The sequence below is a fragment of the Schistocerca cancellata genome, chromosome 4, assembly GCF_023864275.1.
Source record: "Schistocerca cancellata isolate TAMUIC-IGC-003103 chromosome 4, iqSchCanc2.1, whole genome shotgun sequence".
In the NCBI taxonomy this organism is placed as follows: Eukaryota; Metazoa; Arthropoda; class Insecta; order Orthoptera; family Acrididae; genus Schistocerca; species Schistocerca cancellata.
Genome location: NC_064629.1, coordinates 346,767,555 through 346,839,643, shown reverse-complemented (window position 1 = coordinate 346,839,643; position 72,089 = coordinate 346,767,555). Strand labels below are relative to the sequence as shown.

The 72,089-nt window shown below is 41.8% G+C and overlaps 1 protein-coding gene across 1 annotated transcript; it reads right to left on the bottom strand.

Annotated features, from left to right (window-relative positions):
• Positions 1 to 13,466: 13,466 nt before the first annotated feature.
• Positions 13,467 to 65,503, bottom strand: LOC126184194 (transforming growth factor beta-1 proprotein). The gene is made up of 4 exons (XM_049926562.1): positions 65,279 to 65,503; positions 40,501 to 40,645; positions 16,682 to 16,860; positions 13,467 to 16,621 (listed from the first exon to the last, which is right to left on the bottom strand). Exons 1-4 carry the CDS (start codon positions 65,438 to 65,440, stop codon positions 16,019 to 16,021), a joined length of 1,089 nt encoding a protein of 362 aa, XP_049782519.1. The 5' UTR covers positions 65,441 to 65,503; the 3' UTR covers positions 13,467 to 16,018.
• Between the last annotated feature and the right edge of the window lie 6,586 nt (positions 65,504 to 72,089).

Genomic DNA, 72,089 nt, shown 5'->3' with positions numbered 1-72,089 from the left:
CTCCTGCCCAGATTTTCTAAAAGAAAAGAAAGACACTTCATACTTTTTTTAATAAAAATAAAATTATAGTTAATGCTTATAGCAGTGTCAGAAAAAATGAAAGTACTGAACAATTGTCTTTGACCTCTTGAGGCAAGGATGAAATTTATAGACTAAAAATAATTTTGCTGCTTCTAGACCTGCCCAAAGACAGTGATCCGAATAATTATGATACATGGCTTAGGAAATCTTATTGGATGAATAAACAAATAAATAAAACAAAGAAATCTAGTTCAAGTGATACCTCTATGAGTGGCAACGAGTGGTAGAAATATGTTATTAAAATAAAAGTTAAATTTTATGAAACAAGAAATTTAATTGTGGAGTGCTTCAAGGCTCTATATTAGCCCCTCAGTTCTTCTTCATTTTTTAACTGTTTGCCGTACCACTTGTTAGCAGAAGAGTCAGTGTTGTTTACAGATGATACTAGAATTTTTTCGAAGGTTACAGCGAATCTGATTTCCAGCTCTGTGACGAAGGAATAAACAGGAAAATGATTTAGAGACAATTTCATGGTGGCCGATGCCAACAAAACAGCATGGATGGACTTTAGATACACAAGAAAAAAAGCTGGAACCAACAAAATCCTAGGATTATGGGAGGTAGCATTGAAAAAACAAGTTACATAAACATTCCAGGAGTTTCATTTGACGATCATTTAACACTGGAAAAAACATATTGAACTATTTAACAAATGACTAAGTAAATACTACTGTGTCTTAAGAATGCCAAAAGAGTTCTGTAACACTGAAATAATAGTGTGCACTAATCATGCAATGCACATAGCGTAGAGACTGTTACAGAGTGATCTGATGTCCTGGGAAAATGCAAGTTTAAGGAAGAGGTTGGAAAAGGTGTTAATGTCTAACAGCTTTTATAAAATTGAGGAACACAAAAATTATTCATGGTAACTCATGCCCGCCACATCGTTCGAGAATAGACATGACATGTTTTACTATGACTTTCACATGAAGAGAGTTTCTCCTGCTGCTTCTCTCTCCTGATTTTATGCAACAGCCAGGCACCCGAAAGCTGTCGAAGCGACCTTGGCAAAGAATGATAATAACTGCATGTATGAAGTGGTATCGGTGGTGTGGACTCAGTTTTGTGTGTGTGTGTGTGTGTGTGCGTGTGTGTGTGTGTGTGTGTGACTCCAGAAGTGATAAGATATGCATTACAATGTGATATTTTCGAAATTTTTGTACATTATTAAGACAAAAGATCGTTTCCATATAATCTTAACTACATTCTGTATCTCTCCGCCCATGTGACTTCACCCTATTACTCTCCAAAATTATCAGATGATGAATAAAAATAGTAGTAATACCACTCATTATTGTTACGTAGAGGAATATCTTCAAATGTAAGAAATTTAAAGCAAACGGCAGAAACTGAAATTTTTGGGATTCGATTCCAGGGCATACTTTCGACAGATCAGTCAGATAATATGACAACTGCATTGAAATGGAATTTGCTGAAGTAGACGTTAGTTAAAACAGCTAAGGAAGTAGTCAAGGACACAAATAAAGTGAAGAATAAAAATAAATAACTTACTAAAGTAACGATATAAATAATTGCGAACAGAAAAGTACTGAAGTTGAGAGGATTACAAGGAACTCCACAGTACCGCAAGTTACCAGTGATAACACAGAGAGGTTGCCTAAGAGCTTAGAATAATTACATCAATGAAACATGTAAGATAAGTGAGATTTTTCCGGGATTGTAGTGAGACAAACTGCATTGTCAATTAAATAAAGAAAGTAACTGAATCCCTCAAACGAAAAACATCGTTTCTAAGAGATGAACTAATATAGAACTAGGTGCCGATCGATTGAGAACTTCTACAAGCAGAAAACGGATAAAAATCGACAACTTGGTCGTTTAAACACGCCAGTAGAGTAGGAAACTACCACCTTAAAATAAGAGGTCCGAAAAGCTATAGCTGAATTGAAAAATAACAAACCATCTGGACCTGACCTTATTACCGCTGAAACGATCAAAGTATGTCAACATTTAGATTTGGAAATCATGTTTGAAATAGGTAACAGCATATAGAATAACGGAATACGGACAGAAGACTGAACCATGTCGTCAAGCTACACTCCTGGAAATGGAAAAAAGAACACATTGACACCGGTGTGTCAGACCCACCATACTTGCTCCGGACACTGCGAGAGGGCTGTACAAGCAATGATCACACACACGGCACAGCGGACACACCAGGAACCGCGGTGTTGGCCGTCGAATGGCGCTAGCTGCGCAGCATTTGTGCACCGCCGCCGTCAGTGTCAGCCAGTTTGCCGTGGCATACGGAGCTCCATCGCAGTCTTTAACACTGGTAGCATGCCGCGACAGCGTGGACGTGAACCGTATGTGCAGTTGACGGACTTTGAGCGAGGGCGTATAGTGGGCATGCGGGAGGCCGGGTGGACGTACCGCCGAATTGCTCAACACGTGGGGCGTGACGTCTCCACAGTACATCGATGTTGTCGTCAGTGGTCGGCCGAAGGTGCACGTGCCCGTCGACCTGGGACCGGATCGCAGCGACGCACGGATGCACGCCAAGACCGTAGGATCCTACGCAGTGCCGTAGGGGACCGCACCGCCACTTCCCAGCAAATTAGGGACACTGTTGCTCCTGGGGTATCGGCGATGACCATTCGCAACCGTCTCCATGAAGCTGGGCTACGGTCCCGCACACCGTTAGGCCGTCTTCCGCTCACGCCCCAACATCGTACAGCCCGCCTCCAGTGGTGTCGCGACAGGCGTGAATGGAGGGACGAATGGAGACGTGTCGTCTTCAGCGATGAGAGACGCTTCTGCCTTGGTGCCAATGATGGTCGTATGCGTGTTTGGCGCCGTGCAGGTGAGCGCCACAATCAGGACTGCATACGACCGAGGCACACAGGGCCAACACCCGGCATCATGGTGTGGGGAGCGATCTCCTACACTGGCCGTACACCACTGGTGATCGTCGAGGGGACACTGAATAGAGCACGGTACATCCAAACCGTCATCGAACCCATCGTTCTACCATTCCTAGACCGGCAAGGAAACTTGCTGTTCCAACAGGACAATGCACGTCCGCATGTATCCCGTGCCACCCAACGTGCTCTAGAAGGTGTAAGTCAACTACCCTGGCCAGCAAGATCTCCGGATCTGTCCCCCATTGAGCATGTTTGGGACTGGATGAAGCGTCGTCTCACGCGGTCTGCACGTCCAGCACGAACGCTGGTCCAACTGAGGCGCCAGGTGGAAATGGCATGGCAAGCCGTTCCACAGGACTACATCCAGCATCTCTACGATCGTCTCCATGGGAGAATAGCAGCCTGCATTGCTGCGAAAGGTGGATATACACTGTACTAGTGCCGACATTGTGCATGCTCTGTTGCCTGTGTCTATGTGCCTGTGGTTCTGTCAGTGTGATCATGTGATGTATCTGAGCCCAGGAATGTGTCAATAAAGTTTCCCCTTCCTGGGACAATGAATTCACGGTGTTCTTATTTCAATTTCCAGGAGTGTATTATGTGGAGCTTTCAACAATCACAGAGGTGGTCCCTGTTTTATTGAGAGGACTCTACTTACACACAATATTTGTGGTTCCTAACAGATAAGCTGCCAAAATTATTGAAAGGCAGTCCACTAGACGTAAGTGGGTGCATGTAATACCATCCTAACAGACGGTCGTTTCACACAGATAATTATAGATCTTTTTAACAGAAAATTCGAAGATCGTTGAAAAGTTCTTTAAAGAACCATAATACACTCTGACGCTCACCAAATTTAACTACACTGGACTTTTATCTGTGGGGAGAATCCAACGAAGATCCCTAGAAGGAAACACCAACAATTACCGGAAGCGTGAAATGCCGTCTAACATGAGGCTGTGGTGGAACAAGTCTACATAAAAGCCGGCCGAGGTGGGCGAGCGGTTCTCTGCGCTACAGTCTGGAACCACGCGACCGCTACGGTCGCAGGTTCGAATCCTGCCTCGGGCATGGATGTGTGTGATGTCCGTAGGTTAGTTAGGTTAAAGTAGTTCTAAGTTATAGGGGACAGATGACCTCAGAAGTTAAGTCCCATAGTGCTCAGAGCCATTTGAACCATTCTACATAAAACTCGACGTTTAGTATTTTCCTTCTAGAATTCCTTCGTGACATGTATCACTGCACATTTTGAGCACTCAAAGTAAGTGCCATGATAATAAACCCACGAACCGTATCTGAGTTATGTGTTTGCTAGCATTTGTAACAACAGGACGGATTACTGAGGGACCTCATCTCCTGACTTCCGAGACAGTTGTCTGTAACGTTGTTATCATGTTAGTATTTCATCAAATTGCACAGAAAAAATGTCGTTGAACACCTCTTTGAAAGCTCTTTCCGGTGGTACACAAAAACATATATAGTCCCAACAAAAAGACAGTTGGTGCTATAAACGTTAAAATTATTTCATAAGTCAAAATATTTTTATATTGTCCACTGCAACTTATCGAAAACCGCATCTCGACATGTTAATTCGTATTCGATACATTTGGAGTGACCCATGTTAGCTGCCTCACCCTGCATCTGCCACATACGATACGCCCTCGCATTGCATGATGAACCTGAAAAATCCAGTGACAAATAGGCAGGTATGAGTAGGGGAAAGCTTTGAACCTAGAAGATATTGTACCTTGAATCACACGGCGTCTTTCATGATTTTAAATCATGTGAAGGAAAACGTACTAGAGATCGCTATAAGCTATTCCGATATTTTCTGCAGTTTCTGTTATCGTTGTATATGAGTTATCTTTTGCACAGCATTTGTAAATATTTCACTTCTCACACATTTAAAGGCTGTAGAATACCTTAAAGCTAATTGTAATATATTGCTAACGTTAAGGTATACAACTTTATGGTGAGTAAAATGCTATATATTTTTAGAACTATTTCCACACATCAAAAAAAGTTTTGCATCACCCTGTTTCCCAGAACTCCTGAAGATAGATGTTGACTGTGGATGTTGTACCGCAGACACAGTCCCTTTGACTGTTCAGAGATGTCACTAAACCCGCCCAAAGATGTAAACAACCGTAAATGAGCAACGCCTGTTAGACGGACGGGGTCCGACAGCCGATCAATTCCAGTCATTCCACCAGGAAGGAGGTACACGGCTCGTGTTGTCTGTAGTTCAACCATGCCTAGACTGTCAATACCGCGGTTCGATCGCGTCCTCATTGTTACTTTGTGTCAGGAAGGGCTCTCAACAAGGGAAGTGTCCAGGCATCTCTGAGTGAACCAAAGCGATTTTTTTCTGACATGGTGGAGATACAGAGAGACAGGAACTGTCGCTGACATGCCTCGCTCAGGCCGCCCAAGGGCTACTACTGCTGTGGATGACCGCTACCTATGGATTATGGTTCAAAGGAACCCTGACAGCAACGCCACCATGTTGAACAATGCTTTTCGTGTAACCACAGGACGTCGTGTTACGACTCAAACCGTGCGCAATAGGCTGCATGATGCGCAACTTCCCTCCCAACGTCCATGGCGAGAACCATCTTTGCAACCACGACACCATGCAGCACGGTACAGATGAAAGCAACAACATGCCGAATGGACTGCTCAGGATTGGCATCACTTTCTCTGCACAGATGAGGGTCGCATATGCCTTCAACCAGACAACCGTTGGAGAAGTGTTTGGAGGCTGAACGCCTTAGACACACTGTCCAGTGAGTGCAGCAAGGTGGAGGTTCCCTGCTGTTTTTCGGTGGCATTATGTGGGGCTGAAGTACGCCGCTGGTGGTCATGGAAGGCCCCGTCAAGGTTGTATGATACGTGAATGCCATCCTCCGACCGATAGTGCAACCAGCATATTGGCGAGGCATTCGTCTTCATGGACGTCCCATGCCTGGGATAAATTGAAAAGGGCTGTTTATGGACGACGTGACCCACCAACCATCTGAGAGATCTACACCAAATCGCCACTGAGAAGTGGGACAATCTGGACCAACAATGCCTTGATGAACTTGTGGATAGTATGCCACGACGAATACAGGCATGCATCAATGCAAGATGACGTGCTACTGGGTATCAGAGGTACCGGTGTGTCCAGCAATCTGGACCACCACCTCTGAAGGTCTCTCCGTGTGGTGGAACAACATGCAATGTGTAGTTTTCATGAGCAATAAGACGTTTGGGTATGATGTTTATGTTGATCTCTATTCCAGTTTTCCGTACAGGTTCCGGAACCCTCGGAACCGCGGTGATTCAAAACGTTTTTCGATGTGTGTCTATTGTAGATGGACAGTTTCGCTATACTTCGTTAGTTGTTCACCATCTTGTACCTCGAAACAGGAGAAGGTTTTCTATCATGGAACACATAATACTTGCAAGTGAGCTCAGTTTCCTTACTGTCCTAACAGTTTTATCTGTCTTAAAATTGAAATTTTTGTTAGTTTCCTATAGCGTCTGTTACAATACATACAGGGTGTTACAAAAAGGTACGGCCAAACTTTCAGGGAACACTCCTCACACACAAATAAAGAAAAGATGTTATGTGGACATGTGTCCGGAAACGCTTACTTTCCATGTTAGAGCTCATTTTAGTTACGTCAGTATGTACTGTACTTTCTCGATTCACCGCCAGTTGGCCCAATGGAAGGAAGGTAATGTTGACTTCGGTGCTTGTGTTGACATGCGACTCATTGCTCTACAGTACTAGCATCAAGCACATCAGTACGTAGCATCAACAGGTTAGTGTTCATCACGAACGTGGTTTTGCAGTCAGTGCAATGTTTACAAATGCGGAGTTGGCAGATGCCCATTTGATGTACGGATTAGCACGGGGCAATAGCCGTGGCGCGGTACGTTTTAATCGAGACAGGTTTCCAGAACGAAGGTGTCCCGACAAGAGGACGTTCGAAGAAATTGATCGGCGTCTTAGGGAGCACGGAACATTCCAGCCCATGAATCGCGACTGGGGAAGACCTAGAACGACGAGGACACCTGCAATGGACGAGGCAATTCTTCGTGCAGTTGACGATAACCCTAATCTCAGCGTCAGAGAAGTTGCTGCTGTACAAGGTAACGTTGACCACGTCACTGTATGGAGAGTGCTACGGGAGAACCAGTTGTTTCCGTACCATATACAGTGTGTGCAGGCACTATCAGCAGCTGATTGGCCTCCATGGGTACACTTCTGCGAATGGTTCATCCAACAATGTGTCAATCCTCATTTCAGTGCAAATGTTCTCTTTACGGATGAGGCTTCATTCCAACGTGATCAAATTGTAAATTTTCACAATCAACATGTGTGGGCTGACGAGAATCCGCATGCAATTGTGCAATCACATCATCAACACAGATTTTCTGTGAACGTTTGGGCAGGCATTGTTGGTGATGTCTTGATTGGGCCCCATGTTCTTCCACCTACGATCAATGGAGCACGTTATCATGATTTCATACGGTATATTCTACCTCTGCTGCTAGAACATGTGCCTTTACAAGTACGATACAACATGTGGTTTATGCACGATGGAGCTCTTGCACATTTCAGTCGAAGTGTTCGTACGCTTCTCAACAACAGATTCGGTGACCGATGGATTGGTAGAGACGGACCAATTCCATGGCCTCCACGCTCTCCTAACCTCAACCCTCTTGACTTTCATTTATGGGGGCATTTGAAAGCTCTTATCTACGCAACCCCGGTACCAAATGTAGAGACTCTTCGTGCTCGTATTGTGGACGGCTGTGATACAATACGCCACTCTCCAGGGCTGCATCAGCGCATCAGGGATTCCATGCGACGGAGGGTGGATGCATGTATCCTCGCTAACGAAGGACATTTTGAACATTTCCTGTAACAAAGTGTTTGACGTCACGCTGGTACGTTCTGTTGCTGTGTGTTTCCATTCCATGATTAATGTGATTTGAAGAGAAGTAATAAAATGAGCTCTGACATGGAAAGTAAGCGTTTCCAGACACATGTCCATATAACATATTTTCTTTCTTTGTATGTGAGGAATGTTTCCTGAAAGTTTGGCCGTACCTTTCTGTAACACCCTGTATATAACTTGTGACTGATTTTTGATGACACATCCTCTAAATTTGATTTAGTTTACTGATTATTGGTGTGTAGTAAAGGAAAAATGTAACAGACACAATATTAAATACAGTACAAACAAGATTTTCTCGAATGCAATGCTTTTAAATATCTGTCGAATATTTGCTCCTAGGTAAATGACCATGTTGTACCTTGGAAGATGTTGTCACATATGAGAAACCTTAATTTTCCAGAGCAGTTTTTGTAATTTCAGATAAAGACTGCAGCACATAAATACAGATTGCCATGATTTAAAAACAGAATATGAAAATATATTACATTTCTGGTTAGAGGCGAGAGCCTGAAAAGTGTACTGACGTACAACACTCTCCCCTACTGTCCAACAGTTTAGTACATCATGACTCCAAAACACTAACACGAGTTTTCTGCACAATAATAAAACCACTAGGAGTAGCCGACGAGGAACCTAACGAAACATTTGTAAAGAGAATTAAAAGTCAATTCAGCTACACATAATGGATAGAATCTTTTCAAGTGATTATGATAATGAGAAAAAAACGACAATGTTAATGTTGTTTAATCGAAATAAATCAAGCGTTAATGAATGGATTCCATTACGAAATAAGAAACCAACAACAGTACAAGAGCTTTGCTATTTGGGCAGTAAAACAGCTGACCATAGGAGAGCCCAGGTGGTCATAAGATGCAGGCCATCACAATATGAAAAGTTTTCCTGAAAAACGGGCAACTTATGTAAAATCTAGTATTACTTTAATTGTTAAAAAGTCTTTTCTGAATGAACTCTTGTTCTGTGCAGCATTAGACAGAAGTCAAACGTCAACGATAGAAAACATAGAAAAGAAGAGAATATGGCGAACTGAATTTTGGTGTCACAGAATAATACAGAACAGAGTGTCAGCAGGTCAGATAACTGATAAATGCATACTAATTCGAATCGTGCAGGAAAAATGTATGGCACAACTTTACTAAAAGTAGGGATCGGCTGATAGGACACATGCTAAAGCGCTAAGGAATAGCTAAGTTGCGATTTCAGCACATGTGACCGGTTCTCGGTTATATTATTTGATGCCATCACATGTTTCAAAAATGGTTCAAATGGCTCTAAGCACTATGGGACTTAACATGTGAGGTCATCAGTCCCCTAGACTTAGAGCTGCTTAAACCTAACTAACCTAAGGATATCACACACAGCCATGCCCGAGGCAGGATTCGAACCTCTGACCGTAGCAGCAGCGCGGTTCTGGACTGAAGCACTTAGAACCGCTCGGCCACAACGGCCGGCCATGACATGATTATTAATTTCAAATTCATCAGTAGCATATTCATTTGGCTTCTGTGAGTTTCTAGCAGTTCACATAAATCCCTTGTTCCATGCATTGTATGCCAAGGTCTTCAACCAAATCTGTTCACCCGGCAGTGCTATTCTCATGTATGCTGCTGGAAAATCTGTGGCCACAATGTTTGGAAATCATAGGGGAAACATCAGTGATAATGAGATATATAGTCGGTAGCTGCATCCAGATAGACTACTGACAGGAGGTGGGTGACTGGTGGCGTAAAGCGGGAAATATGGGTTAATTTTTTTAATCATGAACACATTTGCTTTCATTGTACCTTTACTGATTTCATACTTATTTATTCCATATTCATGTCATTTCTGCGAGTTTATGTCTACCATTCTCAAGCGTGGTGCAATACTTTAACGAATATTGGTACAAAAACCAATGGGAAATAAAGAATTGTAAGGCTATGTGGCTATACGAGGATAAATGATCAAGAACAGACAGTAAATCGGTTTAATTTTAGCCAGAATCAGTCTGTAACTGACACCTAATACAATAATTACATCTACTTGCAATATGGGCACGGATCTCTACAAACAATTTGACAATAAGTCAAATATACTACATATTGCAAATTCACATTGAGTAAGCAGTAAATAAAATCAAGGAGAAATTTGAGAAGTGGTTTAAATCTCAGGGAATAGAAAGGGAATTTTGAAGTTTGTAGTTCTGTCAGAGGAGGCCTAGAATTTAGAATGTTACCTGAACGAGTGGACAGTGTCTTGAAAAGAGATTATAAAATGACCCTGAACAAAAGTAAAACAAGGGAATAGAATGTAATCGATTTGAATCAGACAATGGTGAGGGAATTCGATTAGAAAATCATACTCTGAACACAGTAGATGAGTTTCACTGTTTGGGCATCAAAATAACTAACAATGGTAGAAGTAAAGAGGATAAGACGTGTGGACTTGCAATGGCAAGAAAAATATTTTTGAAAAAGGTACATATTTATCACCGAATGTAAATGCTAGGTAGTCTTTTTCTGAAGGTAGTTATCTGGAGTGTAGCCTTGTACAAAAGTGAAAAGTAAAAGATAAACATTTTAGACAATGTGCTATAGAACAATGCAGAATGTTAGATGGGCACATTGAATAAAAAAGAGGAGTTATTGAAACAATGTGGCAAAAATATTTATGACAAAACTTGACAAAAAGAAGGGATCAAGTGTTTAGACACATCGTGAATTAGAGTACATGCTGGCCATTTACAGTTTTTTTTCTGCAAAAATGACCAAATACTTCTATTAAAAATTGGTTTGTTGTATAGAAGGAATAGTTCAGAAGAAACCTCATTATTTTACATTTGAAAATAATTCTGCTATCTGTCAGACATGTTATTTGCATGGTTAGATTGTTAAGCAGTTATATAGCTGTGTACTTCACCTCTTTCTGAGCCAAAAGATAAGTTTTCCTTCTGTTGTTGCACTTGTGATTATCTCTGTTAATCTGAAACTCAGATGTATTGTCCATAGCAAATTTCACTATTGAATAAATGTACTGTGAGACTGTGGTTTATATGTACAGCTGCTTAAAGAGTTAACTGTAAGATACTTGTAAGTGAATACCACTAACAGTTGTAATTGCTTTATTTTGGATAGTGAATGGTTTTTGCTGAAGTAAGGAATTACCTTAGAATATTATCCCAGTTAATGACAATATAAGAAAATCATTTTAAGTTACTTGTTTCTATAGTTCCAAAGTTGGCAATTATTCTTAGAACAAAAGCATTAAAATCTAAAAATTTAAAGCATGTCTGCTATGTGGTGTTTACACTTGAAGCTTTCATCAGTGTGCACACTTAAGAACTTGGTATTTTATACTTTGTTGTATCTTCCTTTTTAATGTACTACTTAACATGGAGGTGGATTATTTTTTTCTGTACAAGACTGGATGAGCTCCGATTTTTTAAAGATTAAGGGGTAAACAATTTGCTTTTTACTGATTTCTTTCTTAATGCTTCTTGTTGTCATCAAGAACAAAAGTGTGAAAATAAAATTTGTAGAATGAGAACGAGGCCTGAATGTATTAAGCATGTGCAAATGGATATAGGACACAGTAGTTATGCAGAGATGCAGAGATTAGCATAGGACAAATTAGCTTGGAAGACTGAAGACAAGAACAAAAACAAGAAAACATTAAACATAAATAGAAGTACAGTATATTTGGGACCCAGGAACCAGGAAATTGACATCATTTCAGTACTGAACTTCCCCCAATTCAGAAAGGAAGTTCAGGTGCAGGAAGAAGTCTGCTGTAGAGCACTGAAGAAGTCAATGAATACCTGAAGATCCAAAGAAAACAGTTTAAGTGGTACAGACAACAGTCCTTGACACACAAAACATATGTAATCAGCTGGACAAAATTATTTTGATGACTGCAGGAATGCTTAGTGGCACTTCAAAAACAAGTCAATCTCTTGGAAATATTAGGTGCATAATTGAAAAGAAAGGAATATTTAAGTCAGAGATTTCATAGGGGGAAAAACAAGGTTTTAAATGCAGACTTGGGTAAGTTGACAGGAAGGATTTAACAAAACTATTTACAACAGAAGAGTAACAATAAAGTGATAGCTGCACTAGAATGAAACAGCTCCATAAAATACCAGACACACAGCATAACAGGAACTGAGTAGTTGGGATGTCTGTGAGGGCTGAATGATATCCTCCAAAAAGGAAGAACCGACATTTGGAATGTAAGCAGAAAATTCCATCATGATATGTAACATTATGGCACAACTGAAGTGAAGAACACATGGATCGAAGAGAATAAAATTTTTGATATTCCATCTTCATCAGCTGAAGCAATACAGTGTAAATAAAGGATTTAAAAGAAACAATAAACCTACTGTAAATAGATAAGCATTTGAAATAACAAAAAATACCATACTGTAAAACTAGTACTATATGCCAAGGTTCTTAAGACAAAAATATTTCCCTCCAACTGTTATTCACTGACATTATCCTTCTATACAAAGTAGATACCAAAACTGATACACATATAGCATTGAGCTATCAGTTTTATCTCTCAATTTAATAAACAACACATGAAAATAAATTAAAGTACATTTTTTTTAGAAAACCAAGATGAAATACAGTCCACAAGAGGAACTGGTTTCCAAAACAAACATCAACTATTCGGCACAGATCAATATATATAACATTTATCAGTCACAGAACTGCCTTCTATTTTCTGCTTTAAAAAATGTACTTCATATCTTATGTCAATGACATAAACCTAGAAGTAGTATTAACCTAATGAAGAGTGTCTGTTTCAATAACATAGATTAAATTATTCCAGCCAAACTACAAAAAATTTGTTTTTATAGATGCCTTCATCCCTTCTATTTTTGCATCCATACAAGTGGCGGATCACAACAGCAGGGCAACAAGTAAAATCCCAAGGTATTTCTGAAGAAATACTGCTGTTCTCTGCAGTGTAGAAAAGCTATAGGAAATATTTGAAGAAATTAATTAAGTGCTCAGTTCTACACATAAATCTAACAAGTCAGTCTCATGACAACTGGTCTAATAGAGCCAGATACAAGCTTAAAAAAACTCCAAGTTTAATACGTGCAGCAATTTATGTGGTGACAAGGACCTTATCATCAGTTACTATCACCATCTTGAGACTGATACCCTAGAGGACAGACACCTGCAGAAAAAGATTTAATTTTCGTATCATTTCTGTCTTCAAAAATAATGCCCAGTGATGAACTTTAAGTTAGTTTTTATTTTTCATGTTCAGCTATGTAATTTCAGATTGAAAATAAAAAACTGTTTCTAGTTTTACTGTCAGTTTACAAATACCTCTGAAGAGTATACTTTCACTGTGCAGACAATATGCTCCCATGTCTTAAAGGTATCAACATGACTGCAAAGCATAAAATGGAAATGGATAGGAAAGGTGGGTACTGTAATAGATAGAAAAGGTGGATACTGTAGTTAATAACTGCAGAAATATTTTGTAGACATTCAATCAATAATTTATTAAAATAAATATAATATCAGTATGAGGAATAAAATTTATATACCATCTAAACTCGACACAAATTACGAGAGAGCAAGAAGAGTGCATCATAAAAAGTAGTAAACAGTCTTCTTTCATTAAGTTATATTAAAAAGTCCTGTGAAACACATTACATTTTAATATCTTATTCACAGTTAACATCAGTTTGACAGGCTTATACAACAATTTCTAACAGCTGCATATTAAATAAATTTATATAATTACTAAAACTGTTTCACAGGACTTTTCTACATTAAATTCTTATAACACATTACCTTCCACATCACTAATGCTTACATTTCTAATTTGCGTAGTACACAGATGTACACGAGCATTCTTTCAAAGGACATCTTTAAATAAATCAGTCTGCAGTAAACATGTTTTCATTAAAACAGTAATTACCCAGTAAAAATGTTATAATAATATTTGACTGAATGTAGAGTGGAAGTTATGAAAATGTTGGACTTTAGTGATCACATTCATCATTTTTGTCGTCTCTTATATCTATTAATATACATCGATCATTATACTTAAAATTATCACTAGCACTTAACAGTAATGTACAGTTTTTGTTGTATATAAAAATGATTAAATGAAAAATACCTTAATGTGGAGGAGTGAAATAATTGAAATAAACTGGGAGAAAACACCTGAAATTATGTGAATATTACTGAAAAATCATTAGATACAACTTGTAAAATTTTGGAAATATAGCAGGACTTTACTGACCCCTATTTTAAATTCCTTTATAAATACTTGTTCATTAATATGTGTATTTCTCCGGAATGTAATGTAGTATTTCACGAACACAAGAGAGTTTAAATCATTAAATAAATGTTGCTTGCATGAGATCTAAGTTTAAAGAATTAGTCTGGGTCTTCTACATATTGTACTGTGCCATCTGCCCTATTCTTTTTTATAATTATTGTATTTCAGGGCAAGTTCTCCTGAAGAAATGTTTTATTAAGAAATAGTATCTTCCATGGTATGATGCTTAGTCTTATACAGAACTACAGTAGCTCAATGAACACCACTATCAGTGGATAACTTAGATGACCTGTCTTTTGTACTAGAAGACACATAACCTGTGTTGCTGAATGACAGTGCAGCAAAGCCATAAGGTGACATTTTCTATATTTGACCATAATTCTGTTACTAACATGATTCAAATTTATATTAAAAGTATAAATCTTCATAGCTAAAAAAAAACCTTTTTTGGTGTTCATAACCAGCTTTTGCTGATGCAAAAAATTGTTTTTGTGATGTTTCATATATTTCGTGGTACAGTCAAATATGTATTATTTACCACCAACAGTTAGGATTTTCTTGATATAGCTTGCACACTTTTGAAGTCTGTTACACTGCATGAATAATTATATGAAATCCACTGTTTTCATACCGTATATGCAAAAGTTTTGACTTTCTGGCCAAACAGTGAAAATATTGCCTATTGCTCCATCCAAAATTTTGAAAATTTTCTTACGATTCCCTGTAGTTTAGGAAGCACTACGAGCAAATATACAATATCTGTGGAAGATCACATGACTCGCAGTTACACATCAAATTCCATAACCATACATTGTCTAAACCAGCCATACCTCTAGTTAATTTTTACTGCTAACATAATTATCTCGAATTAAACTAATTTTACTACACATCAGCAGCCACTTTAAATCTTCGATAAGCTATGCAATGTGTATACAATATGCTGCATAGAAACCTTGGATAAATTTCGCTTTGACAATGATACAGGATTATGTTGACAATTTTATAATTTCTGTAAAATTTTACTAGAATAATTTGGAATATGAGCTCAGTATGACTTCAAAAATCTAGTAAAAATTTTCAAATTCAGTAATACACAGCACTGCGTACTAATGAAGAATTCCACTACCGGCCGTATCTCGGACATGTGTTCTCTGTCCACAACTTCGTGTTCTGAGCAGTATCTGTGTTTTATGGTCACAGATATTGTTTCACTACGAATTTACTAAATACGAATGTACGGAAGATGACCGGTTTTTATTTGAGAAAGGAACTTAGAGACGTTTTTAAAGAGACTGGTGGTGCAGAGAAGACATACAGTATCACTAGAGACGCCGCTACAACTTATAAATAATAATGGCAAGATATGTATAAACGTTCACCATAATGAATCCTGGCCATCTTAAACATTATTTGTAAACAGTTAACGCGTAAACGTATAGTGTCGCTATTGCATTGTGATCCATTAAAGCTTACTACGCAAATATCACAGTTAAGCACATTCAGTATATTGAGTTATAGGTAATTTTTAATTGAACTGACACAATTTTGCAGCTGTCAGAATAACACTAATATTAACAGACTATTTACATCGCTTTTCGTAACTAATACATTATCGTACGATACAAAAATTGTTAAAAAAAACATATAGTAAATTACAACCCGTATCGACATAATTCGTTTCTGAAAACAAAGAGCATCAAACGAACGTATCCACAAAACGAAATCTTTGGTAAGAATCACTACTACAACACAGAGCAGTGTGAGCTTCAGTCGCTGGCGCCAGCGCCGGTTCGTTCACGCGCACGCGCACTCGATCACTCTCATATCGTCCCAAACTACGCGCTTCAGTTTCTTAGGATCGTGCTCGTCCAAGTGCAAGATCTCCAAAGGTTCGAGTCTTTTGGGCGCGCAGCACGGCCGCGGCACACCGTACTTGTTATCGTGTTTCACTTTCGACCAGAGAATCGACTGAAAGAAAGCGTGGTTGTTCACTGGATTGAACTCGCGCGGGCACCTCCCTTTGCAGTAGCCCAAATCGAAAGTGAGCGGTTGGCGGATGAATTCGAATCCGATGTCCTTGAAAACGACAGGCATAATGTGCCTGCAGCAACGCGGTTTCTCTTTGCGGCACTTCACCTGCCGGAAGTTGACCTTCTCGTACTCGACGACGTTGCGCTTGTAGCGCGCCGAAGCCCCGTCGGGGAAGACTTCGGCGAGAATGTGGAGCGCGGGCGCGTCGTCTCGGAGCACCCCGAACGTGAGGTTGCGTTGCGCGCAGCCGGCGCACTCGAGCTGCAGCCGCGCGTCGCTCTCGCCGACCTCGAGCCACGAGGCGGCGGCGTGCGTCACGTCGAAGTCGGTCCACTTGGGCGCATCGGCCGCCAGGTGGACGCGGCGCTCGTCGAGCAGGCGGCGGCGACGCAGCGACGGCGCCAGCTGGTAGGCGCGCACCGTCACCGGCTGCCCGTCGGCGGCGGGCGACTCCGCGGCCCGCAGCAGCACGTGCAGCGACGCGTGCGACACCACCGCCGTGTGCCGCTCCGGCAGCGAGAACTGCAGCCACGCCTCGGAAGGCGACACCCTCCGCCTGCGCTGGTGGCGCCAGCGCCGCACGGGGGGCTGCACGTCGCCGCCATCTGTCCGACAGAGAAATCACTCTGTTAACAGAGCCCACACAACCGATTGTAGCAAAATTTGGCCAGTCGTCATGCTCATGCTAAGCTCGAGACTCTTTAAAGAAAGGTGATTGTGCACCAGGACCTTTTTTCCAGGCGAAAGAAACAGTTACTGTCACACGTTAATCACTTAGAATATAGAAGACTGACGGAAAAGATAACTGTTACACTGTGAAACAAATATGTATCAAACTTTGTGGGGATATTCATCATATAACGGCTATTAAATGACTGATATTTCATTCTGTTCGATACTAGTATGGGTCATGACTCCCATAGGCACGAATACACTCCTATATTCGTTGTATCACCGTAAACAAACAGCTTACCAGTGTCATCGCGACAAATATTTCTTGGCATCCCTGACACACGTACTATGCCAGTTCTTGAACATTGCCAGTCGGAGACTGGTACGCAAGTACACTTCTCCTCACTGTCTCAGAGATTTTCTATGGGTGCCAAGCCAGGCAGGCCAGTCAGGGATCCGTACATTCTTCGAAGTGTATTGGATGTGAACCACAGTGTGGAGTCTTACATTACACTGCTAAATAACGCTGAATAACGAAAAGTGTGAGGTGATCCACATGAGTTCCAAAAGAAATCCGTTGGAATTCGATTACTCGATAAATAGTACAATTCTCAAGGCTGTAAATTCAACTAAGTACCTAGGTGTTAAAATTACAAACAACTTCAGTTGGAAAGGCCACATAGATAATATTTTGGGGAAGGCGAGCCGAAGGTTGCGTTTCATTGGCAGCACACTTAGAAGATGCTACAAGTCCACTAAAAAGACAGCTTACACTACACTCGTTCGTCCTCTGTTAGAATATTGTTGCGCGGTGTGGGATCCTTACCAGGTGGGATTGACGGAGGACATCGAAAGGGTGCAAAAAAGGGCAGCTCGCTTTGTATTATCACGTAATAGGGGAGAGAGTGTGGCAGATATGATACGCGAGTTGGGATGGAAGTCATTAAAGTAAAGAGGTTTTTCGTCGCGGCGAGATCTATTTACGAAATTTCAGTCACCAACTTTCTCTTCCGAATGCGAAAATATTTTGTTGAGCCCAACCTACATAGGTAGGAAAGATCATCAAAATAAAATAGAGAAATCATAGCTCGAACAGAAAGGTTTAGGTGTTCGTTTATCCCGCGCACTGTTCGGGAGTGGAATGGTAGGGAGATAGTATGATTGTGGTTCGATGAACCCTCTGCCAAGCACTTAAATGTGAATTGCAGAGTAATCATGTAGATCTAGATGTAGATGTAGATGTAGAATATACCCTTTGGTTCCTTGGTCATATAGGGTACGACAACATGTTTACCATTCTCGTCACACACTGGTGGCCATTCAGCCTGACTTCAACAGTTATACAATCAGTCCTGTTGTCATATAAAATTGTTCCCCGCATCTGGATTCTAGGTATTGGTGAGATCTGCACTTCGAGAAGCACTAGTTCCTTTGACCTTTCAGCCCGCATCTCGTGGTCGTGCGGTAGCGTTCTCGCTTCCCACGCCCGGGTTCCCGGGTTCGATTCCCGGCGGAGTCAGGGATTTTCTCTGCCTCGTGATGGCTGGGTGTTGTGTGCTGTCCTTAGGTTAGTTAGGTTTAAGTAGTTCTAATTTCTAGGGGACTTATGACCACAGCAGTTGAGTCCCATAGTGCTCAGAGCCATTTCTTTGACCTTTCACTATGTCGTCTACGGACAGACTGGCGTCCATCTGACCGCCACAAACAGAAGCGAGACTCGTCGCTCAGCATCACAGGACCCACTCAATGTCTCAGATAACTCTGGTCTACAGCACATAAATCTCTCCTGTCTGTGCAAGTGTGTCAATGGTTAACGATGCTTGGCTACTCGAGGTCTGACTACAGCTTTCAGCACTCTCTTCCAGGTTATAGGTGGTGACACTCTGCTTGTTAACTGTTCCCGGGTTTCAGGTATTGTCACTAGACTTATTGTCAGAACCAGTCCAACGATCTCATTACGGTTTCATCCTTCTGAATAGACCTGTGTCTACTATTCTTGTCACACTGTTGTCCTGAGCCCATCTCGCCATCACTTATTTTGCACTCACTGAACTACAGCCAACTGCCAGTAAGATCGGTCGGTATGAAGCTCCCAAGTCCTGCATGTCAGTGATCCGAACTTTTTCAAATTCCGGAAGATGGCAATAGGCTTCATGCGCACATTATCTGGACATCTTGTGTTGCTATCTCCACTAGGAAAGCTTCAGTAACGTTAGACATACCCAACAGCCACAATGTACTCACAACGTCCTTTATTTTCAGGACGATTCTTTCTATACTGAAAACACAGGAAATAAGCTCGCATGAGGATGAAATTATAATAAACGTATCCAACAGGCATGGAAATACCGGCGAATCAGCTTGTTAGCGTTCACTCAAGTTGTTCATGATTTCCGTCAATATATTACGCTAAATTTTATGGTACACCAAAGAATACACTTGTAGGCGAAACGAACAGAATAATACCTCTCACACTGAGAACACATTATGTTGCTAAGCCGTCACGTGCAGCAATCAGGGCCTGGAAACGTTGCGACATGGAATGAAACACAGGCTTGTCACGGTGCTCCAGAACCTTCTTTCATTTGGTTTGTACTCGTAACCGAGTCCGCAACTATCGATAGTGATTTCTGGAAAACAATGATGATCTAATTTCTAACTAACCAAAGTCTAGAAATATCTTCTCAGCAGGTGCAGTTGCAGAACTGTACATGGAGGTAGTGGCGTAGAAAGGGTATGACAGTACGGACGCATGCCTTGAGCACCGTTCCGTCAGGGCGCATTTTTTGACAGGCGAAAACAATGACGACGAGGTAAAGAAATGGGGAAGGGAGAGGGCGAAGTAGGAGGGGAAGATATTGTAAGTACGGAAATGATTAGAGGGCACCAAAATGGAGAGGGGGCATACATGTACGAAAGGAAATCACGAGGAAATTAGGTTAGGAGTAGGTTGTGCTACAGTTCTAGAAGACTTATTTCCAGACTGTAGCGCCTAGAACCGCTCGGTCATCCCAGTCGGGCTTCTGAGTTAAGAAAGACTATAGTTCGTACATCGTGTGTGAGTGAGAGAGATTGTTAAGGATAGTGGTAACATTACACTTAAAATCCTCTAGCTGGTCGCCTTCAGGTGTGTGCTATTCTGTACATTTTATTTTCTCAATCCCTTTCATACCAATGTTCGTAGTAGCCAGACACAATTAATCGTTTAAAATTCGGCTGTCGCAGTCAACTATAGCATACAGCTATGTGTATAACACATGTTACGCCAGTTAAGATAATATAGGTCAACTTTATTAAAACTATTTCCATGAAGACAGCGCGCAGTTACTGTAGTGTTCGTATCAGTCACTGACAAATACCTAGTACGTTAGAACATAAAACTTGAGTGTACATGGATACGTGGAGAAATCGAAACGTGTAAAGAAATGATAACCATTCAGGAATGCAAAACTGAAATGTCTAACCGATCACATACAGTGGTATACAGAAAGCTGTAAGATGAGAGATGAGATACTGGTGCAGTGGTAAAATGTACAATTTTAAATCTGTAACTACTAAAATGGAAGTCGAAGATAACTAAATGAAAGTCGCTCGTAAGTATATATGTGTGCTTCGAAAGATGTACTGTTAAATGCTGTGCAAGATGTAACAGGGACCACTGTGTGACATGAGAGGTTACAGAGCGTAGGTTATCTGCACAAAGGAGCGACCAGTGGACTGATGATGCGTATCAAACTGGCTTTTAAAAAGATTTCTCGAAAGAACCTAGCCTATTCGAAATTACGCAGAGACTCAGCACACAACTCTACGATCGTCATCATTTCATTGTGTGTTCCACTTTTTCGAGCTGCGGAAATGCTTTAGACTCATAACAAACTGTACTGCGTCACGGGCTTGTTTGGTGTCTGATTTCAGAAGACATTCATATGACAGTTAATCTGCGTCAACAACTTGTCCCACTCCGAAATCAGTTTCAACATACTGAGATAAGGCGGCTGCCAATGATCCTAGAAATTGTTCACTTGCCCCTACTCAACTGACACATTGCTGTCCTCTCAAATGTCTTCTTCGTCTTGTAATATTCTCTCAAACGGATTGAGCGACGCTAATAGTATCTGTTGCACAGGCAATGTTTCGCACTAACTGCTGGCAAGCATTGTATATCATATACAGAGAACCACACGTGGAATACTATGGACCATTAGTGACAATGAGCGCGAACAATTCACGGCCTTGGCCATTTATTCTTGAGATAGTGAACTTGTTCCAAGCTGTTTGACCCCAGCGGAAACTCAAATAGCAATCATATGTGACATCAGTTTTCAAATCTATTGCGGGAGACACTCGACGAGCTGAATTGTGCTTTACCTTACCTTCATCACTCATCAAGTAACAAGTTTTGTTTTTGAAATTCATCAACAAGGTGACAATTTCCACACAAAACTTGTGGCTACTTCTTAAAATTTCCTCTCTTTCCGACTGTATTTCCCGAAATGAATTATTTAACTGTTAGCTGTTTAAATCGGTTGAAAATTTCGCATTTCTAATTATTTAGAGTATTTACCATTCCATGGAGACGTACTGCAGGCAGTTGTCAACTGACTTCCGTATACGTCATTCAAGAATGGCGGTTGTTATCTAAATGTTTCCTTCAGTGACCAAACTTATGTAATGCGTAAAGCGAAAGTAATCGCCACAGTATGTTAAAATGTAGAAAAAAAAATTCCGACAAAACAGTCGTAATATTTATGTCTGACTATGTAGTACTTGCTGTTAAAAATAATTTCTGATCCAGTGTTTACTTGATAACTATAATTCACAGCCGGCCGGTGTGGCCGTGCGGTTCTAGGCGTTTCAGTCTGGAACCGCGTGACCGCTACGGTCGCAGGTTCGACTCCTGCCTCGGGCATGGATGTGTGTGATGTCCTTAGGTTAGTTAGATTTAAGTAGTTCTAAGTTCTAGGGGACTGATGTCCACAGATGTTAAGTCCCATAGTGCTCAGAGCCATTTGAACCATTTTTTGAATATAATTCACGTTTGAACCTCACATTTGAACTTCACTTTCATTACAATGGCGTAAGCGACTATAGTTCATTATTTGGATGAAACTGTTTCGAAATGATCCTCGACACACAAATCATAGTTTCAGTTCTAAAGACAAAACTCAACGATATGACAAGTAATGACCCCTCCATCGTAAATAGAGTTGAAATATTCCAATAGCGTAAGCAACGAAGGTAAAATTGAACTACGAAACTATTTGAAAATGATCTTCTACTAATAATTAATGAAATGGGTTGTAAACATTAAGTTCAAGGGTATAACAAAAGATAACCTCCTCAAAGTAAATAGACTCGAAACTATTTCATCAGATTACATGATTCTTAGAAGTACAATTTATGTTGAACTGATTTATTGTATTGTATGTGTAATGCACTGTATGTAGTACACCCTTCACCCTTCTCAAACGAACGCTTGGAATTACTCATCTGAGAATGATTGATCACTGAATGTAGACAGAAACACAGGAAACAGAAGTGTATTACGTCGTATTTAACGAGCCTGCGTAATTGGAGCGCGCTGCACCAAGAAGTCGAGACTATTACAAGCTTACGCGTGTTCTCACGGAATGAACAACCGCTTTAAATTCATTCTATATTCCAGAAACAGGTTCTCGGGCATGTTCAGTAGGAAAAATCACCTTGACCGAAAGCGAGAGAATGCGGAGCTGTCAATTAATCAACGCGATGAGGAAACAGTGCTACTCAATAACAAATAACGCCGAAATTACGGCGGAAAAACGTTGATGGATGGCAGCTGTCGAGTAAGAACACTGGGGATACGGTACATACAGCTCGTTCACTCATTAAACTTGACTAACAGACTGGCACAGTTGCGCAACTCGTTGCGAGAAACGAAGTTGCGTGAGATTCTGGTAACAGGGGCTGACAGTAACAGGTCGCTTTTGCTGCCAGTCCTTTCTCAGTAAAAGCTTACGCGTTTTCGTTTTCAAGTGGCTAATATTATTTGATCTGCAATTGCCAGAGTCAGCTCTTTAGTGCTTAAATTCGTCTGGCGTCAGCTACAGCAAACTCAGGAATGATTGCATTTGAGAAATGTTCGTAGGTGGTATCAGAAGCATGACTCATGCAAATTCATTATTGCTCAATAAAGTAGCCTAAATTCAGGACTACAAGCATGGGCATTCGAGTTCTGGGAGAACCGCAGTAACAATGTATTAGCCGGTTCGCAAGTTGTTAGAATATGCGCAGCACTGTCAATTAAGAGTCTGGGAAATATCTCAAAGGTTCAGTTTACGATCCACAGTTAGTAAGTAAATTCTTTCAGGTGATTGCTTTTCAGCGCTATTTATAGTTTTATACGAGAATCACATTCCAAACAACGCGTGACGCGGGCGCCTTTAATAGACGTGGTGAGTTAGGTTTGCACGAGAAACGCAGACGCATTTAATATATTCACTCGCACTAAAATACCGTGCAGTCCTCATGAATCGGGTTGATGACAAGATGTTCACAACAATATCCGTAGAGTAAACAAGCCACTAAAATCGTGCCATGTAACAGAGTGAAAGGGCCCAAACCTCCGTTGGCCCATCCAAATTCCAGTTCTCCAAAGATGTTTTTATTCACTCTACATAAGTTTGAATTATTTTCTTCAGTAAGATCGCAATGAATTTGCTTTCTAATGAAGCTTGGTTAATATTCCTTCTCTGCATAGAGGAAGTTCAACACAACTGGTGCGTTGGTTAACGTACAGTATTTGCGGTTACTAAAACGGCTAGCCAAGAATTTCGAAACGATGAAAATACGATACCATGAGAGCGACCCCGATGAGCTAGAAAGTCCATGACTAACTGCAGTGGGAATGAGCACAATTATTTAATGTGGAATCACGTAAGGGACTACAGTAAGTCTCTCTGATACAAAGCAAACAGTCTGTCGACATTTCAAGCGGAGATAAGATGAAACGCCCCTGAGCTTATACGTGAATATCAGGTAAATGGTAAACGTTATTTCATGGCTGACATTTTTTCCATTGCACATTACGTGTTCCAGCACGTCAATGGTCAAAATTACATGGACAGTATCATGCCACGGTGCTTGTGCACTTGGTTTCATAATTCATCAAATGTCACTCAACACCATCACGAACATGAACCGGCTATATATTTCGGGCTGTGTAGCAAGGACTCGTAACATATGCAACACAATATTGATTTGTATGTCGTAATCTATGTTCAGTTGACGCCTTCCTGTAACCGTTGGAGTATTTAACAGGTCGTTACAGAAGGGAAAACGTAGCACGGCTAATTGGAGTAAATGCTTAACAGATGAACACAATTAAAAAATCACGTCAAGTTAAAGAGCAGATGCCATCATTTGGTGAAGAACGTCTAGTGAGGTTAATTTCGATGTATATACGTTTTTAACACTTCCATGCCAACCCGTTACTCACTAAGGTAATTTCCCTTTGTATGCTCCTGAGTCAAGAAAAATAGTTACAGAAAATACTTTGACTGGTACAAATTGTTACCACTTCTTATCTTGGTATAAAGTGGTTGAACAAACAGTTGGGAAATTTTTTCTTTGTTTACAAACGAAAATTATGTCCTCATGTTGAACAAAACCTTTAAAAATGGAGAAATTGGTTTTGGTAACCATGAACGTGATGTACATTTCAAGTTGTTGGAACTGGCCAGTCATTTCAACACATTCAGTAGTTTAACATGGAGGACTCTATGTTACCTCTTTTCCTGTAAGAACTCATGTTTTACGAGCCACGAAACGACATATGTCACTCTTTGGTATAATAATCATCTACGGCACGTTTCCTGTTATTACTGATTGCCTGATTTGCAATAATTTGCTCATTACACAGACACTATTCTGTCGGAAAAATGACCGAACGATGGAAGTTAGAATAATTACAAAATTAACACGAAAAAGATGCACGGAAATTCATCATGAATTTCCTTAGACACAAAAGCTGTGTGCTAGACCACTATATGAGCTCTTGTGTTTCGCGGAAATTGCTCTTACCGGACAAGCACCCGTTTTCCAAAGACAACACAGTTTCTCCTTCATATCTGAAGGGCGAGAAAGAGAATTAGAAGAAGAGTAAGAAATAATGTGTGGTACAACCGCTTAACACCAGACTCGGTTGTCTCTTCCTTTCTGCAGAGAAATGTGTGCTGCAATGGAACTTCCTGGCGATCCAAACTGTTTGTCTTCGGACCTTTGCTTTCGAGAGGGTTTTTTTTATTTTTTACAGAATTAGTTAGTTACCCACTTTCTTCGTTGTATTGATTTAATATTTTCTTTCTTTTTTTATCGAAATCTATCCATTAGGTTGGCAGCGTATGCCATGGTCCGCTGCATGTGGCAATTATTTTGTTAATCTTTAGATCAGACAGCTTTATCGCACCGCATGGATTCAGAAATGCTCATTCCTACAAGCTAGACTATTGATCGTATTTGTATCTACATAATCCCACATTTTATTGAACAGTAATAAATATTTTTGTATTCTGCTAGTTACATTTCAAAGCGTATGTGTCATACTGCGGCGTGGCGCTGCTACGGTGATATCTTAATATAAACCGCAAGCCATCGTACGACTTCGCACTGTCGTCAGTTGCGATATAATTATCAACAGAGGTTACTGTAAACTTTTATTCGTCTAGCTTAAAATTTTTTAGATATGGAACTACTAACGATATTTCTTAATTAACCTAACTTTAAGTTGTTCAGCTACTTTAGAGCGCAGTTCAGTAAATATAATACGAAGAATCAGTACCTAGAGTCAAACTGGGGCGTTCCCGGTTACGAGTCCGTATTTCTGGCGCAGTGCCACGGACCGTAAGCAGTTGGATTTTCCAATGGACCTTCTCTGCTACCAGGAAAAGTACGGGCATAAAGCTGAGCACCTAACGTCAACTGACATACGGCTAAATTTTTTTAAGGAGCTAGAGTCAGGTTTTCTCTTCTTACGTCTCCCGGGAATGCCAGTAGAACTCAGTTTCATCTGTTCTCTTAACGAGCTACACATAAGAAACAAATGCACTGCTTGTTTTGCACGAATGCAGACACGACGTGCAGCTAATACAAAATGCAGATTCTACCCATATCAAATTATGTTCCTTTACTAAAATAAATTTTCTGAACACTGTTTAAGAGCTCTGGACCAGCAATACGAAAACGGATGTTTTAGTGAATAATTGGTTCTGCGTATACCCTCCGTCGACTATTCAGTACCTTTTAAGGCGAAGTTCAAAAGCTGCCATAGGTTAACCGCGTGAATTAATGTGCATTGTGTAATATCTCACGCATATTTCACTTGTACAAATGAGGAGCATAATAAGGTATTCACAAACAATACAAACTGTTTCTTCGTCTGTCGGTTTCTCTGTTGCCTCTGTTTTTTTTCAATTTTAGTGCCACACTTCATGTTCTCAAAGGAAATGAAAATTTTTAACTACATTCTTATTTATGAATTAGTACTGTTGTGTATATGTACGTACCCTGTCATTTTTCTTTTACTTTTGAAATCAAGTATGTTCAACGCTATGTTCTTCAATGCCTATATGTAGGAGCGTGGTCCGACTGTATATATATATATATATATATATATATATATATATGTGTGTGTGTGTGTGTGTGTGTGTGTGTGTGTGTGTGTGTGTACATTGGCATTCAGATATTCTATTGTGTTCTGTTGTGCTGGGGAGAACAAGAATGTTGTGATAATCTGCACTGATGTCGACTGAAAATACAAATTACTCCAACTGGTGACTGGTTACACGAATTTGTATCTTCAGTTTATATTCAAAGTATTCATAGTCGAGCCCAAAGTGACTTGAAGTGTTCTGGTGTGATACAGTTGCTCAGTTCCGTGAACAGTGTTATTGATGACGAAATTATAAATGAAACTTCTTTTAGCTCTAGTCTGTATGATACTGAACAGACACTTAAGCATTTCAAGTAACTTAAATGTCGGATACAAAACAACAAAATGCGATGTAGTACTTTGGCCGCTACTGATGCTGCTTAGCGATTTCTCTCACACATTTGTAAGTCTCATTTATTAGTTATGTATGTCTCGGGTTCTGTAACCAGATTTCTTATTAATTTCTACATAATAACTTTCCTCAAAAACTGTGTCAAGCTGTAAACTTTCTTACCAGGAACAGTATCAAATGCGTGTGATAGATTTTATATTTAGAAAATTAGGTTTTCCTTCCCTCCTCCGTCTATGAGTAACTCAAAGACCGACCAGTTTCCAGCTCGTAACGGCGTGGGTGCTGCGCGACGACCATGCCGTTTTCATTGACAGATTACCGCTAATTGTATTAAAGTTGTGTTGACATTAGTTACGTCACAGTTTTACCAATTATAGCATCTGCTATCAGATATAATTCGTAAGTATTGCTTTTACAGCTTGCCTCCTAGCAAGACACATTGTCATCTACGATGCATAACGTTTTCTGGTATTTTTATTATAGTCAATGTAGTTCGTCAGTCAGTGGCTGAAAGCCATGAACAACGGTGGCAACGTGACAACTGTGGCAACGTGAATGTGACGGACGAAACAATTTTTGCCGCAAGCGTGTTAACACTGTCTAATTAAAAGTATCCGGACAACCCTATGTAATGCCGGAATGACCACTAGACGCAATGAGAGACCGACTCGCCAGCGGATAAAGGAGGCACGGAGGATTGTGTTGTCAGTACAGAAGCAGTAACGGCACAATGGGTCGGTCGGTCAAGAGAGATCAGCGACTTCGAACGTGGAGTAGTTATGGGATGTAACCTGAGTAAAAAATCCGTCAGGGACATTTAAACCCTTGTAAACCTGCCAAGTCGACTGTTGCTGACGTGATCGTGAAATGGAAACGATAAGGAAAAACCACAGATAAATCGAGACCAGACATACCTCATCTACTGACGGATATGGACCGTAAGACTTTGCGGAGGGTGGTAGTAGAAAGACGCATAAAATAACAGTAAGGAATCACTCGTAAGTTTCAAACTGCTACTGGTGGTCTATCTAGGAAAATGACTGTGATCAAGGAGTTAAAAATAATGGGGTACAGAGATCGAACTATTCCTCTAAATCTACATCTTTCTGCAGTGAGTGCTAAGCGACGCTTGAGGTGATGTAAAGAGTGATGCCACTGTACAGTGGATGAGTGGAAACGAGAGATCTGGAGTGATGAATTACGCTATATCCTGTGACAGTCCGTTCGAAGGGTTTGGCGTTGAGGAATGTATGGAGAACGTTACTTGCCCTCATGTGTAAAGTCAACAGTGAAGTAAAAAGGAGATGGTGTTACAAGAATGAGGGTGTATTTGTAGTTAGTGTGTGGTCCTCCGATAGCGCTAATAAAACGCTAAATACGGAAGATTACGAAGGTAATTTCACAGCATTGTGTACTGCGTAAATTAGAAGAACAGTTCGTAGACAATAATTCGTTGTATGAGCTTAACGATACAACCTCTCAAACCCATCACAAAGCAGCGTCTATGATGCTATAGTTTATGGGCAAAAACATTCTTGAAATGGACTGGCCTGCCCAAAATCTCGATCTGAACACATCCTTAGGATGAGTTAGGACATCGAATTCGCTCCAGACTCCGGCGTGCTACATTACCACCCTCTCTGATTTAGGCTCTTGAGGAAGAATGGGCTGGCATTCCTCCATAGACATGCAGACTTCTCACTGGAAGTGGACCCAGCAGGTTTCAAGCCGCTGTTAGTGCGAAGGGTTGACATGCCCCATGCTGATGTCAACTAATAGGTGTTCTATTACTTTTCATCACATAATGTGCGTGGCTGGAGGCGGGCAGTGGGGACGATGACATCGAGAGGGCGACCGCACCTCAATAACAGCTGATGAGAAACATAGACGCTATTAAACAGACGACCCACCTCATATGTTCCTGTAACGTCAACTGGTGACACCACACTTTAATTTTTGCAAGGTTGTGCGATTATACGCCACACTTCTTCGAACAGAATGGAATAGACAAGTTATTTGTTAACAAATAGTACAAAGGAGTAACATAGTTAGCCTTTTCTGGTGCACTGTAAATACACTACTGGAAATGGAGTGCTTTGCTAGGATACGCCAGTGCGATTATTCGAATTTCGCAGCCAGTGCGATTATTCGAATTTCGCGGCGATGTACATCACATAAGGAATACCGACATCAGTATGAGATGTGCACGAAGCACGAATACACATTTTTGTTCGTTGTGGCATGAAGCAAACAGCATCGGAATGCCACATTGAGAATTTCCTGACCATGTCTGAAACATATGCTGTCTCTGTTGATGAAGATTTGCGGCTGGAGGCTTGTATGGAAGTAGATAGCTTCCCATCGCATCCTTGACGTGATCTATAGGTTAGATATTAGGGGACCGAGCAGAGCGCTGACGAATCTGTACATTCCTCAAGGTGTTTGCGGCGTGTATGGGGTCTTGCATTATCCCGTTGGAATATGCCATTTGGTACCTTGGTCATGAAGGTTATTACAACAGCGTTTATCATTCTTCCCACATACTGGCGAGCATTCAACTTCACTTCAACAATTACCGAAACAGTCCTGTTGTCATATCCAATAGCTCCTTATACCTTGATTCCAGACGTTGTAGAAGTATAAGTCTCGAGAATTGCTGCCTCCTGTGACAGTTCACAAGGTCGTCGACAGATACGTCGACGTCGAGTTGACTCTGAGAAACAGAAACCAGACTCATCGCTGAACATCATAGGCTGACGTTCAATACCCCGTTGACCCTGGCTCTACAATATGCAAGTCTCTGTCGTCTGTGGTACGGTGTCAGCAGTAAACGTCTCATAGCAACTCGAGATCTCAAACCATTTTCCATTTATCTGTTCCCTACAGTTTGAGATGGCACTTTGCCTGTATCTAATGTCGGGATTCCATCTATTGTCTTGTATCTATTCGTCAGATACACTCGGAAAAAAGCTACAATATTGTCGTCGAGTAGTCCTTCTAGATGAAACTGTGTCTACCCCTCTTGCCAGACTGCGGTGGGTCCATTTTGCCACCGCTCGCTCTGCAGTAATTGAACTACAGTTGCCGGCCGTAGTGGCCGATCGGTTCTAGGCGCTACAGTCTGGAACAGCGAGACCGCTACGGTCGCAGGTTCGAATCCTACCTCGAGCATGGATATGTGTGACGTCCTTAGGTTAGTTAGGTTCAATTAGTTCTAAGTTCTAGGCGACTGATGACCTCAGAAGTTAAGCCCCATAGTGCTCAGACACATTTGAAAAATTTGAACTACAGCCAGCTCATACCATTCCTTATCCGTAAGAATGAATTCTTTTTCTGCACTGAAAATATTGAAAGTAAGCTCCCATAAGGATGAAATGTTAATCAACGTATCCCGTAAATATGGAAATAGTGATGTATCATTTTCGTAGCGTTCTGTCACACTGTCCGTTTCCGTCACCATATTTTTCTCACTGGCCGCGCAGTATTAGCCGAGCAGTCTAAGGCGCAACAGTCATGGACTGTGCGGCTGGTCCCGGCGGAGGTTCGAGTCCTCCCTCGGGCATGGGTGTGTGTGTTTGCCCTTAGGATAATTTAGGTTAAGTAGTGTGTAAGCTTAGGGACTGATGACCTTAGCAGTTGAGTCCCATAACATTTCACACAATTTTCTCACTCTATTCGACTTCGAAGCATAATAAATCGCAACTTCCTTTGCTTTACAATTTGTCTTGCCACCTACGTTCTCCTAATTATCTCGATTTTCAATTCACTGAGTAACTTTTGGTTCCACATAGTACACATAGCTGATGTGCAGTAGATCTTCAGTTGTGTGCTTACTGCATTGCCAAAGGGCTAACGTTGCATAAAGAAGTAGTAAACCGCATGACGCAGCAAAACAAAAAAATATAGCGGAGCGACTGTGGAAGGTCGCGTGGCGGATTTTGGGCACGCGGAAACCGCCGGCGAAGACTGACCTCTGCGTTCTCAGAACGCTCGTATATCGAAAGCGGCCGCCGGACCACACGCTGCGACGCCCTGTCCTTCGACTTATTAACATATCACCAGATTCATAAGGTCGCTGCCGGGATGTCCGCCTTTGTGAAATAACGTCAGCACGCGGCTGGGTCCTCACTGATGGATACTGGCTGTTCAGAGTGCTGCCGCTTTCTCTGTATCCTTTTGAATGACTTGTGCGCGTCTTTCCACCACCGTCATGGGACGCGCAGTCTAAATTTAAGGCGGCCGGAGTAGCCTGTGCGAGTCACCAGTACAGCCGCACTCGGTCGAATTTGGAGCGCGCACGTGTCACTCAGGTGCACCTCTCATTGCTTTGTAAATAATTCACCCAGTGGGGACACCGGAACATTATCGACTGGAGTGGATTTGTATTTGGCAGGGGTAAATGTGAATAATGACAAACACATGTAGGTGGCAGACATTACTTTGTTATTGAACCATATACAGGGCTATTACAAATGATTGAAGCGATTTCATAAATTCACTGTAGCTCCATTCATTGACATATCCTCACGACACACTACAGATACGTAGAAAAACTCATAAAGTTTTGTTCGGCTGAAGCCGCCCTTCAGGTTTCTGCTTCCAGAGCGCTCGAGAGCGCAGTGAGACAAAATGGCGACAGGAGCCGAGAAAGCGTATGTCGTTCTTGAAATGCACTCACATCAGTCAGTCATAACAGTGCAACGACACTTCAGGACGAAGTTCAACAAAGACCCACAAACTGCTAACTCCATTCGGCGATGGCATGCGCAGTTTAAAGCTTCTGGATGTCTCTGTACGGGGAAATCAACGGGTCGGCCTGCAGTGAGCGAAGAAACGGTTGAACGCATGCGGGCAAGTTTCACGCGTAGCCCGCGGAAGTCGACGAATAAAGTAAGCAGGGAGCTAAACGTACCACAGCCGACGGTTTGGAAAATCTTACGGAAAAGGCTAAATCAGAAGCCTTACCGTTTACAATTGCTACAAGCCCTGACACCCGATGACAAAGTCAAACGCTTTGAATTTTCGGCGCGGTAGCAACAGCTCATGGAAGAGAATGCGTTCAGTGCGAAACTTGTTTTCAGTGATGAAGCGACATTTTTTCTTAATGGTGAAGTGAACAGACACAATGTGCGAATCTGGGCGGTAGAGAATCCTCACGCATTCGTGCAGCAAATTCGCAATTCACCAAAAGTTAACGTGTTTTGTGCAATCTCACGGTTTGAAGTTTACGGCCCCTTTTTCTTTTGCAAAAAAAACGTTACAGGACACTTGTATCTGGACATGCTGGAAAATTGGCTCATGCCACAACTGGAGACCGACAGCCCGACTTCATCTTTCAACAGGATGGTGCTCCACCGCACTTCCATCATGATGTTCGGCATTTCTTAAACAGAAGATTGGAAAACCGATGGATCGGTCGTGGTGGAGATCATGATCAGCAATTCATGTCATGGCCTCCACGCTCTCCCGACTTAACCCCATACGATTTCTTTCTGTGGGGTTATGTGAAAAATTCAGTGTTTAAACCTCCTCTACCAAGAAACGTGCCAGAACTGCGAGCTCGCATCAACGATGCTTTCGAACTCATTCATGGGGACATGCTGCGCCGAGTGTGGGAGGAACTTGATTATCGGCACATATCGAACATTTGTGAATGCCTAAAAAAACTTTTTGAGTTTTTGTATGTGTGTGCAAAGCATTGTGAAAATATCTCAAATAATAAAGTTATTGTAGAGCTGTGAAATCGCTTCAATCATTTGTAATAACCCTGTACATTAAGGTTTCTCCCCGATACATTCGTAAATGAACATATCAGGAATAATTATATATAAGCCTTTGCGTGAGCTGTTCCCTCTATTTATATCTTAGCTTGTGAGAGGAACGTGGAGTTCTCAAGACGATTCGTAATTTCTGTTCTCAAAACTGGTTCCAACAATTTTTTTAAGTTGGCTTTCTCGAGCAACTAAGCATCCTTATTGGAGCGACTGCTAAATTAGATTTTTCTGCGTTTCTAGTGTAATCTCCCTAAGACAGGGACCTTTCACGCTGTCCTCCTTGGAGCACTCTTGATTCCCCCCTGCTGTTAGGCTTCATATGGATCCCACAAATCTGAGATGCAACGGCTATTAACAGTGCTTTTGAGAGTGCTTTCGTTAGCTGTCCCAGATGAGAGCAATGTGAACGGAGTTCCGTATCTCCATTAAGAGTGTGTCGAGTACCACTTGTCAACAATGGAAAACCCTTTAATTACGCGACCACCAAAACAGTTTTCTGCTTTATACATTAATCCTCTAGGGAAATAGGTGTAATGAGCTACATTCAGTTCCACTGGCATTATTAATTATGCTCGCAGACAAACTGAGACGTCTGGCTATGGTTGTAGGTGTTTCTTTTACATCAGCTTAAATGACTATTGGGGACTTAGTTGTTAGTTTCGCTTGGTAAAAGCAACAAATGAATTCAAAAATACATAAACATAGAGGACGTATCCTATCATTTCGAGGTATTTTACGGTTTCAACTTATATAGAGCACTCTATTATATACCTGGTATGATCTTCGTGAATACCGAAACGAGCAACGACTTTCTACAGAGTTCTACAGTTGCGAAACACAACATGCAGAAATGGTTAATATGCCACATAAAACTTGATAAATGCAGAGAAATGAGAAAAGAACCTAAATGACGAAGGATATTAACACAATTACAAAAATAAAAACTAAAATAATTTGTTCGTATCGGAAATGTTTCCTGAAATATAACTGAGTCCTTTTACTGAAGAGCCAAGAGAATAGGGTCGCAATGACCCACCCTCTGTTGAACTATACTATTTCCAAGAAAATGCGAGTTCAAACCTGGAATCACATCATCAACCAGATATCAAAATGAGAGAATGTTGACACAATTCAGAAACATAATAATATTTATAATAAGGTAAGTTGTGTCGCATTTTAGGCGGAAAAATCCGTCAGTGTTACATTCAGCCATCTGTTTGGGAAGTTTTTGTATCGTTGTGCTCATTAGAAGCCTTCCTTGGCAGAACGTAGTGAAGAGTCTGACGTGTAGCTGTTTACTGCAGGTGTTTATAGAGCACGCGCGCGTTCATATGTATATATGTATGTGTGTGTGTGTGTGTGTGTGTGTGTGTGTGTGTGTGTGTGTGTGTGTAGTGTTATATTTTTGTTACTGATACAGGCGAGAGAAAAGGGAGAGGGCGAATCCACGAGTTAGCACATTACGTGCTCCTCTCGAATAGTCCTGAGGGTGCCACCGAATGGAACAATGTACACAAAAGACTGTGAACATTAACCCTTAAGTCCAAATCGGACTTTGTAAGTACAACGAGCAGCTACAATGCTGTGGTTGTATACGGAAACTTCCAGCACCGAGTGGAATTCCTGCAGTGAAATGAAATCCGCCGGCCTCTTTTTCTTTCAATGCGGATGTTCGTCCGGCCAGCGCGATAGGTGTCGTATCAGAGGCGGTCGGACGGGGAAACGGCCGACGGCAGTATATCGATTGTAGTAGGCCACGTGCGGCGCCACTCTCATGAATGGAGCGTGCGTGGCACGTGGCGTCGCTCCGTCCCCCTCCCCCTCCCCCGCAGACGCACGAGCACGCACACGGGAAAGCGGCCGTGCCTCCATTCCGTAGCAGGCGCCGCCGGGCCTAAATATAGCGCGTGCAGCACACGCCCACTCGCCGCGCGCCACCAGCGCGTGAAGGCGGCTCCTAGCGGCCGGTTATTTTGAAAGCTCCGCGGAAATACCGTTCCGCAAATCTCTTAGCCGGCCACCGGCCGCTGGCCGCCACTGGCCGAGAAGCCAGCTCCCCCGCCCGGATCTCGGCTACCGGTCCACCCAGCTCGTCGGAAAGTAATTTCGACGTAATTCCCATTACACAGCGACGGACTCGCAACCGGTAATCGGTGCTCTTCTCTGGATACCGCTTCATCGTTTCACTCTCTTTCCGAGCAACGTAGATTGTAACTTGCCTCCGAGGTTGCATCCTAGAGCAGTAGACCTCTATAGGGTGATTCCCTGTTCCAATTCTGTCTTCGAGAAAGTTTTCTTCGCCAGTAATTAGCTGCTAGGTAGAAGAATTTCTGGGATACGAATTAAGTTACCAGATTGTAATTCAATGTCCTATGTTGAATCTCAGACTCCTTCGTAGATTCTTGTAGAACTAGGGCACGTGAACCGTCCGTGGAATGAAAGGTGTACAGGAGTATAAACTCCCGTCAATGTCATTGGATACGAAGTACATACTCCGACTGCACAAGGATGGGAAGTCGTCCACGGCTTTACTTCAGGAATCACGTGGGCATTGGTCTGAGGTGAAGTCCAGTTGTCGCCGTTGAAGCGGAGTAATAGCGTACGTGTGTACAAGGCGTATCATCTTTTCACTTCCGTAATCTCCGTTAAAAGCATAAACACAGTACTATACGCTCTAAAAAACGAACATCAAGTTCATCCACAAGACACATACTAGGTGATAGGGTATAAGTGCAGATATTTTTATTGGTGACAGAGGACGGTATACTGAACAACAATTACATCAGTATTTACTTCGTTTGCAGACATAATTACAGCTTTTAGAAGTAGAATGTTTTTAAATTCGGTAATACCTCCTAGTATAGGTGGCAAGAGCAATCCATTAATGCTTATCTTTCCCTGGGCAGTAGGCCAACTGCTGAAGTCCTGAAGTCTATACTGATATGCGTAGCGTATTTATTGGTGCAGATACGAGTGTGCAGAAAACATCAGGTAGTGAATTACGTGACGTGTTTGTAGGAATACTATTAGACGCAGAGAAAACACACTGAAGTGGCTGCACATTAAAGTACCAATGATCACAATATATGCACTTATACCCGATGTCATACACTATATTCGGCATACAAGAGAACCCTACTTTAGGATACCTGCACAGCTCAGGAACACTCATAAAATTAGGCCACAACACACGGATGCAGATAACAACTAACTCGAACAAGGTTTGCTCTTATTTAAGCGTCGTTTAGTTTTTCCGATTCTCATTCAACATTTGTTAGGGCTTTCGTTTGCACTCTTCTAACACGTCATCTACTTTGTGAGACCGAGTCCACGTAGTAGCTATACTAATGAGTCAAAGCATTATGACCACTGCCCACCGCGAGACAGAACGCTGCCTGGTGGAGTTTCGGACACAAGACGCTGTAAGGAAAATATATAAATTGAGCAGAGACGAATGTGGGATCTTTCTAACCGCGATACGGGCCGCAAATTGGGAAATCCAGAGGTTCAGGCGACGTTTAAAAAAGACAACTTACTAATGCCCGGTGCCTCGGAACGAGCATTTCGGAAACGGCGATACTGGTCGGCTTTTGGTGTGCTACTGTCGTAAGCATGTATGAAAAGTAGTTGAAAAGACAGTGAAACTACTAGTAGTGACAAGTTGTTGGATTTCCTTGCCTCGTCATAGAACGGGAATGTCAGATGATTGTCCGCTCTCTGAAACAGTGTAGGCGGCGATCTGCGGCAAAGCCGACGACACCGTACAACGATAACGCAGACAGAAATGTTTCGGAGAACGCCATTCAGCGTACATTATTAAACATGGGGCTCCACGCCAGACGACCCATATGTGGTTCCGTGTCGAACCAGCGACATCGTCAATTACGACTGCAGTGGGCACGATACCATCGAGACTTGACCGTGCATCAATGGAAAGGCATTGCCTGATCGGATAAATAACGTTTCTTCTTATACCACATCGATTGTAGTGTGCGGGTAACTCCAACTGGCAGCCGAATTACTGCTCGAAACACGCACTGTGCCATGGACGTTGGTCAGTTGGGGGAGTACTATGCTACGGGGAACATTCATCTGGGCTACCATCGGATATGTGGCAGTAATTGAAGACACCATGACAGCTGTGGACTACGTGAACATTACTGCCGACGACCTGCATCACTTCACGTTGATGTCTTCCCAACGGTGACGGCATTTTCCAGCAGAATAGCTTCCTATGTCACAAGGCCAGAATATTGGTACAGTGGTTTGATAACTGTGATTGTGAACCCACTTTGATGTCTTAGCCATCAAAATCACCTGACAGGAACTCGATGGAACTCATCTAGGACGCTATCAGGCGCTAGCTCTGCGCTCACAAACCGCAACCGCTAGTCTGTAATATGCAACGGAGAATTATAGTTGTGGATCAACGCGCTATTAAGCAAGTAATGGTCGTAATTCCTTAGCTCATCAGTGTATCTTGTATAGTGGAATTCATTCTTATGTCAGTATAACTAAATAAATGAAGGCAATGTACACCGAAATCTTGAGATGGAGCACTAGCTCTGCCACATAAGTATAGGGAGAGAGTCAGTTTTTATCTTGTGAAAGATTTGATAATGGTAATTGCCTGAAGTTGGTTAGGAAAAAAACGAAAAAACTGAATCAGGATGAACAGACGGGAAATTCCCCATTAGAGCAGTCCCTGTGTTGTTGTTCATGTGACGGTGAATTAGAATTTAGAGAAGATTAATAAGAGAAAATAATTGTAATTCAGAGGAATGGAGTGACAAATCGGCGAAGCTATATCAGCATGTCTCAAATGGGATACGAACTTTGCTCCCAGAGAACATGAGACCAAATCTTGACCGCTGCAGCAAGGTGTAGTGCATTTGTCTTTTTCTGAAACAAGGTGAAACTTGTTTTTTATTTTATTTCCTTTCCTTATTTATTTAATCCATTGCTTACAATCTCACAGTAGGTAGTTGGGCTCGCAGAGGCCACGTGGCTGCTCTTTAAACTTTTATTAAAATGATTAAAATACATAAAAATACATTGGTAAAAACAAGGTAGTGATCTAACCCATGAGGAGGTGGTGTGTCTGATCTTGACATATATAAGAATGATGGTGCTGTGGGCTTCTGGCAACATTTTCTTGGTGAGAGATTTGGATGCAGATGGAACAGGATAGGAAGCGATATAAGGAAGCATATGGAATGAGACTTGAGAAGAATCAAGAGATCGAATATAGGTAATTGACGGTAGTTATGTGCAAGGGGATTGTCTGGAGCCTTCATTTGCGACAGAAACAGTTGGATTGTTTGTAGCTGACAGGATGGGTAGATCTCAGGAACGAATTCATGATCTTTGAGGTAACTCGATCGAAAATACCCTGGGGGAGGACAGAGAGTGTGTGAAAATTTAAGGAAGATGAAACGTGATGATTGTTTCAAAAATGGTTCAAATAGCTCTGATCACTATAGGACTTAACTTCTGAGGTCATCAGTCCCCTAGAACTTAGAACTACTTAAACCTAACTAACCTAAGGAACTGCCGGTTGAACTGTGAGACAGATAGGTGGAAATGGAAACTGCATGTGTTTTTTCCTGTATTTGTTGCCTTGATTTTTGCACCTCTGGTCTCATGAATATCGCTGCGTCGGCTTCTATTGTCCAGAAACCAAAACGTATTAGACTGGAGTTAGCATATCAATGCCATCGTTAACGTACGGAGAGGCTAAATGTGGAGTCGTTGCACGGGTTTCGCTTTATCCTGCTCTAAACTGATGACCTCAAACGAGTTACGCGCTACGTCGACGACCGCAGTCTGGCAGCCTGCAATGTTCAGCACAGAAACGGATTGATTCCAAGCGCAATGATTTGGGATGCCATTATAAACAACATTTGGTCTCAGATCCTCTATTGTGGTCACTGTAGGCAGCACTTGGTAACTTAGGAATATTATCATCCGCGATACTATATCTTCTGCGGGTAACTCAAAAATCTGAATGACACACTGACGAGGAATGGGAAGACTTATTCGAAGAACTAGGACTATAACAGCTTTTCTGACCCTCATATTCGCCTGACATGTAAACCACTGAATATGTCTGGGGTCTGGGATGTAGAGTGTTGAAACCTTTTTCGCCTATGCTTTGTGGACTCCGAAACTAAACTGCAGAGAGAGAGAGAGAGAGAGGTCCCTTCTAACATATCTAGGCCCTAGATTATTCCAGGCCATGACGTCTGCTAGCTCTAATTGTTACCTGTACGTTAGGGTTTCACACTACACAATGATTCCTCATTATCTCGCCCACCACAAATAACTTTTTATACAGAAACAAAAATATGCCTCAAGCAAATATTATTCAGTTAAAAGGGGACCTTAACCAATATAATTGACTTTCTTATATCTTTGTTCGTTTCAAAGATACGAACCGCGGTACGTCTTTTTTTAATAGTGCTTTACATTTTTAACTTGGTAATCCAGTTCCTCTCCTCAAGATCTGGTAAACCTAAATCACAGAGTACCACTCGCGTAAACACGACGTCATTAAAAATGTAACTCGAAATTGACTCTGAGTCTCCTGTGCCAGCACACACTGCAGGCACCAGGGATAACGTGAGGCGTACACTTGCTGGTGTTGTCGTAAAGAACTGGAAATACAAGGAAGATTACTTTCTCCATAGATGAGCAGCATATCTACCTTCTCTTCGCTGGTGTACATTGTACCACAAACCTTCAATTGAAGACGACTGCCTGATTGACCTGTGTGCATTTTCCTTGTTTTTCTGTTTGTTGACTCTTAACTCCATCGAATGGAGAAGGTACGTCATTCCGTGTAAGTGAAATGCGTGCTAGCACAGGTGAGTGAAAGTCAGTTTTGTTTTACGTTTCTAATAACATCATGTTTATGTGAACGGTACACTGTGATGCGTTTTTGAACTGGTCTTAGGAAGAGGTGACGGGTTACCGAATAAAAACAGTGGGTTGTTACTTAAAACAGAAGTACTATTGTTAATAAATTCGTAACAAACGAAGATAAAAGAAAGGCAGTCTGATGATTAAAGTCTCGCTGGTAGTTAAACAATATTTGTTTGCTTTTTTTCATTTTGCCTCTTGACAAAAAGTTGCTTGGGGTGGTCAAGCTAAAGGGAACACCCTTGACTGAATTCTCAGGGTCAGAGATCATTCAGAGTTCTGTAACCCTAACAATGAGTGTACTCTCAAGTAACTAGCCTTTAGTTTAAATTTAATTCAATCATACATGTCCTTTGCGTTCTCAATTACGCAAACGTCTGGGTGTTATTATTTATAGACTGTTATTAAATTAAGTTTAATACCGAATCGAAAAATGAGTACCGCATTTTTCCTAAATGCCAGTGAGACCCCATTCTGTTACTCATCTGCAAGAAATGTTTTAGTAGCTGAGTGAGACGCATAGTAATGAGATGATAATTATTAGTAATATATATATTTGTGATATGAAAAGCCGCTCTACCCGCTTCCCGACTGCAACTCGAAAATGTTCTGAGGCGCATATCATACACTTACTTTGAACAGAATGAACTGTCACCGTATTTCGCTTTTGAACTCTAGGTGATGGCTTCAAGACAAGCGAGACACCCGGAAGCGATTTCCGAGAGTGTGCGTACGTTGGTGCGACATTCAGCAAGTGAGTTTCGGTTTGAATGAGCGAAGCGAGCAGCTGGAGTGAGTAGGCGTGGCCCGGCAGTATTTTGAGGCCAGAGTGACTCACCGGAACTGGTGTAGGTGAGGAGCTGCAGCGCGCCCGGCGCGACCTCCGCCGCCGCCTGCCGCCCCCGCCGCGTACGACGGTTCTCCTCGACGGTACGCAGGTACACGCCGTACATGTGTTCGTACTCCTCCCGGCTCACGTTCATCTGCCAACACACAGCGCAACCATCACTTCCGTCCTAAGGGGCCAGAATAGTTCGCCAACGGTGTGATTGAAGAAAAAAAGTTTGAGGTATTTCAGTATCAAAAGGTAAACCTATTGATGATGCTGACTGCGATGTTCATTCCAAACTCATTTCACTCCCATCTAACCACACACACACGCACGCACACACACACACACACACACACACACACACACACACACACACACACACACACACTCACTTGGTCCGCCAGAGTACTGTGAACGAGATGAAATGTTTCTCAACTAAAAGAGGATTAGATGATTAGAATGACTAAAGCTGTTCGGACTGAAACTGTTCTACCCTACCCATTTGAGGAGGAGAGGGGCTGCACGAAAAACCTTTAAAATTCGCACTATCCAGCGACGTGATGAAGTTAATGATACCTCTTGAAATGTCGAGGCCACTTTTTTCCCGATATTTGTCCTATTCCGCACTTAAGCTATGCCTCTTACAAGCTTCTTATTTGACACGTCATTAAATCCCTATCTTTCTTCCGTTCTTAAAATGCGCAGCGTGTTAATCTACTTGTCACCTAAAATACAGAACTTGTTCTCGATTACATATAAGGGAAGCCTCTTGTCAGCAAATAAAACACAATAAAGGGAAATGATTCATACTTAAAGAAATACGCAACCAATACCACAAATTTCGGGACAGGACCAAATATGTGTTCACTTGCGGGGCACCAAATTTCCTAGTGCACGGTATTAGTTAGAATAGATATGTCAAATAACTACTATCACTCTAAAAGAAGACGCCATAATTGTGATCTTACACAGAGTGGCGGTAACAGGTCTGTCCTAATCTGTCATTTCACGATATTGCTGGAGGAGCATGTAGTTAATACAACGCTACCTGACCGTAAACATCTGTTTTCGAAACCTCTTCATCAAGTAGCTTATTATTTTCCGGTAAGAGGCAAAGTGGAGCTCATTCTACTCCATCCATCGAGGAAAGAAAAATCTTTGCCATCGCCGGGGATCAAATCCGGATTCTTCGTTTGACTTGCTGACCACCCAAGTACGTGAACGATAAACACTGCCTAACGTCGAATTTTAACATTCGCATGAAACAAAATATCAGTCTTGAGATAGAACCTAGAGTTCTCTGTCCTCAGTAGAAAGGTGAGTCGACTAAGGTAGGGCAGTGGTAGAAAACTGGGCTCGCATTCGGAATGGATGCAGCTTAAAATATCGCCCCAACATGCTTCTAGAACGTTTTAACTGTTTATCAAGATTTTCAGCTGAATGCCCGAGGGATTCTCCAATGTCGTCACAGTACATTGGTTGCCCTTTACTGTCCTTTGGCTTGGTGCTTATCTCATGAGGTTCTTGCGACAGGGTGTTAATCCTAACACTAAACCAACCACTAAAAAGATTCTTCGAATTGCTGTATGTCCCAACCTTCTTCAATTGAGACGCATTGAGGTAACAGCAAACGAGATGCTAAAGCGATGCATTCAGTATGATGGATGTAGTTCGACGTTACTTGGACACAAAGAGGAAAAGGTTTCAATTGTAGCCTCACTGTACAAATCATGTTGGAATTCGTCTAGTCATTCAGTGAAATGAGGTAAAATGTGAATAACACCACTCGGGTGCAGTTTGAGTGTATATTCCCTAAAGCTTTGTGTACACCCATGAAATTCGTTTCACACCATCATTAATTGTACTGGGAGACATCAAGGACCTAGAATTCTTTTGGACAGACTACTTAGAAGGATCTTCACCAATTTTGCTCCAGCCATACACATCTTTCCATTAACGCACGACATACGTTGTCACGTAGAGGGAGATGAGAATAGTAGTGAGAGTATTTACGCCACATATAGTTCTCCATGCCGTGTATTCTTAGACAGAACTGCTTGATAGGGCGTGTGCGATAAATCCCGCTCTCAGACTAGACGAAGAGAAGCACTCTCGAATTCCATCAGATGTCAATTTGGAACCCAGCCCGCATGTGACTCACAGGCAGGTTTCTACGTTCATCCAGATGTCCTGACTCATGTGTTACATTTATAAACGCGTACAGCTCGTAAATTTTCCTTTACACATATCATAAATAGATGACAAGTATTCGTAATTTTCTTCGTAAAACAAGCAGTAAGTTAACGTGGGTTAAATATGTGAGACATTTAATTCTAAACAAAAAAAAAGGAAAAGAAAAGAAAAGGAAAAACAATCCTAGTCTATCCCCTGACTGGGACAAGAGCAAAACGATTTTTTTTATCGAAATGATATAGAACGAGCCAGCTCACAGGCTATATATACCTGATTAGTGTTAACATTAATGAACTTATTTTAGTCCTACTTATGCAACTTCACTTAAAGACTAGTTTTTTGATTTTTTTACAGGCGACTAATTTTTAAATAGAAATTGTCAATGACATAGAAGTCATTGTTCAAGAGAAATGATTTTAGGTTAGATTTAAAACTTGATTTTTTACTTGTCAGACTTTTAGGCTTTGGAGGATAAATTCTACTTCCAGTTTTTTTTGTTTCTTTAACGCTTAAGCTGAAGAAACTGTCACGTGCCGATAACTGTATAGGGCGTTACGTAAAATCAACGTGTAACTGTTGTGAATGTCAGAGCAAATATTTGTGAACAATTATAAACTGAAGCCGGCATTCTTAGGAGTATGGGACAAATACATGGATACATCTATCACTCTGGAAGAAGGCTCCAGTGTTAAGACCGAAATTTTCACACGATACAGGGTGCTAGATGAAATATTTCTAACAGCATTGTCGCTTTTCGCAGTCTACTAGTAACTCCTATCACGAGTATGGTTGTATAGTTACAACGGTTAATATCTGAAACACGTTTTATAGCTGCTTGTTTAATAATACTAATCATTTTTGTGACTACCCATCGTCGTATCAGGCGCTGGGTAATTAGTTAGAACTAAACATTTCACATAAATGTTTCATCTGATAATCAGCGGTGAGAGAATTTCAGATTTTACATCGGAGACACTACAGAATTACTTTTTTAATAGCGTGATTCTGTCATGCAAAGATAAATCCCATATACCATTCTAAGATGAAAACAGACTCTCTCCGACAAAATAGCAAGTGTTCTGGAAAAATTCTCACGTGACACGTAGCTCAGTTTTTCACAGAAATGTCTTGCAAAAAGCTGATGCAATCGAAGAGACAGATTCCAGCTACCTAGATTTCCGAAAGGGGTGTAAAGACTTGCCACACTGTCGACTGTTAATGAAGACACGATAACTCGTAGTACCTACACCAAGGTGTGAAGCATTTTAAATGCTAACATACAGTACTCTATAGTGGTAGGGAACTATTCAACAGAATCGGAAATAACAGAGTGTGTTTCCCAAGGGCTCGTAACGGGACTGCCAATATTCTAAGTATACACGATTTATCAGATACACACTACGACACACTATTTGGATTTACTACTGATAATGTCTGGAGGCAAATATAGTCATCAGATGATGGTCTTGAAACGTAGAACGATTTAGATAATATTTTCACTTGGTGTACTGCATTGCAACATTTTTAAACGTAAGTGCAGGACAATTCCCGTCGACTGTTTACGGGTACGAACGAGGACGCGCATATGAAGTCAGTGGAAGGGAAGGTGAACGGAAGATACAGATCTGTTGGGAGGATCCTAGTCCGCAGCTCGTGGTCGTGCGGTAGCGTTCTCGCTTCCCACGCCCGGGTTCCCGGGTTCGATTCCCGGCGGGGTCAGGGATTTTCTCTGCCTCGTGATGACTGGGTGTTGTGTGCTGTCCTTAGGTTAGTTAGGTTTAAGTAGTTCTAAGTTCTAGGAGACTGATGACCATAGATGTTAAGTCCCATAGTGCTCAGAGCCATTTGAACCATTTTTTTTTTTTTTTTTTTTGAGGATCCTGAGAGAGTACGGTGCATCTGTAAATGTAATGCTTACAAGAAGTTAATGGGACGTATTTTATAGTACTGCACCAGTACTAGAAGTCTTCGTGAAACAAGTACGACTTAATATGCCCACCGTTAGGTTCGTGACAGGTTCCTATACGCCAGACATGGAGACGCTCAGGGTCAGGAACGGGTATCCTGCGAAGAAAGGCGGCACTGTTTTCATCAAGTCCTCTTGAATAAATAAGGAGAACCAATATTCGAGGAAGATTGTTCAGCAACGCTGGTAACTTCATCGTAAATCCTGCTTAGAAACCACCAATTTAAGATAAGAGAGACTATGGCGCGTACCGATGCATGCACATGCTCATTTTCTCTTCGCTCCCTACACCAGTCCAATAGGACATAAATCGATAGTATCATTACAATATACCTTTTATTATTCACCGTACAGTTGCTTGCGAAATACTTACGTGACAATTAACTAAAGGTGTTACATTTGTACTTTCGGAAAGGTGCTATCAACATAGTCACTTGACTAAGTTTAATTTTATATTATGTAAAATACAAAGATAAAAACGAGAGTCTTAGGAAGAAAAAGTAACGTTTGGTCGCTAACAGAAATAATTGACTATCACATTCAGTAAACACTGTATAATTCCTTAAAACGTATTCAGTGTAGGTAAGCTGACTGATATAGGTCTAAAACTCCCCAGGCATACAGAGTATTTTTTGTCCCGAATTTCTTTCTACAGTAAATACAAAACTGTAACTGAAATGCTAGAGAAAGACAAACAGTAATCCTTGGAAGAAATATTACGTATATTTCCTGAAACACTGTTTTGTGCATATTTAGAGAACAAATATTCGAAGAAGACTGTGAGACCATTATGTTACCCACAGCCTATACCTCGGATAGGCATGATGAGCAAAAGAGAAGGGAGATGAGGGCGCAGGGGTCGTGCATAGGCATGTAGACGGTCAGTTTTTACCTCGCTGAAAATTAAAGTAGCTCGCGGCGTATATATGTATACGTAAAAAGTGTCAGAGGCTCTGAACACAGAGCAATAATAAGTATACAAAAGAGTATAGTACTAAATATGTTGATCTTCTATTTGGAGAACGCTCTGATGAGTCCATGTGTAAGTATCTTGCTTTCCGTGAGCTATTTCCTTCTTTCCGTCCCTCCGGAAATATGTTTATCACAACTTCGTCATTCAGCAGGCAGTAACTGACCCGAGCATCAAATCACAGCTTTCAGTACCATTAACACAACCAACATTCGATGATGCATGCTGAATGAGAACCCTTCGGCGCTTCCTGTGTGGTGCGGTTAGATATTTATGGCAAGTAAACAAAGGTATGTGATGGAACACTGTTGTTAATTAACACTACTATATCTGTCTGAAACAAATACGAGATGAAGATAAAATTCACTTAGCTACAGTGAATAACTATCTCAGACGTCACTGTAGCAATTCGTAACCCCTATAACACTAGAGAAAATTTTTAAAAAACAAATCTCATGGAGCTACGATTTTAACTGGTACTATACAGAGCTATTAAGTGCCTGAAACAAGTTTCCGAAGGGGCTCATCTCTGAACAAAATCCCTAACGAAGAGGATGAACTGGTGCATACTCCAAAGAGTTTAAGCTAATGCCTGTCCCGACCGCCTTACGTAAAGGACCTTCTTTTCTATCTCATGAACTTTAACATCGTACTTTCTGTTTGGCTCTGGAGTTCATTGGATAACCGTCCCACCCCAATAAATATCCGAGCATTATCAATGACGCGCAGACGTAACTTACACTGCAGTGTAGGCAGACAGAGACCCCGTACCAGCGCCACATCCTTCTAAGAAACGTTCTTGCTGTTGCGTCTTGCATAAGATTGACGACGAATTCCTCACCGCAAGCGGCAGGATACCTTTCCACTTATTCATAAATAATCAGTTTGGAGAAGATTGCATTAGACAGCACTTTGAATTTACGTACTCGGGGCATCACGTTGTGCTGGCATTGCAGGTGTGTGTCACGGAGAGCATAAACTAGCCTATAGCAGAGTTAGGTCCTGCTTCAGTAACTGTTCGCACACACCACCCCAATGCAGGACAAGTCACGGAAGCCAGCGTGCGCTCGTGTGCTCGACAGTTCTGCGAAGCAGCAGAGGCCAGAGAAAGTAGACAACCGTGCCAGTACACTCACATGAGTCCGGTTCAAAGCTCATGGCTGCATGCCTGTTGAGGGCAACTTGTATCTGCCAGTCTGGATCCACAACACCTATTGAAATCATAACCATGTAACGATTTCCAAGATGAAATATGAATAACATAACCTAAGAAAGCAATGTTTGTTACGAAGGTAGATATTGTACATACAGTCACACGATTAAATGCATTTTAAAATTAAATAAACATATTTTTATTTCAACAATTGGAGCATCACAAATATCTTAGAAACATTTGGCTAATAGGAGCGTCGACGGAAGAAATATGTGTAACACGTAACCTCCTAAGCTTAGCAATGCTTGGTCGTTTATTATTTCCATCTAAAGCCATAGCACTGCAGAAACCCGGATATAGAATTCAACGATATAAGTGTAGGACAAATACAGCTTCACGTCCTTTGGACTCCTATGTCATCAGAGAGAAAGCAACTTTGGAGATGGACAAGGATGGGGAAGAAATGCAGAAAACTGGCTACGGCTTTGCTTAAAGATCCATCACTCTATTATTCACAAGTAGTGTAGAGAACCAATGGTAACCTAAGCCAAATTCATTAGATGGCTATTTGAATGCCTCTCCTCCAAAATAAGAGGCCATTGTCTGCATCTCCTCGCTCGGTTGCAGTATAAAATCCTCAAAAAAACAAATCATATATTCACTGTTATAGGACACGGATCTTAAATCATATATCAGTACGGTGAAATAGTGTCTGTAGGTTGGATACAGTTGTTATAGGCGTATGCAGTACACACTAAGTTTTATACAAAGGTACCATGTCTGTAATTAACTTCCTAGCATTAATAATTTACAATTTAAATTTTTATTCTTAGCTTTAACACGAGAGAGGGTTAAATTCGTTCGCATTTATGTATCTGCATATCAGCCTCAGTTAACTTTAATTTCCTTTTTTCTCTAGGTAACGAATAATTACGTGATTACATAATGCTAGGAAGTCAAAAAAAAAAGAACGTACGCTTTCAGAAACTCATCTACGAAAATCAATGACTTACACAGGTTCAATAGCATGCGTTTGACGTTTCACTATGCTGTATCACATGTAAAGTACACTAAACTGTGTGAATGTTTAAAAGAGTTCCGCAGTAAAGCAAAGAGGACAATGTGATGACGACAGATAGCTGGAGAGGTTCGCATTCGCCCAGTTGTTCATGTCTCAGCGATGTTACTTTCCCATCAAATAGCGTCTTACCACTAGTTCCTTAGTAGCAGAATAGACCAACCTAGTCCATTGCTGTCCCGCGCCACCTACTTTTGAATACGAGTTCTTCATCTGATAGTCAGGCACGCTGATCACACAGATACGAATACGGATTAGCGAAGCCATGACTTCCATAACAACAGAGTATGCTGTACAATGTGCTTCTAGAATTAAAACGTACATCCCCTATCAGTCATGGTAATAAAGTGCGTGAAATGTGCTGGAGCCCAATCATCCACGTAAGACGTGGTTCCTCTTAGTTACACACATTGTGAAAAGTCTCAAAGAGTGTTCTGATTGATGATCTTATAGAAAGCACATATCAGAAGTGCCGCTCGAATACAAGGGTTTATGAGCACGATTCTGGCCTATAAAATGAATTTTAACCTACTGATGGTCACTAACCCGAACTGTAACACGAAGAATTTAATCTGCCAATTTTAACAACTGTCATGAGTTTACTCGTTTTGAAAACTGAAAAATTTGCTGTCATTAATAAATCAATCACTAAAAATATTATGACATGCGTTTAGTTGGCCCGTTCTCTGCTTTCGAGAATCGGACGTCGAAGTTGGTGAATCTATATGCCACACACGATATATAACGGTATTTATTAGCGTAGCTTCGAATGATATTCTTTAAGCATTGACGAATTTTTGTGTTACACTGTGCAGTATCAGTGGCTAATTTGAACGGCATACATGCCAAAATTAAAACGAAAATGACAGAAAAAATGTCGTAATACATTTTCAGCATTCATTGATGAACGTAGTGGCGCAACCAATGACGCACTATTTGAGGCTGATAACTTAAGAACAAATCGTGTGAAGAGCTGCCTCTTCTCCATATTCATTCAGACTTAGACTGACAATTTCTCATAGGACTTTACGTATTGGAAGTATTAAACAAAAAGACAGTTTTAAAAGTTCTGCCAGTGGTTTTATAACGTAGTGGTACATGGTACGATTTCTTGTAACTGTAGCACCTCAAGTCGAACCTCTGACTCTATCGACTTATACGTCAACAAGGAAGCAAACTAAGTTTTTTCTTTCTAGTACAACAACGTAACCAACAGTTAGTATATGTTATCGACTGCTACAAAAAATACATCAAAGTAAGAAACCTCCTGTTCCGTGTTTCCTAAGTTTGAAGCAGTTAAATTACTTCTTAATGGCGGTATTTTGCTGTCATATAATATCGTAACATATTCATATTGTCAAGTGAAGCACTGGGCATGGCAGGCAGAAACGAAAGTACTGCGACACTATATACAGAGTGATTCCGTGATGATGTCACAGATTTTCAGGGATGATGGAGAGGGGTAAATGTATAAATTTGAGTTAAGGGACCGTGGTCGGGAAACGACCGCGTCGAATGCTGTAACCGAAAACCGTTCTGACGCCTCTGACAGTGGAATACACGTGCCGGAATTAATGTCGCTAAGATTGCAGGGTAGGCATCTTTCAGAGGTGGTTGTATAGACCAAAAGAAGAAGAAGATACCAAGTAAACATAGGCTCTAATACGTATACCTTAAGAGCTGTGAGCACTTGTTCGTCTTCGATATTGTGAAACACGTCTCTTCTACTGCGAGTTCTTTGATTTCCATATTTTAAGAGGTGACAATACGGATCAAAACAAGACAAAAATGTCCAGTAAATAAGGGCTCTAAAATGCATACCTGAAGGGCTATGGGAACTTATTCAGTTGAAGACTTCCGTTCCACAGCAGCACCGGTGAACTAGTGCTCATAGCTATTAAGGTATGCATTTTAGGGACGTTACTTACTTGACTTTTTTCTCTTTGGGTCCATATTACTTCCTCCAGAAATATGGAATTCAAAGAACCTGCAGTAGAAAAGATGTGTTTCACAGTGTCTAATGCGAACAGGCGCTCACAGCTCTTAAGGTATGCATTTTAGAGCTCACGGTTACCAGGCCTTTTTTTCTTGTTTTGGTCTATACTATCACCCCTGAAAGTGGCCTATCCTGCATTCTGAGCAGCAACAGTATCGGTATACGTGTTCCACTATCAGAGGTATTATTACAATTTTCGCCGGCCGCTGTGACCGAGCGGTTGTAGGAGCTTCAGTTCAGAACCGCGCTGCTGCTGCGGTCGCAGGTTCGAATACTATCTCGGGCATGGATGTGTGTGATGTCCTTAGGTTAGTTAGGTTTAAGTAGTTCTAAGTCTAGGGGACTGATGACTTCAGATTTTAAGTCCCATAGCGCTTAGAGCCATTTGAACCATTACAATTTTCGTTTATAGCTTACGATTCGGTCGTTTCCGATCAGGGCCCCTTACCTCAGAACGAGGCATTTACCCTTCTCCATCATCCCTGAAACTTCGTAACATCATTACGGAATCACCCTGTATAGAGGCTGATTGACACGTTGTGAAAAGCAAAGACACGTTTTATTTTTAGTTAACAGTAAAGATCAGGAGCCTATGTTGTTCAAACCCACATTCCAGTAGGTCGTACTACAGTCAGTCACATTTTGCAATGGTAGTTTGCATAGCTCCAGTTGCATTCCAAATGAGTAAATATTTACTGCCACAGTACCGTCGCACAGCTATTAACATTAAATTGAGGTTCAGCCATTAAATAAATTAATTTACAGATTACTGCTGATTGATCTAAAAACTACGGGAGATAATGGTGTTGTAACTGCCCAAAAGGTAATCCGTAACTTCCTAAATAAGAAAGTATTATGGAGTCGCCCTCTAAAAGGGCTTTGAATGCGGAATGCGTACAGGATACGTCACTTTCGATCGTGGCCACAGTGAACTGTCTGTTACTTCCGCCACATCATCCATTAAGAGTTTTGTCTTCGTTTGACTGTAATGTCCTAGAGACCCAAAGGAAAAATTAAATAGGTTGTTATATATCAGAAAAGTGTTTGTACCACTTCAGTTCTGTGTCATTTTACATTAATACAGATCGCAATCTAGTATTTTTCTACAAAAGAAGAATGGGAAAACACATATTCGTGGATACAGTTTCACCAATGTGTAGTTTTTAGGTGTGCATGCATTTTTCTTGTTTTCTATACCTTAATTAGAAGATACAAACACCTTTAATTAAAATATATTTACGAAAATTTGTTAAAAATGTGAAACAATTCCGTCTCCAAAATACCGAACACTCTGTGATATAATATGGTTGTACTAATAATGCTTCATCTTTCGGACTTACAACTCGAATGACAATATTATAGCATCAAAATATATTGGTGCTGCTTGATCTTTGCCAGATAACACAGAAATGGGTGACGCAATATATCAAGCATGCCTTCACCCATTATTTCGCCGCAAATTTGAAGATCTCACAGAGTGGCAGCACTATTTTACAATATATTGAATATTCCTTCCAGATGAAAAGCGAAATATGGATTTTACGAGAGAAAGGGAAAATGTGAGAATTGTGTTATTAAGGTGAATCATTATTCGATTTAGTGCCTTTTTAGATAAATGCCATTTGCTCAACGTTTCACCCGGGCGCATATTCTGCACCTGAAGTAAGATTCTGGAAGTCTGTGAACTTCTCATAAACAGCTTACGAGATCTCTCTTCATTGATCTCTAAGCGCCCTCCATCATCACATTTCCTCAGGCGAGGAATTATGTGATAGTTATGAGATACGACTTAACTTACGGCTCATTTTCTCGATGTTCTCACTTCAGTTTGCAGTTAATGACGTCCTTAAGGTGTACCATAGCGAAGAAAAGTGCAGCCACGTTACAAGTCAGCTAACCAGTTCTTAACGTTTGGAAACAATGGAGCCCAGTCCATGTAAGTCATTACTAACTTTAGATTAATTTTCGAAGGCGATAAATCGCCCAAGAAAAGAATATTATGACATCATGGTATTGCAGAAGATACACATGGACGAGAAACACTCAACAAAGCTACTTAAAAAAGCAGCACTATTCCGCAGACCAAGTTGACACTTGACGAATGTTACTGCGTAAGATTTAACAATATTATAAAACAAAATATGATTGATATCAACTTCATTTTTTCACTGCTAATTCGTGTGCTTGACAACGACTAAAGTAGATGGAATTCAATCTTTAGCCAAAAGTAACTCCTGTGTTAAGAATTTGAGGAGCTGCAAGAAGACTCCCTGGATCATCCTATTGTCACATTTTCGATCAGGAGATTCTGTCGCATTTCCATAGGTCATCACACCGACGTGCTAGCGCTAGAAAGTCGATAAATATATATCGTTGGAACATTCCTAAAACCGTCTTTGATCTGCGGCGTGGAAGGCGGTCACCTGTTCTGCCAGAAGCTCGCACATCAGCACCGAACCGCGCTGTTTCGCCGGCGCAGTGACACGTAAAATAAGTTCCCAGTAAGCCCAAGTACTAGCGCGGAGGCAACCGGGCCGGATCATGTGGCTCACACCTGCTACCGAGAAGCTGGCAGCGGCGGCGGCACGCCACGGCAAACACATCCGCCCCCGCACTTGCGCCCTCGCGCGCCGCTTCCCCGAAACTGACGCAGCTTACTGACTACCGGCGTATTCTTTTGCTGCTAGGAGCGCGGACTTCGCAGAAGAGGGTGTGCGCGTGGGCTTAGTCATTGGCCTGTATCATCGACCGGCCGCTTGTATTCGGGTCAGTCGGTGCTCTTAACCCTCCCTGCGAGCGTTCGCCTTGGCGAATGACGCAGCGCCGCCGCTGTTTGCTCTTCATTAGCTGCCCGTTCGCCTTATAGCACAGAAAGCCATATAGTGTCTCACGGAGCAAACTGGGGCGTACATTAGCTTAGAAAAGATTTTGATTTAACTGATTGCGTTCCTTATACAGTATTTAAATAACTTACTTAGTTACCCGTGTTCACTGTTTTATTACAAAGGTCACAGATGCGAGTTGTCTATGTGTCTATAACTATGTGACACACTGAGTAGCCTTGACAGTGGGTGATTCCGACGACACTACCTCATAATCCCACCTGCGAATCGCAGTTTGCAGTACTAGCAACGTACTGAAGAAATGGCTGACGCACAATCCACAGTAATTCCAAGTAGCTGTTATTACAGTATTTTCCACAGTTGTCAGGCCACAATCAATGTGTTCATGAGAAATAATTCGTGTTCCGATTTTCGCGAAATATCTGCCTTAATCGTGAAAAATACGTATCTCTAGATTGACTACAACGCCTAACTTGCCACTACTTTATATGTATCTTTCTGCTAATTAAAGTTTACTTCTCCAACCATTCGTCTGGTTGTATAATGTCCTACGTCTACATCTACATAGACACTCCGGGAGCCACAGTACGGCGCGTGGTGGAGCGTACCCTGTACCGCAACTTTTCAATACCACTACTATTCATTTCCTTTCCGGTTCCACTCAAAAACAGAGCGAGAGGAAAATAACTGTCTATATGCCTCCATAAGAGGCCTGATATGTCGTATCTTATCTTTGTGATCCTTATGCGCAATGTGTGTTGGCGGCAGTAACATCGTTCTGCAGTCAGCTTGAAATGCCGTTTCTCTAAATTGTCTCAACAATGTTCCTCCGAAAGAACATCTCCTTTCCTCCAGCGATTCCCATTTGAGTTCCCGAACCATCTCCGTAACACTTGCATGTTGTTAGAACCTACCGGTAACAAAACCAGCAGCCCGTTTCTGAATTACCTCGATGTCTTCCTTTAATTCAACCTGGCACGAATCCCAAACGCTCGAGCAGTACGCAAGAATAAATCGCGCTAGCATCCTATACGCGGTCTCCTTTGCAGATGAACCACACTTTCCTAAAGTTCTCCCAATAAACTGCAGTCCTCACATGCTCGTTCCATTTCATGTCGCTTTGCAACGTTACGCCCAGATATTTAAACGACGTGACTGTGTCAAGCAGAACACTACTAATACTGTATTCGAATATTGCAGGGTTGTTTCTCGTACTCATCCGAATTAACTTACATTTTTCTACATTTAGAGCTAGGTGCTATTCATCACATCAGCTACAGCGTAGTAGTCAATCCCATTCTCAGGAAATAGGAGTATGTAGTGACTCTGTATGTGTGTGGGAGGGGGGGGGGTGAGGGGGGGGGGGGTTGTCGTGTACAGTTATGAACTGTGAGTTGTGTATCTGTACCCTGTGGATGCCGGTTATGAGTGATTTGCTGTGTTTCTGTTGCTGTAGTTGAAAGGAATGAGCAACGTGAATTATTCAGGTGTCGGCACGTACCCGATTTCTGTCGAACAGTATTAAAAAGGGCATCGAGCGTAATGTCTTACACCGCCAGACGACTGTTCAACAACTGTGATATATTCCCATACTACATGAGACACTGCATTGAGGTCTGGAATTTCACCCGATGATTTGGGTTAACGTCTGGTGATAGGAAACTTTGTGCCGCCATCTCTCCTCCTCTTGCTGGCCAAATATTGGCGATGAAAATTTGCCAAACACCAGGATTCGAACCGGCTAGCTTTGAGTTGAGTGAGCTTATACAAGCGTGCGTTAGTTACTGTGGCTATGGAAGAGGGATTTAGATCTATACCCATTAGAAACATTTCAAGCCAACAACTTACAGGATGACCTCTACGACTAAAGCTACAGTTGTATTTTAGTTTCCAGCCTGAGAATTTTACCAAAAAAATACCATCGGATATGCTCAGATGCTATTTTCTTGCTGAGAATGGCAGAAAAACAGAAGTGGACTTTTTGTATTTTCTGGAAAACGGTATGTTAGTAAGTGTCAACGTGTTTCCCTGTACTTGGTACTATATGTACTGCATTGAAGCGAACGTTTACAGAATTAATACTATCAAAGACAAAAAAGAAAACACCAGAAAACCATTACGACAAATAACAACTGAGAATGCAGCTGCTGCATGACTTCGCAGGTAGTATTTCTACCTGTAATGGGATGCAAAGAGCGAGTGGTCTTCACTAATTTTGACAGAAATTCATGTACTGTGAAACAAGCTGTCTTCAGTTTGATCAGCACGGGGTTTCTCAGTGAAACGTGTCAGCAGTAATAGAGGCTAGTTCTGCCACTGCACAGCACCTGTGCTCTGCCGAGGCTACAGGTGTGCGCCCCCCCTTCCTCCCCCCCCCCCCCCGGCTCGATGATCCCCGCTCCCTCTCTCAATCCCTCTACGAACAGGCGAACAGTTACGTCTGAAGCAGAAGCAAGAGCTGTGTTTTGGAAATATCACTGTTCAGTGTCATGCATATTGTCAAGATGAATCTCTTCGTATTTTTCAGAATATTATGAAACGAAAGTTAACTTAACACTTATAAGGACGTGGTTGCTAGCGAAAAATCATTCGTGAAATTTCTTTTCTTCTCAGATGGATAGTGAAACGCCGTTGTCTGTAATTGTGGGATACATTTGCTTCTCTTTGAAGCTGTGTTACGACGGAAGGTTGAATTTATGCCATTTTCCGACTGCTTAATCTTGTTCTGCATCTGCGCATTTAGTTAAAGCAAGTTATGAAACAAGTTTGTATACGTGAAGTTCACAGTGTTGTTATTACCACTTCGCACTACTCGTCCCTTACACACTTCTGTTTAAACTAAACGATCTCCTGCTAATAAAATGTAAGTGAATATTATTATCAAAATCCGTCTACCTTAAAGAGTGTGCGATAAATCCAGTGGAACAGTGCATTGCGCTTGACAGCAACATATTACCTTTTATATTGTGATGCCATATGTTCGGACGCCCCGAAAAACAAAAAGATTGTGACCTGAAATGAAATACGAAAGGGAGACAGGTAAGTATATAGGTAGACAGATAGATATATAGATTGGGAGAAGAGAGAATCGGCACCACATATCTCTTAACATGCGTGTAGCATCCGTTTTCACCTCACATGTAAAGGTAACAAAAGGCGAAAAAAGTGTAATACACAGTTGAAGTTTAGTGGTGTTCCACACTAACTATAAACGGTTCCATGCATTGCCACGTGTCTAATAGACTAACTGCATATTTTCCAGCCTCTTCGAAATCAAAACCAATAACATTATTTTTCTCTCACTACAAATACTGAGCACCGTGTTCTTTAATTGTGTCAGAGTAAGAGGGAAATAGAACCTTTTTTTTTCTCCAGGTTCTCAGCACATCATAAAATAGCTTGTCTCACACTCTCGTGTGAAATTATGTGTTTTGACGTAAGATGGTGTAACAATCTTAGGCACTAAAAATGCTTAATATACAAAGACTGTAACCAATCAATGTGTTCATAGCCTTTATTTTTAGTGATTACAGTACGCATTAATATGGTACATCCCGAGCATGTAATCCCTGTCAATAAGTTTGCTACTTACAAACAATCGCGGATCTTCGTAACATGAAATGGGCACGAAACAGCCTGTTGTCTGGACTCTGTTCACTCTCCAGACTTTCCGCTCTTCCGGCCATCAGATCCACGATTTACACGCCAGTATAATGCCGTCACACTACTTTAAATTCTCATTCTTTCGTTATAAGAGCTATTTATTGAACAATTATGTAGTACTCATTCGAAAAAAGTAAAAATCGATTTGGTAGTTATTAGCGCAAAAGGTATAAAGTCGTGCTGCTTCATCGTCTGTTGACAGAGAAATAATATGACAGGCTTCATCGTGGAGAAATAATTAGTCAGTTACCAAATTTTAGCGAGAGCTCATTGGTCATACTAACAACTAAGTGTTTTCAGTTAATTGTCCGTAAATACGTGCGTAGCATGCTGGATATAGCCGACAACGGAAAGAAGCGTTCAGCTGACACAAAAATACGTGTTGGACCACACCAGTTACAGCCTACGTCGTTGTTTACTTATGAAGATGTGAATAAACAAACAAATACTGCTTTAAGCTCCGAGTAGACCGAGAGTTGTTTTCATTTAGCACTTCTCTCCTGATGCTCTCAGCTCGCCGAAGACGTGGTGCAAGAAATCAAAGTGAGACATTGCTGGCATGCACACACATTTCTACATACATTATCACCGTTATAGAATTATAGAAGGAGGAGCGAAAAACATTGCACATGAACTACGTTCAGAAGTGGCAATAAAACGTCTCGGTATTCCATTAGCATTTTTCTTCGCAAGAGTAACGCCTCATTATTTATGACTCGCCGTCGGTTTGGCACGATTAAAATATCTGTTCCAGGTCGTTAACAGAAGTGAAAGGCCGTGAAGAAGTCTGTGGGCAGTGAGCGCGGATACGTGAAGATAAAACTCCTGGCCAGCAATTGCCGCCGTGCGTCTGGGCCAACGGGGCAGATAATGATAACCGGAAATGAATGGACCGCACATAAGAAAATGATACGAAAAGCAGAACAAAAACCGAAACCTAAAGTACCAGACGTGTCATTAGCATTCCACACGGAACACGCCGCATCTGGGTTTTTCCGTATGCTTTTTAAAATGTTGAATCATAAGTGGAAAAGAAGTCGTAATCCGGTTCTTTTGTTCAGTGGAATAACTATTTGAACCTCATAATTATTCTGTGTAGAATAGCAGTTACGCTGTAAAGGCCTAACAATGACTGGAAAGCTTACTGAACCAGAGCAAAAGGCTTCACTGAAGCTTTCCAGCCTATTTCAGCTTCAATCTAAATTCTGTATGTCGTTAAAGTGCGCTGATGGAATACTATATACACTCCTGGAAATGGAAAAAAGAACACATTGACACCGGTGTGTCAGACCCACCATACTTGCTCCAGACACTGTGAGAGGGCTGTACAAGCTATGATCACACGCACGGCACAGCGGACACACCAGGAACCGCGGTGTTGGCCGCCGAATGGCGCTAGCTGCGCAGCATTTGTGCACCGCTGCCGTCAGTGTCAGCCAGTTTGCCGTGGCATACGGAGCTCCATCGCAGTCTTTAACACTGGTAGCATGCCGCGACAGCGTGGACGTGAACCGTATGTGCAGTTGACGGACTTTGAGCGAGGGCGTATAGTGGGCATGCGGGAGGCCGGGTGGACGTACCGCCGAATTGCTCAATACGTGGGGCGTGAGGTCTCCACAGTACATCGATGTTGCCACCAGTGGTCGGCGGAAGGTGCACGTGCCCGTCGACCTGGGACTGGACCGCAGCGACGCACAGATGCACGCCAAGACCGTAGGATCCTACGCAGTGCCGTAGGGGACCGCACCGCCACTTCCCAGCAAATTAGGGACACTGTTGCTCCTGGGGTATCGGCGAGGACCATTCGCAACCGTCTCCATGAAGCTGGGCTACGGTCCCGCACACCGTTAGGCCGTCTTCCGCTCACGCCCCAACATCGTGCAGCCCGCCTCCAGTGGCGTCGCGACAGGCGTGAATGGAGGGACGAATGGAGACGTGTCGTCTTCAGCGATGAGAGTCGCTTCTGCCTTGGTGCCAATGATGGTCGTATGCGTGTTTGGCGCCGTGCAGGTGAGCGCCACAATCAGGACTGCATACGACCGAGGCACACAGGGCCAACACCCGGCATCATGGTGTGGGGAGCGATCTCCTACACTGGCCGTACACCACTGGTGATCGTCGAGGGGACACTGAATAGTGCACGGTACATCCAAACCGTCATCGAACCCATCGTTCTACCATTCCTAGACCGGCAAGGGAACTTGCTGTTCCAACAGGACAATGCACGTCCGCATGTATCCCGTGCCACCCAACGTGCTCTAGAAGGTGTAAGTCAACTACCCTGGCCAGCAAGATCTCTGGATCTGTCCCCCATTGAGCATGTTTGGGACTGGATGAAGCGTCGTCTCACGCGGTCTGCACGTCCAGCACGAACGCTGGTCCAACTGAGGCGCCAGGTGGAAATGGCATGGCAAGCCGTTCCACAGGACTACATCCAGCATCTCTACGATCGTCTCCATGGGAGAATAGCAGCCTGCATTGCTGCGAAAGGTGGATATACACTGTACTAGTGCCAACATTGTGCATGCTCTGTTGCCTGTGTCTCTGTGCCTGTGGTTCTGTCAGTGTGATCATGTGATGTATCTGACCCCAGGAATGTGTCAATAAAGTTTCCCCTTCCTGGGACAATGAATTCACGGTGTTCTTATTTCAATTTCCAGGAGTGTATATATATATATATATATATATATATATATATATATATATATATATATAATACGGAATATAATAGCGGACTAAATCGGAGGTAGCTTACAGGAGGCAGATACAGATAACATTTCTGTTGAGTTATTTCCAAACAAAATGAGGGAACAAGGTAGCAGACCCCTGACCCATGTTCGGGAGCAGCATATTCCAAATTCCAACGACCATTCCACTTAACATTTTTCTGTGGTTTCGCCAAATCACTCTAGGATTGTTTCGTCAAGAGGACCATGTCAATACATGATGAACTTACTTGTATTTTGTCTCCGATGATTTCGATGTCGACGGAACATTCAAATGTAGTGGTCGTTCCATTTTTCTCTCTCTCTCTCTCTTTCACAGTCAAACATTTAAAATCATTTTTATCATTGCATGATCTACATTCGATAATAAATCATCTAATATTACAACAAACTATTTTTTACAGTTGGAAATGGGATTTATATTATTGGATAAATCAGATAGCGCTTTCTGTGAGGCATGAAACTGGGAGAATTTTTTTCTTATTTGATGTGTGAGGCTCTAAATTCCGTATAGATGAGAAGTTTCCCTTTATTTTTGTAATGCTCCTTAAGCAGCGCAATTTCCAGACTCCCGAGGAGCACGCGGTAACACTTGTTGCGTCGCAAGCAACGCGCGAGCTCCAGCTTTAAAGGGTAACACAGCTAGCGCGTTCTGCAGGATTATATTTGCCTTCCTGCTTGAGGAATTTTGTTTAATATGTTACTAACCTAAGAGCGGTGAATAAAAGTCACGTAGTATTGTCCAGCTGTCTCTGATACGGACGACACATAATTTTTAGGATGTAAAGTCATGAAGCGAGTAAAGCTTTGCAGTCTCTACAATTATAAACAGCACTTGCAGACTTACCATATCATTTGTGGAAAACGTATTTTTGTTTAATCTCTAAGTTCAATTACAGCACTGGTTGAACTAACCTAAACACAGAATAAGAGAAACTGCACGAAGAATAACACCAATCGGGTTATGAAGATAGGTAAACTGTGGAAAAAAAGGTAGAAGACTGGAGAAATGTTAAGTCAAAGAACAGTTGACGAGTAAAAAATCTCGGAGAAGGCGCCAGGAGATCGCCTCAGCATCGGAAATACGAGGGAAAATATACCAGGACATCACAAAAAATGTGTGACTCCGCATACGTTATTTCTACACTACCTCCGGCAATATGCAGAGATTATGTTTACATTTCTGCAACTAAATATCAGTAGATAGAAAGTCTTTTATTCAGAACAGGAAGGGAATTATGACGCAAACACGATTAGCGGGAAATATTGTACAGCTATGGACTGATAAAACACGAGCCGAGAATGAGCGACTGCGTGCTGTTAATGTTTTACGTTGTCTTTAACCGTTTCGGCTCAATAGCTTTTCTGACAAGTGCTGACTCATACGGTGCAGCGAGCTGTTTCGTGTAGACCGCTACATGAAACCGTTCTCCGACGAGCAGTGATGAAATCCTCGGTAAATGGATTCGGACTATAGGCAACGGATATATTGCCGAAAGCGATGTCTCTATAAATTTCACACACTAGTGGTGGTGGTGGTGATTAGTGTTTAACGTCCCGTCGACAACGAGGTCATTAGAGACGGAGCGCAAGCTCGGGTTAGGGAAGGATTGGGAAGGAAATCGGCCGTGCCCTTTCAAAGGAACCATCCCGGCATTTGCCTGAAGCGATTTAGGGAAATCACGGAAAACCTAAATCAGGACGGCTGGAGACGGGATTGAACCGTCGTCCTCCCGAATGCGAGTCCAGTGTGCTAACCACTGCGCCACCTCGCTCGGTCACACACTAGTTTACAGTCAACGTGGACACCAACTCACATTCGTTTAACTCGTTTCAAAATGTCTAATCGGTAATTAATTGAATTCAGAATCAAAATTCCAGATTCGATACATCGATTCTAGTTTGTTTGTTGCTTTACATCATAGATCTATTGGAAAATGTCTCCAGTCTCATTTTGCTTCCAGTACGGAATATCACTTTTCCCATAGTAAGCGCAATATTATTTTCTTCAAATCTATCAGTAATTTCGAATGTGCTATAAAATGGCAGTTTATCCATCATTCGTGTCGTCCGTCAACCCACACATTATATGTACGGTAGATAGACAAAACGTACACTTCTGGACCATTCCTCTCTTACCAGACAAACATTTAGTCATCTTTAACGATCTGTATCACTTCGGGCTATTTTGTACAAACAGAAAAAATAAATTTTAAAAAAGTAGACTAAGACGAGATCCTGTCAAAATGTTTTCGATGATTAATATTCATATTACAGGAAACAAGTCAACAAATGAAATTTGTAGCGATAATATATAGTAGCTAGTATTTACTAACGGTAGCTATTGTTTTCCATTCTGTACTCCACCGTCAGATTAAAAACTGGAAGGAATCGCTATAGAACAAATTTTTGTCTATTCATTTGGGTGTATTTTCATTCATCAGTTTAACATTTTCGGGCAGAGTACTTTAAATCAAAAGGCTAAATCGTCCCTCGCACATCACATAACGCTGCGGTGTTATGAATAATTGGTAGTCAGATCTCTGGTTGAGCTTTAATGAGACGTTTAGTGCCCACGTGTATTCTGCGTACTACAAATAGCAAATATGAAAATCGAATGAAACTGTTTGTGTGTTAGATTTGAAAGTAGAACACATTCCCTTTCATTTACGTTTTCAATCCCGAGCTTCAGAAGCCATCTGGCAGCAACCCACGGCACCGAGTTTCCGCACCACTGGTGCGGAAGAAGCTAGTTTTTCAACTGTAGGGTTACTATGTCAGCAGACACCACTCGAGGAAACACCTTCCTTACAAGCCTAGGTTGATACTGTTGCGCTAACCGCAACAAATCACACACTCATTACGAAGATTAAAAGTCAGAAATGAAAGTATGAGAATCTACTACAGTACGTACATTTCAGTCCATACATTGTGACAGCTTAGCATACCCTTTTAGTGGTTTACATCACCACTTGTGGCTCAGCAGCTCAGTTGGCTCAGTCTCTCATTAGCAACCCAAATGTAAGCGGTAGGTTCCAAGTCACGTGAGTAGTCCATAAGCTGCCTTTCGTTCACTAATTAATACTACGATGTTTCCCCTATACAAGGTGACTTGGTCCCTCACAAAATACTTCGTGTATACGAACAAGAACAAATCATGTAGAGATTCGGATTCAACCGTATACTGTATCTTCCCACAACGAGGTCCTTTGTACATCCTAAATCGAAAGTTTACAGAGCATATCAGCTTTAAAACGATCAGCACTATTGATATCAGTCAACTGTTTTTCTTTCATGCCATCCCGAAAGCCATAAGTACAGCGTCATTATTAACTGCAGTTGCTTATTAGTGGAATAGGAAAAGACATAGAAAAAGCCAGATTAGTCACATTACTAAAATGCTACACAGGCTGTAAGAAAACTACGTTCAGAAAATGTAGCAGCGTTGCCCCTTTTGGTGGCCGTGAATTTTGATGTCACAGACGGTGAAAACTGCCGAGTGATGAATTTGCTTTAAGGCAATTGGTAAAAAAGTATGTAAGTCCACAAATGGCATCTGTGTGCTAATGGGTGAAGCTTCAGCCAAACAGGCAACCAGGTCATCTGGATCAGTGTCTCGTACACCAAACTCTCCACCTCCCCTAACAAAAATAAAGACATACGATGTCATCATTTCATCTAAAACAATATGCATTGTACGGTAGTTTGAACACCCGCTCTTAAGATCATTAGAGTCAAAATGTTCAGAGACACCTAGAAGGGAATACGTGTCCCTGTGACATTTCTGTGACGTAAGGAAGTATTTCTTTTTGTCTCCTCTAAATACTCTAAAACTTTATAGTTTCTTTAGACACTATATGTGGTAGTGTATTAGTGAGTGACTGGTTTTAGACCTAGAACTGCGTTCTTACTATGTGAACAGTTTTACTGAAATTGATCATTGGTGTTACACAATCAGTCTACTGCATATGTATTCTTTTGTCCACTGGGAAGAAAAAGCGGTGGATTTGGTGGGCAGGCTCACGGAGAATGATCTATGAAAATGTTTTGAGCATTGTACGAAACGTATGCAGACGTGTGTGGACCGTAACGAGTCTTACCACAATCAATTGAACTTGCATCTGCACGTATCTGCAGCACCAGTCTCGTTGAGTTTGTGTCATACCAAGAATTCGATAATTTCCGGCAAGGCGCACAAACACGTCTGCAGTAAACAGCTCGTACACTGCCGATGATCTGATCTATTTTTATGAAATTTTTCACAGCTGTAGGACACAGTTCACGATCGAGAAACGGGTACACAATAATACGCAACAAAAAGTCATCGTTTGCTAATGCGTGCTACGCCATTTCTTTTCTGTCTATTAGTAGTCATAAACGTCGATTTCTAGACAAGCACAATTGCAGTGGAACAAGTGCCTAACAGCGTATTATAGACTTCAACGGTCCACCAACGTCGGGTCATTACACAAGAAGCATTAGCTGAGTCAGGCTAGGGTGTTGATCATTTGCAGTTGTAATCATCCGAAAATTCGGCTGAATTAATTAAGGAGATTTTAATAAAGGTGGCAGAACAGTATTAGATACTGGCTCATTCAGAGTATGAGTCCTGTGTCATATCCACTACGCCATCAACCTCGGTGCCCGTATCTAACGTTATATCGTTGTTATTAACGCCATTCTGGGTAGTACAGGTGTAAGCTTTTATAATTCTTCTGAAAATGAATCCAAATTCCGATACAAATAGCAAGAATACGAATTCCTTTTCACAGCATGATGTACCACATTAAGACTAGGGACTCCCAGGTACTATTCTATAGTTCTCAGTGTTACTGACAATGGAAATGTGGTACGATTTAGTTTAACTTGCGGTATGGAATCGCACGGAACGCCTGTGACCACTATAGGGTCACTGAGCATGACCTTATTGCCGCTAATATCAAGACCCCTTTTGTTAAAACTTTTTAAATTAAAAGTTTCGGGAGTGACCTCATCATCATCCGCCTAGAACCTAACAGTTCTAATGAAAGCACAACTTATAGATGACATATTACTGGCAAACATACTTAAGTTCGATGAACTGGCCGTGTGTCTCGAAGTGGTGATGTAGCTTTATTAAATCGAAACCAACGATTGTGTCAGCTGGAAGCGGAACGTCAGCGCAAATTCTGGTTGCCACGCCGAATTAATCATTTAGGTTTCAGGAAAAAGTGATGGAACACTTCACAGCTGACAACTGCGTGAAGTGACTTTCACGGATGTCATATATGAATAATGGTTAACCTTCTAGTACCTTTCGTGTTTGTAAGCATCTAATATGTGTCACTTTGGTAAAATAAAAATCTTACACGGTGAATACTGTTCAACTTTACACGTCCCAAACAGGAATCAACAAGAAGGAAGGAACGTTAAGAGTTCCATGTCGCTGTATTGTCGAAGTTATTATAAATTAAGCACAAACTCAGATAGGACAAAATTTTGGAAGGACGTCGGTCATTACCTTCTTAACTGAATCATACTGACGTTTACCTAAACAAATTTAGCATAACTGTAAAGTCTAAATTTAATCATCACTCCACTCGAATGCGAGTCTATTATTGTTATCACTGCACCACCGAAGAACTATCTAACGGCGTGTAATGTACACAAGAAATCTCACATTAAGTGGGCAGTGGTACAGGATCAAGTAAGTGCCCCTGACGGTATATAATGAAACTTTCATATCTAAGCACTACGTTTCACTTTTCGCAGATGGGTTTCATTTTTCACAGTCCAACGTCACTGGAGCAGAGGCGGTATACAGTCGGTCCACAATAACGTCAGTAGGTCAAAAACTACCGGTGTAGTAACAATAACAAGCAAAGGAAAATTAAAAGAAATATTTCACTGTTTCTAATAACTTTTAGGTGCATTTAGTTCCGTGCAAAGGCATCGAGAGCGGTGTGAGTAGTTACTGTACTCAATGAACGCTGGCGGTACTCGAATGCCGGCGAGTTCGTCTAAGCCGGACCTGTGGCCCGAAGAGAGGTAAAACGTCGAGACCAGTCACTCGCCACTAACTACACACTTTTTGAATGAGTCGGCTGGTTTAAGCAGGTGACGGGAGACCGCGGGAACGACGGGCGTACGTACGCTAGCGTTCCGGTTGCCCTCTGGCGGCAGCGGAAGAGGCAACAAAAGGAAAGCGTGTGGTTACCTTGGTGACGTCGGGCACGGCGTCCAGGCCGAGCCCCGCCAGGATCCGCCTGCGCAGCCTGTCGACGGCGGGCGTCGCAGCCGCCGCGCCGGCAGCACCGGCCGCTGCCGCAGCCGTCAGCACCAACAGCAGCAGCAGCACAGACGAGTGTGAGCTCAGCATCGCTCACAGGCACCAGCTCATGCTGACAGCTGCCCACTCCGCCGACTACCGACACACTAAAAGCCCAGCCCGACACTTGTGACCGCAGCTAGGCCGCTCAACATACTTTATATAAAGATAGCGCGGCGTGCTCTTTTGCCATTGGCCAAGGGGCGGTCCTTGTGGCGCGCGCGCGCGCGCGCGCAGCTCTCCGCTACTGGCCGCGGCGCACGACACGGCAGCGGCAGCGGCAGCGGCAGAGGTGGCCGCGTGTTGCCGGAAGTCCCAGAGGCGGCCGCGCGCCGAGCTTCCAGGAAAACCGGCAGCGCGCACGCCACCCACCCCTCACTGGCCGCTTCCCACGAAAGAAACAATTCCCCCATTCCGGAATGCGCAGAATCATCTGCATTGCTTCCGTGCAGTCGGTGCTAGGGTAACCAAATGACGTGCCTGCCGGTGGTTGTAACGTTGTCCACCGCAAACGCAATGTATAGGGCATCGACACTGCACCTGGTTGCATAACTAAGATCCACCTTTTCCACGAGTTTTTATTACCAGTAGGCAAAATTGCTGTACTTTGGTACACTTTTTAGACTTTCGCTTCTAGCCAACCCTGGAATAGAAGTTTAATTTATTTTCCTCTTCCATTTTTAGGGTTGATTGCCTCAGTCAGTAATAATGGAACCCTTATAGGATCACTTTGTCTTTCGTCTGTTTGGATCCCTTTTTCTCGATACCGGGTAGAGGTACCAAGTTGACATTTATGTCAAATACTGAAATCTTCGATCGCTTGGTGGTGAAAAATATTTAAGCTCTTAAGATACTGCAGTTAATAGGGTAAAGCATTATATATCACATATTTCGCTTATCGCAAACTTACTCCTCAGAGCGTACAGGGTCCTTTTGGTTGGCACTGGATCATGAAATTTGGCAAGAAACAAGGTTTGGCTGCACAAGTAAAGGAAAAAATCCAAAAATGGTTAATTTGTATTTATATCACATAAAAATGCATTTTTTGCCATTTGTTGTCCGTCAGTCTCTCCGTCCGTCTGTTAGGACATCTTTTTTCTTAGGAACGGGTAGATGTGTGAAGTTGAAATTTATGTTAAACACGAAGGTCTACAGTCCCTTCGCGGTGAAACAAATTGAAGTTTCTAAGCCAGTGCAATCAACAGTTATAGATATTGATGTCACATATTTTGATACTCGCAAACTCTCACCAAAATCAATAGCTAACATATCTATATCCTATTTACATAATTACGTTTCTTCGGAACCCTCAGAGAGAGAGAGTCCTTCTCGCACTTGTCTGGTTTTTAAATGACGGCAGTCCCCTTGTTATGTGCTGCTGTCATTTTCTAAATTTAGCCGGCCTCTGTGGCCGAACGGTTCTAGGCACTTCAGTCCGGAACCGCGCTGCTGCTACGGTCGCAGGTTCGAATCCTGCCTCCGTCATGGATGTGTGTGATGTCCTTAGGTTAGTTAGGTTAAGTACTTCTAAGTCTAGGGGCGTGATGACCTCAGATGTTAAGTCTCATAGTGTTTAGAGCCATTTGAACCATTTCTAAATTTACAAACAATTCTCCGGGAAACTAGGGTTTTTCCAAATGTGAGAACATGTTCCAAGGTACAGCACGGTCATGTACTTAGGAACAAATATTCTGTTCAAATTTAAAAGCGTTGCAGTCGAGAAAATCTTGTCACTTCTGCATTTCATCGTCTATTTGTTTTATTACTCTACTCCACACCAGTAATCAGTAAGTGAAATCAAATCAGGTAGAATATGAGGTTTCTAAGGTTTTTCAGCATTTATTACATTCAACTTAAAACTATAAATAATATATCATATAAAGACCAAACAGGATATCCTACAAGCGTTCAACGTGACCACCATTCGTCATACATCGAGTCGATAGGCGAGTTCTTCCCAAACATCGATCAGTGTGGCTGGAATAATTATCGCAACGGTGCTGTTTCAAAAGTGAGGTAGGTCATCTTCTAGCGGAGGCACATACACTTTATGATCCCCCAGAGGTAAAAGACGCGCGGCGTCAGATCGTGTTTGAAAGAGGAGGACATACATTACAAGCTCTGTCATTTGATCCCTTAGGGCCAATCCAGCGGTCGAGTACGACGTCGTGTAACCAATCGCGTACTGAGCTATGCCACTGAGGTGGCGCACCATCTTCCTGCCAAATAATGTTCTGTGGTTCAGCTTCTTCCAACTGAGGAAAGAACTATAACTGTAGCGCATCAAGATAAGAAACACCAGTTACAGTCGCTTCACCGAAGAAGAAGGGCCCATAAATTTTCCGCCGGGATATGGTACAAAAAACATTCATTTTGTAGAATCTGGTAGCAGCTGTACCATCACGTGGATATTAGCTAACTCCCAAACATGCACACATTATCTGTGTTCACATTTCCACTCAGATGAAATGTCGATTCATCACTGAAGACGACGCGATCCAGCAAAACTTCATTGTCATGCAGCAACATTTCGTTTCCGCAGTTTGTACGTAAGCAGTAGTCTGTAGGCCATAAAGATTGTAACAACTGCAAAAGATGAGGACGTAGCTGCAAGCGTCTCCTTAAAAGTTTCCAAACATACACACTAGAATTGGTAATATACGAACAGATTTCTTGGGGCTACCCGTGAAAGGCTTCAACTCTTTCAGCGCGTTCTTCAGTCACCCTTGACCGTTCCATACTCTTCAGTATGAGAACGTGTATACAAACAAAATTATTTGAGTTGCTCTTACATTTGATGTATTATTTACAACTGCAAGTTCAATGTAATACACGCTACAAAGTTTTAAAACCCGTATATTCATTTTGAAACGACTGTATTTTCAAAAGCCAGTCCCATGTTAAATACACTTTGAAACAGAAGCCATTGGAAACTAACGCCAAATCCCATTTTCAAGACACGTAAAATTGTTAAGGCTTTAAAGAAGCTCAGTTCATTTACAATCATCACATGTTCTATGGTAAAAGATCTTGTGTTTCAAGGTACAAAATGCTGCACTACCGACGACAAAGTATGGTTTAACTGTCCACATGTTATACAAGTAATTGTAAAAATGTACAGCATTTTACTCACCATAAAAATCTTTAACTGAAGAACTAACAATATATTGCGAATAGCATTAATACAGTATGCAGCAGTGAATGTGCTGAACGCAAAATTTTTACAGATATTCCACAAAACACAACCTCTGTCGAAGAACAACAAAAAGAACTGTAGAGAACGTTGGAAACTGCTTATGGCTGTCTCTAGTGTGTATTCCTTCATGCGATTCTAAAATCAATCACTAGACTGAAGTACCGACCAAATACATTACGTGTTCCTAGGTACACTATCCTGGCCAACATTTGCGTTCCTGGAAAGCTCTCGCGCTCCGTGAGTGCAGTCGAGTCTGCTCAACACTCCGGCTTCCCCCACCACTGCACTATTCCGAGCAGATGTATGAGTGAGAGAGCTATACGGGGAATTTTTTCACCCTGTACAAACTCTTGGGATTGATTGATGCCGGCCAGGGTGGCCGAGCGGTTCTAGGCGCTACAGTCTTGAGCCGCGCGACCGCTACAGCCGTAGGTTCGAATCCCGCCTCGGACATGGATGTGTGTGATGTCCTTAGGTTAGTTAGGTTTAAGTAGTTCTAAGTTCTAGGGGACTGATGACCTCAGAAGTTAAGTCCAATAGTGCTCAGAGCCATTTGAACCATTTTTGATTGATTGATGTAAGGATATAGAACAAAAAAGGTCTAATGGACTTAGTCCGGAAATGAATTTATTCAGTCACATATTGTTACAAAGACTGCTGTCTATTACGCGCTATACCTGTAAGTAGGCTGTTTATGTTTTCTTATTGGCAACGCGACGTAGCGCTCTCTGTATGAAAATGAAATCACTGGCTGTGCTGTGTGCAGTCTGTGGCTAGTTTGCATTGTTGTCTGCCATTGTAGAGGGACAGCTGGATGTGAACAGCGCATAGCGTTGGGCAGTTGGAGGTGAGCCGCCAGCAGTGGTGGACGTGGGGAGAGAGATGGCGGAGTTTTGTAATACTGGATGTGAATTATGAATATTAAGGTAAATACAGTGTTTGTTCTCTATTAAAACCTTTCATTTGCTAACTATCCCTATCAGTAGTTAGTGCCTTCAGTAGTTTGAATCTTTTATTTAGCTGGCAGTAGTGGCACTCGCTGTATTGCAGTAGTTCGAGCAGCGAAGATTTTTGTGAGGTAAGTGATTTGTGAAAGGTATAGTTTAATGTTTGTCAGGGCCATTCTTTTGCAGGGATTTTTGATAGTCAGATTGCGTTGCGCTAAAAACATTGTGTGTCAGGTTTAGCACAGTCTTGTATAAATTGTTCTAAGTGGACATTTCATATGTACAATTGTTCTAAGGGGACGTTTCATATGTCGACCCTTAGCCTAGGATACCTCACTGGAATCTTCTGATTTTTTTCTTGTAGTTTGTGTATTTAGTGTAGCTTTTGTTTATTGCTAGTGCGTAATTGTAGAGAGAATCTCCTTGGTAGTTGCAGTCTTTCATTGTTGTACAGTAAAACAGTTGTGGCATGCATGTAGCTTTGCGCCAAGTATTTCGCTGCTGCAATTAACTGGATATTATTTTCAGTGCTATGTTAATGTGTTCTCTTATTTTTGCTATTCAAATTGTGCTTTTCTGTGTTATCGTGTGAAATATTGTGACAATAATGGCGTGTGAAAAACGTAACACTCGGCTCCAAAGTAAACTAAGAAATGACAGTGAAGACGAAAGCAGTGTGTTGGCCCCACCATGTAATGAGTTAACTAATGTTCAAAGTAGTAATTTGGAAACTGTGCATAGGGAAATGGAGCGGGCGTCAAACAATGGCGTAGACAGTCAAACAGGTAGTGAACAGGGAAGCATTATCGCTCGATCGGTCGGCAACAGCTCACCTCAGGAATCCGAAATGATAGGACACAATTTTGCAAATACTGTAGATTCAGGTTTTGCGTCCTCACCGTTTTCTCAAATGAGTCAAGACACATTTTTTGCTTGTCAAAATGTGAATGCTGCCGGTGAAAACGCACTGCCAAAAAGCATAGAGAAACAGATTCCAGACACTAATACATTATTATTGCAATTAATGCAACAAATGGAACAAAATCAGAGGCAAATGGGACAAAATCTTCAAAAGTTAGACACAATGGAACAGAATCTTCTAAAGTTAGACACAATGGAACAAAATCAGAGACAAACACAGCAAAAGCTTCAAAAGTTAGACACAATGGAACAAAATCTTCGGAAGTTAGACACCACACTTGAACAAACACGTGAAGATTTAACTACTGAGTTACATAACATTGAATCGAAATGTCAAAAGGTCTGTAATGACGTAAAAACACAAATTTGTGAGCATTTTCAGCCTATTTTTTCGCGGCATGAAAACGCATTACAGAATCACGAAGCAGCCATAAAAGAACTGCAAACTATTGTTCATGAAAATCATGAGACCTTGCAAGCTAAAATGGACTCAGTTGCATCTACCGATTCAGTTACGCAACTTGCAAAAACTCAGGAAAACTTAAAGGACACAGTAGAAAGACACATGGGGGAAATTAGTTCATTATCAGAGAAAGTAGCCGAACTTTCGGATCAGGTCACTAACTTATCTACAAAGGTAGATGATGATCTGAATGACACAAGACCCATAGCCTTCACTGACACAGAAGAGTATGAACAAATTAGAAAATTCAAACAAAATCAAAATCAAATCAATACACAGTACAAAAGAGAAATCCGGGAAGTACAAGATCAGTTGACACAGGTAATACAAGAATTACATATTTCAGAGGATACTCGCGCTCCAACACGGGAAGAGGAACTTATAAATACGGAAAAGCCACAAAATAATAGCACAGGGCATTTCGGTAATTATGAAAGAAATTGGCAAGGTACACCGAATTTTGAGATGGAACCGCCGAAACGACGTGACAATGACCGACATGCTACTCGCCGACACGATGATTTTGACTATAAGCTGTTCATTACTACACGTAAATTCAAAACATTTAAGAATTCTGGCAACGACATTCATCCACAAGCATGGCTCCATCAATTCTCTCATTGTTTCCCTCCCAACTGGTCATTGGAGCACAGGTTAGAATTTATGTGTGGCTACTTAGAGAATGAACCAGCTGTAAGAATGCGATCGGTCATTCACGATTGCCACAGTGAAGGAGAATTTTACCATGCCTTCCTCTCAGCATATTGGTCACAAGCTACACAAGATCGCGTAAAACATAGCATCATGATGATGAAACACTTTGAACAATCTGAATTTTCCAGTCTTGTCAAATATTTTGAAGACATGTTGCACAAGAATCAGTACCTATCAAACCCATACAGCCCCTCAGAACTCATCCGCATTTGCTTAATCAAACTGCCTGAACATTTACGACATATTATTTTGGCAGGACGTTGCAAAGACGACATTGAAGCTTTTCAGGGATTGTTACAAGAACTGGAAATTGACACAGACAGTCGCGGGATGCGAAAACAGGAAAACAATCACTACAGGTCACATCCGTCTCAATTCCGTGACGACAGAAACAATAAATGGCCACGACAAACCTATTCTTACAACGTAAATCGTGACCAAAACAGACACCACCCATAT

Bases quoted from the DNA above. Each gene is read 5' to 3' on its own strand.
- LOC126184194 (XM_049926562.1), bottom strand. From the start codon at position 65,440: ATGCTGAGCTCACACTCGTCTGTGCTGCTGCTGCTGTTGGTGCTGACG. The intron at 40,646-65,278 runs GTAACCACACGC...GTGTGTTGGCAG, and splicing joins CCGTGCCCGACGTCACCAAG to ATGAACGTGAGCCGGGAGGA. The intron at 16,622-16,681 runs GTGACGGTGCGC...CTGCTCGACGAG, and splicing joins CCGCCGCCGACGGGCAGCCG to CGCCGCGTCCACCTGGCGGC.